The sequence below is a fragment of the Lycium ferocissimum genome, unplaced genomic scaffold, assembly GCF_029784015.1.
Source record: "Lycium ferocissimum isolate CSIRO_LF1 unplaced genomic scaffold, AGI_CSIRO_Lferr_CH_V1 ctg226, whole genome shotgun sequence".
Lineage (NCBI taxonomy): Eukaryota > Viridiplantae > Streptophyta > Magnoliopsida > Solanales > Solanaceae > Lycium > Lycium ferocissimum.
Window position 1 is genome coordinate 81,035 of NW_026720443.1, and position 72,089 is coordinate 153,123.

A 72,089-nucleotide genomic window follows, 5' to 3' on the forward strand; every position below is an offset into this window, starting at 1 on the left:
GGAAAGTGACTCACTTATATCTCTTGAAAGGATATTCCTAAGGAATCGAGGGAGTATTGCAACCGAGAGTCATTACTAAGAAGGAAACTCGGTTTCAACTATTCAAAAGGAATGTTATAGATAGTGCATGTCAGAAGATTAAAACGATGACTCCAAAAAGGAGGTACACTGCGGACTATGTGACCTAAATAAAAAGTGGAAGTAGACCTATAAGAATTAGAAGAGAGAACAAGAGGAACCGATATGCGATGATAAACCTACCCAAGGGAAAGACAGCTCCTATTCTACAGTATTACTGGAAAGATGACTCCAAAACAAGAAAAACTCGACCTAAGCTTCAAATGTAGATAAATATAGTAAGTTGCAGTCAATTACGGAGGTAGCTAAATTATGACCACTTTCTTTGGAAATTCAATAATAACTGATGTCAGGTGGAGAATGGTATTAAGTTAAGCAAGGAGAGGCATAACATGATAGAAGAGTAATTGATTCTCCATAAGATCACCATAACTAGTATACTTATACAAGACTAGTTTAACATTCGAGGACGAATGTTCTAAAGGGGGGAAGGATGTTACATCCCGTGTTTTCATGCGTTGGAAAGCGTATGAGTTAAATGACATTAGTAACAGAAGTGAGGTTATCCCCCAAGCTTATCGGTGGTTAGAGTGGTGGTACAGATGTATCGTAAGGATTAGAAGTTAAACAAATCGAAGAAAATAAGATTCCGTCGAGGTTCAAAATTTATTTGAATGAAATACGGTTCAAGCTATAATATCTCGTCTAATGGACCAGGAAATTCAACCGTCCAACATGAGCAAATTTACCCGAGCCCGGAGAATTTGATCATATTCAAGGATGAAAATCAAGAGCTCGGTGTATACAAAGAATGAAGTCCCAAAATGATTTAAGACGAAAAAGTGTGACGACGATGATTGAAAATAATATTTTATGTGTAGCAAATGAGGCTATGGACTATGTTATACTACATGATTATGATAATGAGTATGTGAACTGTGTTAAAATGATTTATACTTAAGTGAGTTGGGATCAAGAAAATAATTATGTGTGTAATTGGCTAAACGTTGGAATAAGGTGGGAAAGTAAGAAATTAATTATGGTATTAATTGGGATTAAATGGATAAGTATTATTAGCAAGCTGCCACATGGCATTAGATAATCAAAATGGTGGCGTTAAGTGTTGTAGTGGAACTTGATGAGTCATAATACATGTAGTGCATGATGATACATGGATAGTTCATTTGCCTTAGTCTTTTATAAAGGTAGTGGGACCCATAGTCTATTAAAGATATAGGACTTGGAGACTTTGTTTTAGCAAAAACATTTTATCACATAAAATAGGAGCAGCAACATTGTGTTCAAGAACTATACGTTCAGTTCTTAAAAATTAAGCATCAACATTATTCAATTTTGTCATGGGTTTTACGCACCGCTTCGATCTTGTTATTCCGTTTTGTCTGTTGTTGAATCCGGGCTTTCTTCAAAGTGAAGTAAGGTGGAAGAAGAGTACTTCTTTGCATATAAGGTAAGAAATCCTCTCTCCTAGATGTATTTTATTTATCCAAGTTGTATCTACATTACTAGATGAAAGAAATACGAAAATTATATCGAAAATCTGATAAATTGGTGTTTGTAGTTTGGTGGACTGTTTTGGGAGGTTGTTCTTATGAAATTATATGTCTAGGAATTAATTGAATAACCTGGAGGTGTTGTTGTTGTTTTTAATATTGTTGAGAAATTTCGGAATGAAGATGGGGTTTAAAACTATTGTTTAATTGACAAGCCGAGCTTGTCACTCGTCGCATTATTGTTTGAATTATTGAAACTATTTTTATATTGTCGAGGGGCTGGATTGATGGGATTAATTGTTGATGTTGTTAATATGGTTGTTGGTATTGTTGTTGATGATTTGGCCGAGTTGAATTCTCGAGGTTTGTTGAATTTATAAAAATCTTTGTCCGAATTTCTATATATGATGTACTAGCTTAGGGTTGGATTCCTAAGTACCTATAGCTAATGTTTGGTACCTACTGACGTTGTTGTAGATCTTGGGAAGACCAAGACTTAGGTTTGGATTAGCTTAAGAAGCGGACAAGGTATGTTAAGGCTATTCCCTTTTCTTCTTTTGGCATGATCCTTACGGTACGAACGAACGACAAACATATAAGCCCAAAAGTGACTTCCACTCTTAGATACGTTAGGGGAATTATGACTTGACCCCAAATGCTACCTTGTTATATATTGTTCATGTCTATGATTAATGACTTTACTTATTGAACGTGTCACACCCCGATCTTGATCAGGGTGTGATGGGCACCCGACCCCACATCTGGAGCCGAGCGAACCCTCTGACTCTTATTACATAGACAATTTCCTGTATCAATTAAAAATAGGATACATAGTGAACTCAAATTATTTTTTTTTTCTACAAGTAAAGTCTATTGTCATGTGGGACCCGTGACATGAAACATAATAATATATTAACCGGCGAAACCGTCAGAAAGGCGGCTTATTCTATACCCTCGACTCGTCTCCGCAAAGTCTCTAACACCAAACAAAACATCATATATCGGCAAAGGCACTCGCAACAATGGAGCCTACCAACCCCGCCAGGAACATCTTGTATACTAGCTTCAATTCGCCGGTGTACAAGCGGTGAGCTTAACGGCCCACCGAAGAAGAGGGGGGTCGATACGAGCATTGTGCGGTATGTAAGACATGAATAGTAACATGATAAAGGCATATGCGGTATGAATAATAACGGTATGATTAGATATATTTTCGTATGCGGAGCCATGCATAGTTTCTATATATATAACGAACATTTCGGAAAACGGTGTGTTCTTTACTTACGATGTAACATCGGCTCTCCCCCCTTCCCCAACGGTGTCCCAACATATTATACATAATACGAAAACGGAACATTCGAGAAAACGGTGTTCTTTACTTACATTCATGTAAGCACATCGGCTCTCCCAAAAAGCTGTCCCAACTAGTACACATATCACATATAGTTGACGCCGTATTCGGCTCTCCCATATCCGCGTCCCGGCATCCGCGTCCGGGCATCCGCGTCCGGGATGATAAGCCACCTGAATCGGTGGACACGCTTGCCCTTCCCCATTCCCCATATATACATATACATTCACATATACATTCACATATACATATACATACATTTCCATGCACATATACGTGTATCATAAAGGCGAGGTTACCAATGAAAGTGTCATTATGAGAAAAACATCGAATAGGGTCGTAAGGTATAGTTTCATCTTCTTAGAACCTTTATAGCAGTCATTCCCTATAATAGAGTTGAGATATCAAGAAATCGTTTAACATTTCCATATTTTCATTTTTATAGCAGAACATATCGTCAACATATCTATCGTAGGCATTTTTCTCATTTTCGACTCCATCATTATCTTTATAAGATCATATTCTTCACCTTAGTCAAGGAATCACCTTTGTCGTACTTATCATGGACGTATGTTCTTTCTTAGCATTATCGTTATCACGGTCATCGTAGACATTTTTACATTAGGACAGTCTTTGTACCTATCGTTTAATAATCGGGACGAGGATCAAAAGTTTCCTTAGATTCTACTCAAAATAAGTGGGGCGATCGGGAACAATGGGCCCACCTCGGGCTAGCGTACCGGAGATGTTACGTGTCATGACGTTACTTATGAGGATCTTAAAGTATTCGGGTCCTCTTTATGCAAGTTCTAGAGACTTGGGAAGGTTTTTCAACATTTGCACATGTTCTAGTTCATTCCGAATGAAAAAGGGAAACTTTAGGTGCGGATTGGAGAGCAGGGTTGTGGACGACTTAGTACGTCTAAGACATGCCATAGAAAGAAGGGTGAAGTCTTACATACCTCTTTCCGCTCCATATGCCGTTCCAAATTCAAAAAAAATCTACAATTTGGTCATGTTTACCAAAACTTGATTAGTGCATTTAGAACTAGATTCTTCCGCTTGGCTACCAAATTTCGGCAGCACTTCCCCGTAAATACACCATCCCGAGACTTAACCGGCCGGCTTCATCAATAACAATCGGAAGGGGCCAATCCAACAACAATACCAACAATTATTCTAGCAATACTATAATGATCCATTTTCTTTAACTTCAACCAAAGTATTAACCACACATTTTTCTCATTCTAGATTCGTATCAACAACCATGCATTAACAACATCATTCATGTAAATATAAGGGAACATTCTAACATTGCATTAACTTCTTTCAACTTCCATTTTATTTCTAACCATTAAACTTTCATTTTCCATCATGGAGTTCACAACATCAACACCCAAACTATTTAATAACAGTCATCTTGCAACCCCATTCGCCACAACAACAATATTCATGTTCCATGCATTTTCATTTATTTCTATGTTACTACATAAAATAGATTCATCACTTCACACAACACGTTTTATCAAACATGGCATGTATTCGGCCATACCTCAACACGCATATTTCCATATTCTTCATCCATTTCTACATTCTACGACACTCACAATCACCCATAACATGTGAAGAAAAATTAAATGCTTCTTGTCCTCAAATTTCCTCTTTGTAAATCCAAGTGAAGGATTTTCTTGTTCCAACAATTCTTCCATGTTGAAGAGGACCTTGAATTAGTAGGAATACATGAAGAAAATAATTTTGGGATCAAATTTGGAAACCTTATAATTTTTCTCCATGGCCGCTTGTAGTTTCTCCTTCTTCTTCTTTTTTTTTGTTCTTGGTATAAAAACCTCTCCCTAAATGAGGGGCACATGCCCCCTTTCTATATTTTTCTAGATTTCCTTTCTTTTTTCTTGAATTTTCTAAAATAAAGATGACTTATTATTTGTCATCATCCTTTCCCCTTTTTTATCACATGGCCATTATGGCCCTTCATGAAATTTCTTGAACATCATGTGAAATTACCATTTTGCCCCTTGGCTTTCACAATATTACCATTTTGTCCCTAACCTTCCATATTATTTTCACGGCCCATTTTGCGAATTTCTCTTCTTGCCCTTAGCCTTTCTCAATATTTCCATAACACCAATGCTCATAAATAATACTCCTAACAACTCGGGTTCGATCTCGCAACATCCGGACGCACGAAATACGGGCTATTATAACGTTATCGAAAAAAACCTTAGTCCTTACATCTTTCAAAATTCCATAATGATTCTATGAAACATTCATTGATATATATATATGTATGTATATATATATATATATATATATATATATATATATATATATATATAATGTTGTGTAACACCTTAAACTTAAATATAATGTGAATGTGTAAAAAAAAAAACTAGTATTTAAGTTGATATTTTAGCCATATGTTGAATCTATTCAGGATGAATTCGGGTGATAAACAATTGTTTTGAAGTCAAACTAAAATGTGGAGTTCTTAAGGGCTTCATCGTCTAAATAAAGCGATTTTAGGGTATTTGCATTGGGACTTGAGAAAACTTATAAAAATAAAAGTTCTCGAAAATCTTTTAAGTGGGGCTTGGAGCTACGTACGGAGTTATGATTGTTTTACCGAGCGAATATCGATTGTCGAAAAATGTGTTCTACGGAAAAATTTTCAATCAAAAAAACATGATCGAGTCTTTGAACCGCGATGACGGACTCTGTGAGAGACGGAAGAATATTTTGTCTAGTTTCAAATTAATATTTCGAGGAAAAGAGCCCTATAAAAGTCTCTTTAACCCTAAGGTAAGTTCTCGCTCAATCTTGATCATTCCCGCACCATATCCATCCCCTCTTGATAGCAAATCATCTCTCTAAAACCCTAAGTTCTTGAATTCTCAAAAAGAAGAAGATAGGGGCGTGTGGAATTCGTCTAAGAGGTAAAGTTTCTGAATTTTCCTAGTATTAATAAAGTAATGGGTTATAGTAGAAGTTATACAAGGTTGGAATCCGTTAGTAATTCATGAAAGGGTTCAAGAACCCGTTTATAAGGATTATGAAAAAAACCTTAGTTTTCGAAATTCCAAGAAAACTTCAAGAAATATTAAAGTTCTAATCTTTATCATCTAAAACCATTGTAGTGTGATTACTGAATCTCGAAAAGTGCATTTAAGCAGGATTTGAGGTATGTCTAGATTTTCAAAATCTTTCTTGAAGTATGTCTAGATTTCCAAAATCTTCCTTGAAGTATGTCTAGATTTCCAAAAACCCTTCTTTGAAGTATGTTGTCTTGCTTGAAACGTGTGGATGATTGTTTGTGACTTGAAATCTTCCTTTAAAATATGAACATGATTATAACTCTTATGTGGTGGAAGTTCTTTTGGAATTAAATATGATTTCTTTTAAACAAGGTCATACGTGTGTAAGCAGAATCAAACCTTATACGAACTATACTACTTTGTGAAGCTCATTTTTTTTTTCCATTATTGGATGATTGAACTCATTTTTCTAAAGGTTGGACCTTAAACTTGTTTTGCTGTTGAATGGATTTCTTGAACTTGAAAATTGAATAAGATTCTAAATCGGTTATGACTTGAAATGCCTCTATTTTGAGATGATGACTTGAGAAGTGAGATTCGGCTCTAAGCCATGATTGATGATTCGGTAATATGCCATGATTTGTATTTTGGTGGTGTTTGGGACTGTATGGACAAGCTGTGCTAGTCCAGAAAACGATTAGCCGTTATGGATCCTAACATATCGATACGAGTATTGTTGTGTCAGTCCAGAGAACGATTGACCTCCGTTGCTTCCTAGCCCGGAGTATCTATTGTTGTGTCAGTCCAGAGGACGATTGACCTCCGTTGCTTCTTAGCCCGGAGTATCTATTGTTGTGTCAGTCCAGAGGACGATTGATCTTCGTTGCTTCCTAACTCGGAGTATCTATTGTTGTGTCAGTCCAGAGGACGATTGACCTCCGTTGCTTCCTAGCCCGGAGTATCTACTGCTATGTCAGTCCAGAGGACGATTGATCTCCGAGGTATGTCGCCCGATGCATCTGTTACTGTGCTAGTCCAGAGGATGATTAGCCTCCGTTTCTTCTTAGCCGGAGTATTGAGCAATTGATATTTTGTTGCTTGTGAGTGGCTTGTGGTGATATTACATTCGTAAGTGAAATATGTGGCATGGTAAATGGTAAGGAGTTAAGTTAATGTGTCCTCTATTGTTGGATTCTCTGATGACTCATTAATGTTCTTGACTTCCTTTATTCACGGGTTTGAGCGTTATTTTCATTGATATCATTTTATTGATTTTATTCATCATATCTTGTTTTGTTAACTATTGCCGCTTAGACACTCACTGAGTACCCAGTACTCAGGCATACCATTGTTGTTTTTGATGGTATGTTAGGTATCATTGAGGAGCAGGTTCGTGATTCTCCTACGACTTAAGAGAACTTGCTGCTTTCGAGACTATTCGGTGAGCCCACATGATTGTTCGTGGGGCACCATTCTATCTTTACTTTTCGTATTTTAGTTTCGGGTTGCGTCCCGATGTCTTTAGGCAGTCTTTATTATCTTAGAAGCTCCGTATACAGTTGTCAGATTGCGGGTAGTGTGTTGGAGTCTTGTGTGACTCATTGGGAATTTTGTCACATTTATTTACTAAGTCTCTGATTTGACTTCCGCTAGATTATATCAAAGTATGATCGTTTTTTTTATCCAATTTATTAATGACTGGTTTTCGTATTTATTAAAAGATTTTCGAAATGGATTAGATGATTATTGATTTTATAAGGTGCTTCCGGTGTTGTTCACAACATCGGATGCCTGTTACGCCTAGGGTGGGTTATAGGGCGTGACATATATATATATATATATATATATATATATATATATATATATATATATATATATATATATATATATCATTATGTTGCGACATCGAGCCGCGATATAGTTGGCGGGTACGGCACGTAGATGTGCAACCACTAATCAGTTGGCTATTTAGACCGAGTCCTGATACGGTAGGGTACGTTATACAGATATGATGGCGATAAAGGCCTATGGATACTTATGCATTGATAAATGGTTTTACATGAAAGCATGCATGATTCTTGCCTTCGGGGCTATTTACATTTCTAGTCATTACCTTCGGGGCTACTACATTGTTATTCTCTGCCTTCGTGGCTATTCATAATATAGGTTGTTTCTCGTACTTTCATTATGACTTATATCTCATTCTTTATGATTATTCTTTGCCTTACATACTCGGTACATTGTTCGTCTTGACGTCCACTTTGCACGGGGCGCCGTGTTTCATGCCACACACCCCCCATATTGCTTTGCGGGGAAAGTTATACGAGCTTGACTATAGGATGTCCCAGGCTATCAGCTGGATTGGTAAAATCCATTCTGTTCGGAGTGATGCCACTTCGGAGTATTTCCTTATGAGTTAAGTCATATGCATTATGGGTATGTTGGGGCCCTGTCCCAACTTAGGTTTTGATATTATATCTTACGTTAGAGACTTTTGCAAACAGAGTCATGTATATAGTATGTCAGTCTTGTAAGCGGATATGTAAGCTGATGTATCATTATGCATTACTTTACAGATTTCATATGATTACAGATTTTACTTGATTTGAGAAAGACAAAAAGACTGTTTTTGAAAAGCTTTCATTTTGCATTTCATTTCATGATTTAAGAGTCCAGTGAGATTATGAGTATAAAGAGAACCAGCGGGTTCGCTCGGCTCTAAGTAATGGTCGGGTGCCCATCATGACCTATCAGGATTGGGGCGTGACAAAAGGGTCCATCACCTCTAGCATGCAATTTAGACTTCCTTTTGGAAGGAAACCTTTCTTTCCTCATATGAACCCAAACTGAATCCTCAGGCTCAAAGATGACTTGTTTTCGCCCATTGTTTCTTCTCAAAGCAACTTGCTCATTCCTCTTTTCAATGGCCAGTCTAGTTCGGTCATGTATCTTTCTCATCATCTCAGCTTTATTTTTTCCATCAAGACTAGCAACATCATTAGTAGGGAATGGCACTAAATCAAGGGGAGTAAGTGGATAAAAACCATGAACAACTTCAAAAGCAGAAGACCCAGTAGAATAATGAATAGTTCTATTATAAGCAAGTTCCACCAAAGGCAAGTGATCCTCCCAAGAAGTTAATTTACCTTTCAAAAAAGTCTTCAACATATTACCTAACGTTCTATTCACCACCTCAGTTTGCTCATCAGTTAGGGGGTGACAAGAAGTAGAAAACAACAATTTGGTCCCTAACCTTCCCCAAAGAACACGCCAAAAGTGGCTCGAAAACTTAACATCCTATCACTGACAATAGTTCCAGGTATGCCATGTAATTTTACAACCTCTTAACAAACAAATTAGCCACATGAGAAGCATCATTAGTTTTCAAGCATGGAATGAAATGAGCCATCTTAGAGAATCTATCCACCACAACAAAGATACTATCCTTACCATTGTTTGTTTTCAGCAAACCTAAGACAAAATCCATAGAGATATTTATCCAAGGTAAAATCGGAACAGGTAAAGAAGTGTACAACCCATCTTTGTAAAACCCTAGATTTAGCATATTCATATTCTAAACATTGTGCGTAAATTTTTCTACATCCTTGTGCATGCCAGGCCAAAAGAAATTTTCAGCAAGTATATCTAAGGTCATTGGCACTGCAAATGTCCCATAAGACCCCCGCAATGTGCCTCACGCAATGAACATATTGATTCCTTGAAAAGAAACCCATCACGCAAAGTGAATTTTTCAAAGGGTACCTTCAAACATGCAACATAAGCAACCCCAAAATCAAAATCAATAACATACAAACCCTTGATGTGATCAAATATCATTAGTTTAGAAGTAAGAGTAGAGATAAGAACATACCTTTGGGATAATGCATCAGCCACCACGTTGTTCTTACTTGCTTGTATGAAATCACATAAGAAGACGTCTCAATGAACTCCACCCACTGGGCATGTCGCCTACTAAACTTAGCTCAGCCTTTCAAGTACCTCAATGACTCATGATCAGTCTTTATCACGAACTCACGCGGCCACAAGTAATGTTGCCAAGTAGCCAAAGCCCTTAATAAGGCGTATAACTCACAATCATAAGTAGAATAATTCAACATAGCCTCACTCAATTTCTCACTAAAGTATGCAATAGGCTTAGAATCTTGCGTTAAACAAGTCTCTATACCTTCTTTACTAGCATCGTATTCAATTTCAAAGGATTTAGAAAAATCAGATAACTACAACAAAGGAGCAGAACACAACTTATCTTTCAAGACATTAAATGCATGCTCTTGTTCTTTCCCCAATTAAAAACCTTATCCTTTTTAATGACTCAGTTAATGGTGCAACAATTGTACTAAAGTCCCTCACAAATCCCCTATAAAAACTAGCAAGTCCATGAAAACTCCTAACTTCCATCACACTCATAGTTGCAGGCCATTCTTTAGCTGCTTTAATTTTATCTTCATCAACCTTAACACCTTTTGAGCTAACAACAAAACCAAGAAAGATTACTTTATCAAACACAAAATGTGCACTTTGACAGATTAACATACAATTGTTGCTCCCTAAGCACATCAAAAACTAACCTCAAGTGTTCCATATGTTCTTCAAGAGAGGTTGAAAAGATAAGAATATCATCAAAATAGAACACAACAAATTTGCCATGAAAATCCTCAAAGATATGGTTCATTAGTCTCATGAAAGTACTAGGTGCATTAGTTAAACCAAACGGCATCACTAACCACTCATACAAGCCATACTAAGTTTTGAAAGTAGTTGTCTACTCATCTCCAGCATTCATTCGAATTTGGTGGTATCCACTTTTTAAATCAATTTTAGAAAATATTTGAGAACCATGTAATTGGTCAAGCATATCATTTAGATGGGGAATAGGATGGCGATACTTTACCGTTGTTTTATTAATGGCGACAACCCACACACATCCTCTAAGTCCCATCTTTTTTTTTGTACCAAGAGCACGGGAACAAAGCATGGACTCATACTTTCTCTCACAAATCCCTTTTCAAGTAACTCTTCTACTTGTCTCTTTAGTTCCCTTGTTTCATCGGGATTGCTTCCATAAGAGAGCCTATTTGGAAGTTGAGATCCAAGCACAAAGTCAATTTGTTGTTCTATTCCTCTCAAAGTAGGTAACCCCTTAAGGATATCCTTAGGAAAGACATTGCCGAAATCCTGCAAAAGTTTTGAAACAACACTAGGCAAAGAAAGAGTTAAATCGTTAGTGTTCATGACTTCCTTATAAGTAAGCAAGATAATGGGCAGCCCCTATTTTATTGCAAGTAAACACTCTTTGGCTTTTGCAAAGCTCACTATTTTTTCACCCTTAGCCTCTTTCCTCTCCTCACACCTCACTTGATTTGTTTCCTCTCTTTCTGTTTTCTTACTCTTTTTTTTATCCCTCCCCGTGTTTCCCATAGTTTCTTTCAATCGTTGTTGGTCTTCATACACTTGGGAAGGAGTTAAGGGTGCAAAAATATACTTCTTCCCCTTATGTTCAAAAGAGTATTTATTTATCCTTCTATCATAGGAAGCATATCTATTATATTGCCAGTGTCGGCCTAGTAAATATGACGAACTTGCATTGGTACAACATCAAAGAGAACTTCATCAAAATACTCTCCAATAGAAAAAGAAATCATGCATTGTTTACTCACCTTGAGCTCTCCTCATTCATTCAACCATTGGAGCTTGTAATTGGCCTTACGTTTTGTGCATGGAATCTCCAATTTCTCGACCACGTATGCGCTCACCATATTAGCACAACTACTATTGTCAATAATCATAGATAAAATTCTATCCTTTATCCCACATCGTGTATGAAAACTATTTTCTCTCTATGCCTTATCAAGTTCTCCCATATTAATGTTCGTAACACGCTTAATTACCCCCAAAAAAGTTCCCTCAGTGTTACACCTCGTGGTTTTGTACTTTGAGATTCGTCGTGTGTCAATTGTTCTAGTCTTGGATATGGGGGTTATCAAGGTTAAATGAGATTGGACGAGGTTATCTTATAGTTATAAAGGGTTAAGTTCATGTTTAGTAAGTATTGGAAGGATTAAGGGTTGAACAAATCAATGAGAATATGTTTCGGGGAAAAGTGGGTTTTACGGTTGGATATACGGAGCGTATAAGTTTTACGGACCATATATCTGGCTGACCTCCACCGTAAATTGATTCCAGAAAAGAGTGAACCATTGGTGGGATTTTATGGTCCAATTATACGAACCATATAATTTTTACGGTGTTCGTAAAATTGACCGTAAATCCGAGTCGGCCAGATTTCTTTTTAGTGATATATATCTGACCCTTACTCATTTTATTTCATTTTCAACATTTCCCAAGTTCTTGAGAGCTCTAGAACCTTCTTCCAAATATATTTAACCAAACCCAAGTAAAATCAAGGATTGAAAGGTGAAAATCAAGAGATCCAAGTGTTGGGAGACTCACTAGGGTTTGTATAGTCCAAGAATTCCTTTGGTGTTGAAGTGGAGGTTTCTCTCAAGTGATATAAATTGATCCAAAGCTCATCTTATGTGATAAAAGGTTAGTTTTCATATCTATTTCATGTTATTGAGAATTCTTGATTGTTGAACAACTTGAGTGAGGAAAGAAGGTGGAAGAGGAAGTTCAAATGTGGATTGGATGATATTGTGAGGAGTAGACTAACTTGAGTTACACTTGTTAGAATATTCTAAATGTAATCTTGTTGTGAAGGGTAATAATGATGATGGGGAAGTGTTAAATACAAGTGTACAAAGGGTTGTGTTGAAATTGTTGATATAGATTGATTATGAGAATGAATTTTAGGATTAAATTGAATGAAACTACTTGATTAAGGTACTGTGGATGTTGATATTGTGTTTGGGAGTTATTTTGTAATATGATGGAAGTCGATGAAATAGAGGAAGTCTTTGCCCAAATTTCGTTAGCTCGTCAATTATACTAGTTTGAACTTAAGAGTGTTTTTGAGACCTAACCTTGGTATAAATCCTCTTGAATGTAGATTTTTCGGACTATGGAGGAGAACGTTAAGTAGTTAAGAAGATGTAAAGATATGTAAGGCTAACCCTTCTTTCTTAAGGCATGATTCCATTGTTGTGAACCTATACATGAAATTCATAATGTCTTCCATCATGACTCCATTCTTAGAAGTGCTAAAGCTCATAGTTCTTGATACACTTGTGATATCATTAATCTCATCCTACGATAGTTGATCCTTTAAGGAAAGATATAGTGATGATGATAATGACTTTGCTTTTACTTATGCATTCATGAACGTATACAGCTATGTTGTAACACTGAGCTTATATGGCCGAGTATGATATCTATTGCGCGCGCGCCACTGCAGTTGGGTATGGACAACACCGAGCCTTGTTATGGCCGGGTATGGATGACACCGAACCTACATGGTCGGGTATGGTATCATTATATGTATATGTATATGTATGAAAGGTTTTCGTTAGAGAAAGGTTAAGTAAGTATGATGAATGTCTCAAGAGGTATAAATGGTTTTTCTATCTTATGTTATCCTTCATGTTTTTATCATGTTACTATTCAAGCCTTACATACTCAGTATATTGTTCGTACTGACGTCCTTTTGTTTGTGGACGCTGTGTTCATGCCCACACGTAGACAAAGAGACAGACCAGACCTTTAGGCTGCTTCGTCGGTGATTGCATAGTAGTACTCCTTTTGATCCGGAGCTGCAATAGTTGGTATTAATCTTTGGTGTACATATATAGACATGGCGGGGTCCTGTCCTGTCTTTATGATTTTACATACTCTTCGTAGAGGCTCGTAGACGGATGTGTATAGCTAGATATACCTCAGCTTGGTCGGCTCATATTTCGTATATCATTTTGATAGCCTTGCCGGCTTGTGTATATATAGGCATAATGAATGATGTTTATATCAAGGCGCCTACGCCCGATGAATTTCGTGTTATTTTGTGCATAATAATTATGAGTTAGCCATGTGGCTCACCTAGATGTGATTATGAGGATACGTTAAGAGGTGCTCGGTAGGTTAGCTCCGGGTACCCGTCATGGCTCTCTGGTTGGGTCGTGACACTCAGCATGAGGATCCATCTCTCCTATTCTCACTTCCAACACCCTCTTCTTCTTCTTCTTCTTTTCCCTCACTTTTTTACTCTCATATTCCCCATTATTTTTAATTAATTATAGATATTCTATTTGGACATTCAAACACCTTATGTCCCCTCCCTTGATGTTTTTGTGTTAAAAGTTTACCTCCATTTTTAGCCTCCCAATTACCTTTGCCCTTATCATCTTGTGCTTTAGGTGTAGTTTTCTCCTCATGTGTTGTTCATGGCCTCCTTGGAGCTGTAGTATATCGATTTTTCCATGAGCTAGCTTGTTGCTTCCTTTTAATACGTTTTTCTACTTTTACAGCCAACTTTACTAACTCAGCTAAGTTCACATATTGTTGCAATTTTACTGCATCAACTATTTCTCCATTTAACCCATTACAAAACCTAGCCATAGTAGCTTCCTCTTCCTTATTACAATTTGCTTGGATCATAGTCATATCCATAGCCTTAAAATAATCATCCACAAACTTAGAACCTTGCCTAAGAGTTTGAAGGCGTTGTTTCAGATCTCTTTGGAAGTGTGATAGCATAAAATGCTTCCTCATAACCCTCCTTATCTCCTCCATGTCGCAATGGGCGGTTCTCCATTGACTAGTCTGTCTCTGCTAAATTTCTTCCACCAACTGGCAACATAGTTAGAAAATTCAATCACAACAAGTTTAACCTTCTTACCTTCAGAGTAGTTATGACAGTCAAAGATGGCATCCACCTTTCTCTCCCAATCAAGATACAAATCTAGATCTCTTGTTCCCTTGAAAGCAGGGATCTTCACCTTAATGCTACTAAGATTGTCATCCTCAGCCCTAACTCGTGGTGCCCTTCGTTCGTTCCTCCTTTAATAAGCTTCCTCAAATTCGCCCTCATCGTCTCCAAATTATCCTCACCTTATTAGAATTGAGGACCTCGAACAACTTGTCTCCTAACCTGAGGAATCAGATGCTATTGGATTCTCCTCACATCGGCTATGTTCACCGGATTAGGTGGCTTTTGGGCGACCTCTAATGCTTCAAGTCGGGCGGTAATCATTCTGAGCATCTCGACTAAGTTGTTGTCGTTTTGAGTGCCTATTTCACTCTCCTTTCCTGTTTAAGACATCTCGAAAAAAATACTAAAGAAACAAATATCTCTCAATGTGGCTTTTTCCCTCAATTGATCTCACCTTCTCTTGCCTTTTTCCACTAAAATTACTACCTTTAGTTGGTCCCTTTAGGATTTATATATAAACCCTACTAGTAACAATCTTTTAGAAGTAAGATGTAGAAAAAAAATTACCAACTCTCGGACGGATTGGGTATGGTGAGACAAGAAAAAGACCAATTTGTATGAAAAGAAAAATCCCAAATTTCCCCTCTTCTTGGTTTTACTTCTTGATGTTGGAAAAATAAGAAACACAATGAATATGGAGTTTCTTAATTTGCAAGATTATTTTTTTTGCTGTAATTTAACTTTACTATTTACGCTACTAAAAAAAAGAGAACTTTCATTTTTTTTGGTTTTTTTGCTACAAAATTCCCAAGATTATCAAGAACGGAACCTTGATGGAACCGCTCTGATACTACTTGATAAGAATCAGGTTACTTGAATAAAAAAACAAGAAAATAATGCGGAAGCGAAAATACAAAGATTAAAGACGGAATCTAAAGATATGAGAAATTCTAGAATAAAATCCAAAAAATTTCAAGATTAAGTGATAAGAACCCTAATTGATCTTAGTATTCAAAATTAGCGAATTAAAATAATTGTGATACTAATAGAGTCAATTCAAGAACTTATATCAAAAGGTGATCTAGACCCCTATTTCGAAGAAATTAGAGACTATTAGTACTATAAGACTAATTACCTTATTTAATTTACGAGTGAGAACCTAAGATATTTAATACGAATTAATGTTACCTCTCAAAAGAATCATTCTTATAAGGTTGCAAGATAAATCCAAAGTAGCCTCACGCAACGGTGTAAAAAAGAGAAACTCTCAAATAATAATAATGTTGTATAATGGAAATAACAAAATCCACCCCTATATATAGGGGAAACTTATCCCAAATATCATAGGATTAGAATCTACTTTTATGGAAATAATTAAATACTAAAACCTAACTAGATTTAAACTAGGAACTAGGAAAACACGTAAAACAATTGACAAACTTCTTCCCTAATAGAACATGGAAAAGGTTGCCTAAAAGTCACTTTGTATGTGACTTTCTCCACCCAATTTGGGTTGGATTTAAGTTCATTTTTTGGCAGAAATTTCAGCCCTATGTGGGCTTGAATTTAAGCTCTTTTGGGCTCCATGTGGGCCCCAATCTCCCTCCTCTTGAGCTTGGACTTGAATCATGAAATATGTATAGTATTTAGCCCATTCTTCTCCATAATTCTTGGACTTTTCTTCCACGATCAGCATCTTCTTGATTTCCAATTGAAGCCTAGCAACCTTGGCTTGCATCAGGTTACTTCCTCCGTTTCAATTTGTTTGTTCACTTTCCGTTTAGTCCGTTTCAAGAAGAATGTCTCTTTCCTTTTTTGACAACTCTTTAATTCCAACTTTCCACGTGACATGTTTACGACCACATGATTAAAAGATATTTTGGTACATTCTACATATCTTTAGTTTAAGACCAAAAGATTTAAAAATCTTCTTTATTTTGTTAAATTCTGTTATAAGTCAAAATCAGACAAACAAATTGAAACGGAGGGAGTAGTCTATAATCAAATAAGGAAAGAGTCATACAGAAATAAAAAAATACAACAAGAATGAAAACCAAAACAGAAAAAACTATCATCTACAAAATCAGCTAAACAACTTCTGGGAAGAAGTACTATTAATATTATTAGGCTGTAACTGTAATCCTTTGGCCAAGATCATGTTGAAAGCACCTCAAGCTCTCACCTGGGTCGCGCATGCTATGATCTTTAGCCTACTTAACTGTCTCTCCAGGATTACAGATCAATCAGTATCAAATCTTAGTATATTCTTCCAGTAAACTGCTTCAGGTGATCTTATCCTTTGATGTCACAGGTTCAAGAAATAATAACTATCATTTGTTCCTACTGGTTTCATTTGAGTTGGTAGCCAAAATTGCATAAGTTGCACCATGTATTGATAGTCTTCCAATAGGTTGAGCTATTGCTAATACCACACATTGGAAGTCTGTCAATATTTAGTTTCACTTACACAATTTGCTTCTGGTGTTGCTAGGGCTGTGATCTGTAACTAATCAAGAGCTCTTCTTTTGCTGGTTCATCTGATTCTTAAGTTGGGAATGACTGCATTCTCCAGCTTACAATCTTCCTTCATGCACTTGGTAGTTCAGAGAAATTGTTAAAGATAGCTTCACCTGCAAAATCAAAACTTATGTTAGTTTAAAAATCTGTCATTGTGTTGGCCTCTCCGTGCACATGTTGTATAATGACATTGAATTTGTCCTTGATCTTTTTAATCTTATCCACCTCTATTGCAATACTCCAGTGAGGTTTCCATGTCCCTTCTACAACCTCCTTCATCATCATTGGATATGTTTCCATAATCAATGGATGCAGATCCTTTTCCACACAAAAACTCAAGTCCTTTCATCGTGGCTCTTGCTTCATCAACTACATTTGTTGTGTCATTAATAACCTGTGCTTTGGCCAAAACATGTGGTATTTAAAATTAAGCTTGATAGCTAAAATGTCTGAAGTTATATAAGGCTGAAATTCATGCCATATAGCTTAAATTCAGTCATTTTTGTCTAAACTTCAGCCATACGTGGCTGAATTCAGTAATTTTTGCCTGAAGTTCAAGCAGTTTTTCCTCAAGTTCATGCACATAGAATTGAAGTTCCTAAAATGACCGAACTTCAGTCATATGTAACTTCTTACACCGCATGTCTACAGTTATTTATGAAGTTGATAGACATGCCAATTTTTTTAAAAAGTGGGTACACGTTAAATAGCAATATCCCAATAAAGAACGTGTGAAATTTTTACTGCCATGTATAGGATTTATGGAGAGTTCTCTTTAATTAAGAGAGATTTGCAGCACAAATGCACATTAGCCATATAATTTACAAAATTTAGTCCAATTCTTTATTGTTTATTCGGGTTTGGCTCATTTGGTACATAAATTGTAAAATTTCCCCCGATTCTCAAATAAACCCTCACCTTAATAACGCCCCTAATAACTTCTTCTCCTTCTACCAGTTCCAAAAAATTCACTCTTTCTTCCATCTACATTGTTCTCTGTATATATCAGAAGCAATCTGATCGACGCCTAGAAATATATATTTTAGTTATCTTTTGTCTCATATTTATTTTATGATCCGTGGCAGACATATTCTTCTGTAGTGTAGTCCGTCCACGAACTCATTTGCCTATCCCAACTCCAAAGCAGAATTGAGGTTTAGGGTAAAAACAGCTTCAATTATCCCGAGGATTCCCCGAACTCATATTTTTGCTATCCAGAGCTGAATTGAGGTTCAATTCTCCAGTGTTACACCCCCTTCAAGTTATTTCGAGGCTTCTATTCAAGCTGTCACTGAAAAATAGTGGTATAGTGTTCTGGAACAGCCACCCGAATAGCCAACAGCTTTCAGAAAAGTGGTTCATCCAAACAAAAGAGCATTTAATAAAAACGAAACGAGTTTGTGTAGGAGAAAACAGCAACAGCATCAGTTATATCAGTAAAATTCCCTTCTCATATGGGAATTCCTTCATGTGAAAGCAGAATGTTATTACATAGTTTATAAGAAATCCAAATGTTAGATCCACACAATAGCTGGTGATCAATAAAGCAGTTAGGCAACAGCTGGAGCTCTAAAGAGAGTAATGAGATGGTCTATGCCTCTTCACTAGAAAAGTTTTCTATATTCATCTGCCTCTTCAGCCATCTCCTCAATGCCTCTGTCTTTCCTTTCCTTGTCCAAATCAAGTGACTGCTTCATCTCCTTCTCCTTCACGTCCAGCTGCATGAACGCCGCAAAAGATTAATAAAATTTGTGTTTCAAATCCAGGCAACTAAGTATGAGTAATCAGTAGCGGATATTTGAATCTTACAGCATCATAAATCTCATCATTCTTTTCAAAATCACCACTTTTGCGCGGGATGATGTGAATATGAACATGAGGAACTGTTTGTCCTGCCTGGGGTCCATCCTGAGATATTAACAGAAGCAAAGAACTTACGACCAGCTTTCCAAGCAGAGAAATAGGCCAAAAAAAAAACAAAAACAAATGATAACAAAATAAGTAAAATTCCAACATAGTGAAAACTTGGATATCCATTTTATTTCTACATTGATGAGAACACAATATCAAATTCTGCATTTACTATCTTTTCGAAAATTTGAGTATATCAGGTTCTGTAGTCCTTTTTGCAGACATACAGCTATATTATGGTTAAGGATAACAACAGATCTATAAGAACAGAGCCTACTTACTTGGATTGCAAATGTCAGAGAAGATGCCTTGTGGTATGACTCAAGTTGCTTGCCAACTTTTTGTGCTGTAAGCCACAAGTCACTAGTCTCATCAGCAGTAAGCTCAGCAAAGCGCTGTACTTCACGTCTTGGGCAGACAAGCACATGTATAATTGGTTAAGGAGACCACTTATTAAGTTTTGAGACAACTGAGGATCCAACCATATTAGCAAAAAGTTTACAAGAAGGACATCTCATGCCATCCCTAGTGGTCAATGGAAAAGAAGAGCAGCGAACTTTTTAAGAAACTAATATGATGTAGATTATTTTTATTTTTTTTAAGAAAAAATATGATGTAGATTATTCTGTGTGCAAAAGTCAATAAAGCACAAAACAGAACCTATTACATTGGTGGGAGAAAATTAAAGTTACAGATATTTCAAAAGAGTGGAACTAGCATCATTTCCAACAGACAACAATTCGTTCTTAAATGTATATTCATAATTCAAGAAATATGAACCTCATACTACAGTCTTTGAAAGTTTATTAATTGCATAGGAAGGACGAGTCTATGAAAGGAATCATACAGGCTACAGCATTCCCTTAGGGGACAGCCATAAAATTGGAACTATACAGAGGAACATGCTGGCTACAGCAAATAACACTATCTTTTTCTGGTTACAAACTTTCATGCTCCAGTACTGGGAGCCAACTCTTCTGTATTGCAGAGTTTACATAAATTAGTATTTATCAGACAACACATGTCCTTAAGAATTTACAAAGCAATCAAGTTTAATTCATATATCATAGCTAGCTTTTTGGATGTCTTTTCTGCATCTAAGAGTAGGAAAGTAGCACAACCAAAAGGGAAGAGGTGTAAAGGAGTGAACCAAGTTAAGTGTAAATACAACTGCCAACAAACTTTGATCAAAGCTGGCGAGTCAAAGAGAGATGAAGATGTTATTTCAATCAATTTCTCAACATAAATCACGAGGATAGATTATACAATTGAGGACAGATTTTAGACTTGTTAGAGAACTTCTAATATTTTTTTTTTATTTTTTTTGGAAAATGGTAACAGTTAATCTATATATCCACAGGTATACTACATCCAAATGTGTAGTCCCCCTTCAAAGAGTTACATCTTACAGCTTGTTCCTTACATGATCTTCCTCTTACAGTAATTCCAAAACATCAAAAATATCTTCTGTTTGTACTAAAACTACCTGTTTACACCAAAAGTAAAAAAAGACTTAGACTTAGACAATTCATCTTGAACTTCTGTAGACAACATTGTTTGCTCTCAAAGCACGTCTGATTCCTTTCATTCCATAGAGTCCACCATATGCATGATGGGACAATCCTCCATCTCTCCTCCTGCTTTGTTGCATTTCCATCCCTATTCTAACTGTTTAGAACTCCTTTAATGTTCCCAGGTTTCACCCACTTGATCTTCCTCAGGCTGATGAACATCTTCCATAGTTGTTCTGTCCATTTGCAGTGTAAAAAGAGATGGTTGATTGTCTCATTTTGTTCCCCACATAAGAAACACCTTGAGCATAGATGGAAACCTCTTTTTTTCCAAGTTTTCATGAGTCAGTACTGCTTCTTTTGCCAAGAGCCAGTTGAAGCAGTTCACTTTGTATGGAACTTTTGTCCTCCAGATCATCTTCCAGGGCCAGGGCCAGTCATCCTCCTGCATAGTTGAGGTGTTCAGGTCCTTATAAGCTGAATTAACTGAGAAAATTCCTTTGCTGTCCTTCTGCCATTCTATTGTGTCTCTTTCTCCTGTCAAATTGTTGAAAGTGGCCATTGTATTATGAAATGCTGCTATCCTCTCTATCTCCCAATCATTCAAGTTTCTTCTCAGATTCAAGTTCCATCCCTGTCCAGTCCATATCTCAGCAACAGTGGCTTGTTGCAATTGACAAAGAACAAATAGATCAGGGTACAACTGTTTCAGGGTTGTACTATCAATCCACTTATCATTCCAAAATGAAACCTTTAACCCATTCCCAACCTTACATCTGATCCTTGCTAGCATAATAGGCCACAAGTTCCTGATTGCTCTCCAAACAGTGCAACTGTATGGTATAGTTACCATGTTTGTTGTCCAGTTATCTTCCATTCCATATTTAACAGTGATGACATCTTTCCAGAGCATGTTCTCTTCTGTAGCAAATTTCCATAACCATTTCATCATTAGGCTTTGGTTCTGGATCTTCATGTCTCTAATACCCACTCCTCCTACCTTCTTGCTAATTGTCAATTCTTCCCACTTGACTAGATGTATCTTTTTCTTGTCTTCAGTGCCTTGCCAGAAAAAGTTCCTTCTAAGCATGTTAATCCTTTTAATCACATTGACAGGTGTTGGAAAGATGGACATCATGTAAGATGGCAAAGCATCTAACACACTGTTGACCATAGTCAGTCTACCCCCAAGAGAAAGGTACTGACTTTTCTAGTTGGACAATCTTTTCTCACATTTCTCTAAAACCCCATTCCATATCCCTTTGGATTTGCTTTTAGCTTCTAAAGGCATGCCCAAGTAAATGGTTGGGAGTTCCCCCACTCTGCCTCCAAGCTTCTCAGCTAACCTCTCCAATCCTGGCACCTTATTTATAGGATAGATGAAACTTTTCCCCCAATTGATGTGTAATCCGGAAACTGCTTCAAAGATGATGAAGATAACCCTTAGCATTAGCATACCATTTTCCTCTGCATCACAAAATACTAAGGTGTCATCTGCATACTGTAGATGTGTGATCTCTAAATTGTTTCCTTCTCCCACCTGGAATCCCCTTATCCATCCTCTCTCCTGTGCGTGTTTAACATGTTGCTCACCCCTTCCATTGCAAGAATGAATAGGAAAGGGGATAAAGGGTCCCCCTATCTCAATCCCCTTTGAGAAGGAAAGAAACCACAAGGAGTTCTATTGACCAAAACTGAGAATTTTACTGTGCTGATGCACTGTTTAATCCATCTAATCCATCTAGTACCAAAGCCCATCTGCTCTAGCATCTTGATCAGGAAGCTCCAGTTCAAATGATCATAAGCTTTTTGGATGTCAAGTTTGCATAGAATGCCTGGTTTTTTACTTCTCTGCCTGGAATCCACACATTCATTAGCTATAAGAATTGCATCCATAATATCTCCCTTATATGAAAGCCATTTGCTATCTATCCACCAGTCTGTGGATAACCTTTTTCACTCTCTCTGCCAGTAGCTTGGCAATGATTTTGTACTCCACCTATTAAGCTAATAGGTCTGAAGTCATTGAGTTCTATTATTATTATTATTATTTATACATATTTTTAGCTTATTTTTCACTTCTATTTTATTTAGTATGATGATGATATGATATGAGCTTAAATGAAGAAATGGGGATTCATATAGCCAACCGCAACTTGTTTGGAACTGAGGCGTAATTGTTGTTGATATATTTATGGCAGAAACCTTAACTACTCTTGGTAGAATTAGGTCTACCAAAGTAAAAGATACTATGAATAATATGAGAGTTAGAAAAGTATGTGTTCCACATGGTATCTCTGTAGACTAATATGACAAACGAGGCTATTTAATGTTATACTAGTATCCCCGGACCCTGCTAACGTGGGATGCTTTGTGCACCGGGCTGCCCATTTACCAAAGTGTGGGAAGATTCAAATAAGTGGAAGACTAGTACTTTTTTCCAAGATATACAAAACAAAGAGTTGCGAACTAATGTGGTATTAGGTGTATGGTTCCTATCATGAAGCATTGGAAAAGAGTGATAGATCATAGATTTAGGGAAAATACAAAGATGATGAAGAACCAATTTGCATTTACGCATGGTAGATCTATAACAAAGTTCAGAGTTTTGCAAAAAGGATTGAACGATATTTATAAAGATCGGAAAAAGGATCTCCACAAGATATTCATTAAACTAGAGATGGAGAAAGCATCTGATACAGTGTGAAGAAAAGACCTTTAGTTGGCGCTTGAGAAGAAAGAAATTCATATCAAATGCACAAAACTCAAAAAGGATATACAAAAGAGTGTGCAAAAGTAATGGAACAGTGAGAAGAGAGACAAAAGAATTTCTCTCAAGAGGTGGATTTATACCAGGGGTCCGCATTGAGCTCGTACTTGTTTACCTAGTTATAAATGAACTAATCAATAGCATATAGGATGAGGTTACAATTACATGGTGCATACTCTTTACAACGATATTGTGTTAATTGACGAAACTAGAGAAATAGTTGACCAAAAGTTGGAGATATGGAGAAGTATTCTAGAAAGAGTTCTAGAATAAGTAAAAGTAAGACCACATTATTGACTAGGTGACGTTAATTTTTTCATTACAATTTCAAAAAAGAAGAATGTAGGTGAAGTGAGATTAGACGGGATTATAGTATCTAAGTGAAGACAATTCAAATATTTAGGCTAATCTTTCATGATAATAGCCAGATAGATTAAATGTAACACTTTTTTTTTTTAATCAAGTAAGATTAAATGTGAGACATGAAATTAGAAAATGATATCTGAAAGAAAAGAGAGGAGTGCTATGGAATCACTTAGAGACAGGAAGATGCACAATAAGATGAAAGGCAACTACTATAGAATGGTCGTAAATGTAGAAATGCTGCATTTGAATGAATCTTGGGCCCTAAAGCTCAACACATCCACAAGACGTGGATATTAAGATCGACATGCAATATACAACATTCGGCAAGATTAGAAAATGACCACATAAGACAGAGAGTGTAAGTAGCACATATTAAAGATGAAATAAGAGGTCACTTGAGATAGTTTAGCTATGATCTTCTTCTTCACAGACCTTATATGCATCGGTCTATATGTACAACAATATAATGACTGAAGCTGTTTTAGAACAAACGAGGTAGACCTCAAATCACATAGAGGAAAACTGTCTAAGAAAATCTAAACCTCTACGATTCAGTGTATTATAAGAACAAAGCAGAACGGAAGCAAAAACTGCTTGATTGTTCTTGTTACATTTACATTGGGATTGGTATTTTTCATGGGTCACTTTATTATGGTTGTGATTTGTAGTTCCGAGCAAGGATAACTGTGAGATTTAGAAAATATTCAACTTTTTTATTTTAAGAAAAGAGGACCTCTAATTTGAAAAACAAACAAAAAAAAAAACACTTTGATTTTCCTTAAAACACATATTATGTATGTACTTAGTATGGAATAAAATGCACCTAAACAGAATGGACTCGATAATAAGGATTCAATTAAGCATAGTTGATGGACTAACTAACTGATTGAGAAGAGTGCTGGACTTTCTAAACTGATATCAGAGGCATATTTTATTTTATTTGCACATATACATCCAAATACATATGTGTCTTGCATTGACTGGACAGAATCATACTAAAAGTAAATTGAGGAGATGAAGAATCACCACATTCTAGCATCCTCAATATCATGACAATCACTATATTCACATAATATTTAATGGATCTCCAAAAACCGTTCAATTACAGAGTGGACAAGGATATGACCTGCATGACAAGAAAAGGGAGTCAATAGATGGTATTCATGCGAGAACTGAAAAGGGAAAATGATGACACTATAAAGGTTTTTTCCAGATACATGAGAAATACGAATAAATATCACAAAGTACAAGGGACTATCATAAGGATATACAAAGAACAGAAGAATGAATTGAAATATGAAGTAGCAGAAGGGAAGCACTGAGCATAGAATGAGAATCTGTTCGAGGTGTTTGTCTTGTTCGGAGAAGATTTTTGTTTAAAAATGGCAGAATCAACATAATTTCTATTGATTCCACATCCTAAGAAGTTTTGGTTCTGACGAATTACCAGACTATGACAGTAGAAGTGGTGCAAGCGAGACCTTAGTCTAGACTAGCAGCTAATATATAACCATTGGATCAAGCACTAAAAATTGTCTTATGTCCAAAGTCATGACAGAGTTCATTTTCCTACTATGATGTTGGTTATTTGCTTTCAGTTAAAAAAAAAAAAAAAAAAAAGTGGTCCAGCAGCTAGTATTCATGCTTGAAGTATGTGGCATTGCATGTGTCTGGGGATGGAATAGCAAAAACCAATAAACATGCAGTCACTGTGCTATCACTTTGCTAATTATGCAGTCCAACTTTCATCATCATCAGGCATAATCATGAATATTATTCTCGTGTCTTTTTCCCTTTAATTTTCCAACCATCCAAATTATTGGTGCTAATTGTTATGTGTTGTTGAGTACACCTTATGAAGGCATCACTCCTTCAATGTATAAAGCCTCCTAGCCTCATATAGTTTTAGCATCATGTTAATTGAAAAATATGTCTCCTATCACAACTAAAGCACCACTAAAGATTAGGGAAAACCAATAAAATTTCTGAATACCCGTTTGGTATTACAGCTCAAAAGATTCTATTTTGGAATCCTACCAAGAAATGATGCAACCCCTAATCATGAAATCTTCGGCAAAAAATAACAGGTAAAACTTGGCTTATTCCTGTAGTAATTAAGAAGGGGGGAGATCCCAGATAACAAACTAAGAAAAATAGGAGAGTAGAGAAAGAAAGGCAGGTGAGAAATACCAGGAAGAAGAGGGCGGAGGTTGACCAAGGCATAAGACAAATGAGTAGAGTAGAACACTTCTTTATTGTCAATCTTGTATGGTCCAAACATATAAGAATTATCCCCCTCCATCTGTTTGTTTCACCAATAAATATGAATGAATGAACATGGGAAAACAACAACAAGAAGTAACCCAAAAATGAATGAAAGAGACGTGCCTTGGACGGCGAATGAGTGATTGAACCGGAGAATCGCGCTAAGAAATGATAACCGGGTTTGGCCTTGCTGTGAAAATTAGACAAGGGTGTCAAGTTACGCGACCAAACAAAACACACTTGCTTTAACATTTCTAGGTTTCTATTTGGAGCTGGTACCACTGTCCCCCATGAGTGGATGGATACTTCTATTTTAAGCAAAATTAAAGAAAAAAACAAAAAACAAATTTACATAGTGAGATTTGACCACACTAATTCAATAAAAACTTACTCGTATTGAGTGTGTACAACAAATATTACTAATTTACTAATAAGTGTCACAATTTAATTCATATAAGTCGTAAGGGCACCTGTATCCCAACCCGATAGGCAAATCATATTCAACCATTAACCAATTCTATTATTAAATGACAAAGATTTAAGCATTTGAAATAGTCATTAATTATAAATAAATGTTGTAAGTCAAGTATGACAAAATACATAAAAATCTTCGAGAATTGATGATATGAGACAAGAACATCTAAACAGAATACAATACATGGCCTCAAAGTGAATACACTATCTGAATGTAAATAAGATACTCCCTCTGTTTCAATTTATGTGAACTTATTTCCTTTTTAGTCCGTACCAAAATGAATGACCTCTTTCCTAATTTGAAAATAAATTCACTTTATGAAGTGATTTACAGCCACACAAATATTCAAGACTTATTTTGAACCACAAGTTTCAAAAGTCTTCACTCTTTCTTAAATGTCGTGCCCAGTCAAATGGGTTCACATAAATTGAAACGGAGGGAGTAGTTAATAAGTTAGAAAGGAGTTCGCGGTGCTGCAAAGAAGCCACAAGACAGCTGTTACACCCCATAAAATTTCGCGTTACAGGCTGCAGACGGCTTAATGTGAGCTCAAGGAGGAGCAAATATTACAAGTATAAAGGATAGAATTCTCTCTTGTATTAGCATGAGGATAGCATGAGTATGACATTTGGAATTCGTACAATATGATTGGAATGATACATTAAAAGATATATAGCCTCGTAACCGTAAGTGAAATTTGGGGCTCACGTATGTCCGGATTTTTTATAAAGGGCATATGACAATTTATATGAATAGTATATGGGAAGTTGAGCAAGTCTTAAGAAGGACACTTAAGCCAAATATGAGCATAAGCACTCCAAAAGGATGATTTAAGGATACGTTTTCGGGTGATCTAGATTTACGAGGCCAACACGCCATTATAAGTTTAGAATTTGGGAAAACAGAAAAAATGAAAGTTATAGATAATTGAAATACCTTTCCAACCATAGGTTGTGGGCCATCATACGATATAGATATAAAAAGTTATGGACGTTTTAAGGCGGAAAGGTCAAACTGGGCAGTGGGCTCGGCCCAACCCGACTCCAACTCGGGTCAGGCCCACTTCCCTTGCTATTTAAGGGAGGTTTTAACCCTTATCTTCCTTGTTTCATACCAAAAGGTCTTGAACATGGTAGAGAGAGAGTGAGGGGAGTTTAGAGAGATAAAGCAAGGGTTCGATCAACTTCGAGGCCCCGAATCCCGAGGCTCGTGAAGGATAAAGTGTAGTACGAGTTGTCGTCATCGTTTTAAGCTAAAAGTTGAACTTGGGGGATGTTGGTTTCGTGGTGGTTGCTCATATAAGGTATGCTTAAGATGTTCTTACCATGATCATTGATAGATTTGACGGGTTAGAATAGAGAAAATGACGTTGAAAGTTCGGTTATAATTTTTGGATATCAAATGACTTGGGGGCTGTTTTGGTATGATTAAATGGATATAATTAGTTGGATATTGATATAAAATGATTGTTGCTATTGTTTATAAGTTGTTATTCTTGAATTTGGGAGGATAAAGTGTATGAAGATATCGTATACAAAGCGTATACTAGGCTATTTTGGTATATATCTTTGGGAGTTGATGCTTTAAGTTTAAAGAGGCTTATATGAGATGGTTGTTGTTGTTGTTGATTGCTAATTGTGTTGTTAAATTGAATTGGAATTAGAGGGAAGCGAAGATTACAGGGAAAATGTTGCCCGAATTTACGAAAGTTAATTGCGAGCTAAAAGTATATGAACCTTTTTCAAGTTGTCTATGATTTCTTTTACCTTGATTGTGGATTGGCCAGTGTTTGGAAGCATAAGTTAAGCTAATCACGTAAGTGACAAGGTATGTGAGGCAAACCTTTCTTCCTTTGGCATGATTCTTGTTGTTATTCATTCTATATGTACTCTATATGATTCCATTCTTAGACGAGTAAGGTCTAAATGTTTCTTGTGATGGCTTATTGATATTGTACTCCTATTATGTTCCGAAGAGAACACCCATAAGGTGCCAAGTTGAGTTGTGTATATGGTTTTACTAATTATTTCGAGGAAATGAGTTTTATACTAAAGGAAAAATAAAGTTTGATTTTCAAAACCATTCCGAATGGGGTGCGAGATTTTTTACTACTTCATTTCATTTACGATTTATATTTACATTCCATAGTATCATCCCTTTGTATTGATATGATCATTTATTCTTTGGGTAGGGCAATAAGATGAAATTGAGCAGAATATAAGTAGTAAGAATTTCATAACAAATCTACCCTCAAACTCGGAGAAGTATATCCTCCTAAGTCTAGTGAGATACAAATTTGATAACTTATGAAAGACTAAGGCTAATAAGCTGGATTGTGATGAATTGATTAGTGACTTATGATATGAATTGAAATTGATATTTGTGGATTGAGTTTGTGTTGACATGATTGTGATATTAAGCGGAGAGCGGCGCCCTGGGCCATCATTATTATGCCGGAAGCGGCCGTCCGAAAGGACTATTGTGATATTGGCCGGAAGTCGTGTCGAAGGACCATTCGTTGACATGTCGAAGCGGCGTGTGTGTGTTGGATTGCATTATTTACTTAAAGATTGTTTTGAGACTTCGTGTGCCCATTTATGTTTCTTCCCGCGAAGGCTGCAGGTATTGAGTTAGATTGTGATTTCTTCTCTCCTAAGTCAAATTATGATTATGACTTGTCACCACCTTACATACTTAGTAAATTGTCCGTGCTGACGTCCTTTTGCCTGGGGGTGCTGACATCCTTTTGCCTGGGGACGTTGCGTTCATGCCAGCAACCCCGGATTGTTTGGCAGGTTAAGTGTATAGCTAGGATGCGTGGACGTCAGCTGAGATTGGCAAGTTCCACCTCATTCTGGAGCTGTACTGAGTCATGTATAGATATGTATGATCATGGGTATGTCAGGGGCCCTGTCATAATGTTCGATTTACTTCTTAGAGGAAGCACGTGACATGTTGTCATGTGGTATGTTTGTCGAGATATCGACAAAGTGATGTCAGTTGAGTCATTTGTGGATTTTAAAAGAGTATGTATTTTAGATGATTTCAATTGGTTTAAAGTACTTATTTGATTGAAATTTTTCATAATCGTTATAAAGATAATGATTTCTATTTGGAAAAGTTTTATGTTTTTATAAGTGTTTGAAATGACAGGTTTTGATAGAGCGAATGTTTAAGGGTTCGCTTGACTCTGATGAGAGCCGGGTGCCTGTCATGCCCTACTATTTCTAGGGTGTGACAACAGCTATATCTCGAAGCCTGAAAGCACTAACTCCACTGCCTCGGTCTCCGAAGCATGCATCACTTTGAAAATCCGGTGGAGCTGATCAATAAAATTCTGCAGGTCCTCATCCCGCCTGGTCCTTGTGTACTCTAGAGGCTTTAATGCCAGAAGCTCTCGAACTACCGGGCCCCTCAGAAGACCCTGCACCAGCCGGTACTCTCGCTGTTTCTGGGTAGCCACTACGGGTGTACAAAGCAATCCGACAAACCGCACCAAACCGATAATCCGAACCAAACTGAGAAAAAAACCCGACTCGTGGTTTGGTTTGACTTGGTTTGTTTTAAAAAGAAAAACCCGAACACTATTGGTTTGGTTTGGTTTTAACTAAAAAAAGTCAAACCGAATCAAACCAACCCAACATTACATTTATAAAATTTCAAACATATTTTATACATAGAAATATTTATTTATAATGTAATTTATAAATGTTTCTTTAACTTTTTCATAGTTTTTTGTCTTTTAACTTATTATTTCAAGCTTGGAATTAGAATTTTGAATGGTCCAATAAGTTTTATAGCCTAATGATATTAGTAACTCAAATAGAACTCAACAAAAATCAAATCAATACTAATGCTAACAAAAGAAATCCATATCTAACACTTGAATGACAATAATTTTGATATTTATTCTTTAGTTTTATATTAGTTTAAAAAGTGAACATACATAACTTAATTTTATTTTTTTCTTAGCTAGTAATGCAATTAATACTTATTAGCCGTACTTATTTTAGCATGACTTAGTACTTTTAGATTATGATCATTTTCTACATGCCTTATAAATTAGCTGTATTTATTGTAGCATGACTTAGTACTTTTAGATTATGATCATTTTATTTTATGCAATTTCATTATTTTTTTTCATTGAATATTTTAGTACAATGTTATCTCTCATCACGTTTTGTGTTATTTTCTTAATAAATATATTAATTAGATAGCCGCATCTTATTAGGACTAAAGAAATATTTGAAGTACAAGTTATATGTTTTGTATGAAGACTTTACCGAAAAAAAACCCGAAGAACCCGAGCAACCCGAAAAAACCGAGAAAACCCGAGGTTGAAAAACCCGACTTTTGTTGGTTTGGTTTGGTTTATAGATTTAAAAATCCGATGCAATTGGTTTAGTTTGTTCTTTAAAAAACCCGAACCAACCCGGTCCATGTACACCCCTAGTAGCCACTATCTGCGTCAGTAGCTGCACCGCACTCCTGATATCTTGATCAATCGGCGCAGGAGGGGTTACCGGAGGTGCTGCCTCTCTCGGAAGCTCCTCGGGTGGTGGAGGAGTCGGCGATGGCTGGGAAGGGGTCTCACCCTGAGACTCAGACTGGGCCCCATCTGCTGGGGTGCCCTGCTGGTCCTCTCGCCCGATGGCGTGTTACCTTTCTGACTAGCCGTAGTCTTCCTAGTCACCAGCATCTCTGTATGCAAACACAATAGGTAAGTTTAACTCAAATTTTCTATGACTCAGCTCTACAACACTATTTAGATTTGAAAGAAGGGTAACCAACTCCTAAATGCCCTGTAGTTCCCTGTTTTGCACCCCATTTTTCTCGCGGAAGACGGGCCAGTACATGTGACAACTCTTTTAGTGGATTTAAAAGAGAAGAGTCGCCACCCAACGAATTTAGGAGCGTTAGGGCCCATTTACTACTACTAATGCAATAACTATGTTTAACTAGTCTGCGCAACCAAAGATCGGGTAAGGGTTCAAATTACCTCAAAAGGAAGGTGCTAAACACCTTTCGAGGCCCACAAATGTGGGTCCCGACCGGATTTAGGATTATATGGGATTAAGTGATTAAAGCGCAAAATTAATTAAATAGTAATCAAAATTAAACTAAGTGATTAAACATGTGAGGTTGACTTATTATTTTAAGTGAAGAATGTTGGAAAGTGTTTATAAAAAATAATTTAGATTAAGCAATAGTCCGCGTGACAATAAAATCTGTAAAGAGGAAAGAACAAGAAAAGAGGACTTTTGGCAGAAAAGAAAATCATTTCTCGTTTAATGTGATACTACAACTCAACTTGGATATATATGCTAAATCAAAATGTAAGCCAATTTAACGCTACTCGACAACTTAAAAAGAAATTAGGAAAATAACCTCCAAATAACTGTAATATCTTAACTAACCAAACAAATACCGTAGAATGACAAGGTAAGACAAGATTGGAGTTTATAGTACGGGATTTTAGGCATGGATTCTAATAAGTGACATATATGGAACTAGCGAAGCGTCAACTTAATAAAGAATACCAAAAAATATTTAGAATGCTGAGTCAAAAGTCTATGAGCAATAAGCCTCCAAACGTCATGTACCAGAAAATTCATCCTTTAATTATTCTTTGTTTTCACATAGTGCGTTCTAGCCAGTTCCCATAAATTTTAACATCTCTCAAAAGAAAAGAAATTATTAGTAAAATGTGTGCCACCTTAACTTTGGTGGCGAATTCAATGTAAAGGACCGAAATAAACAATAAATTAACAATGTATAAATTTAAAGCTAAGAGTAAGAGAAGAATGTGGGATCAGTACATGACAAGGCTGAGAACGGGCCCAATGCGATGTTACTCCCCTCTACTCTATTTTAGTACGATCGACTCTCTTAAACACCTTAAAATGAGACGAAAAGAATTCTTAAAAAATGTCCAAGAGCACTAAATAAAATATTTAAGCATTTAAGAAAGCCGTGTGAAGCTTAAAAATATTTTGATGTTTAGATTGTAAGAAAAGCATGTCACAACTTAGCGTAGTAGTAAAAGTTGTCAAGTTTTGAGACTTTTAAAAGAGTGACTCGTGAAATTAGAAAGGAGGTAGTAACGAGTTACTTTACTTCTTTTTAATAAAGCTATTTGTGCGCTTCATACAAGATGAAGTTACAGCCGACCTTTTTCCTCATTTCCCGACATACCTGGTCCGCTTGGGGTGACGACTCCACTTGCGTTAACTCCGTTGTATGTTGTGGTTGAACTCCAAGCGACGCCACTCCATTGTATTGCACATGTAAAAAAAAAGTATGCAAAGGGTGGTGAGAATATGTTTGTTCTTAATGTTTAACTAATCAAGAGAAAATTCAAATAATGAAGTAAAAAAAATTCTTGATCAAAATAAGCACATAATGACTAAGGGTTCACAATTGCCTTCGGGTTAAGATATGATTAAAATAACGCGATGACGTGACCAGATCTAAAAAATATAAAGTGATTGGATAGTAAAATGATGAAATGAAAAACGTGATAAAATAATATAACATTAAAACTAAAGTATAAGATAGTATAAATATTAGGTGTAAAAGCGAATGGTCAAGTGTAAATACTATAACTGTTAGATCTAAGGATAGCAAAATGTAAGTACGTTATTGGGAGGACATAATGGTTAGATATAAGTGCAGTAGGATAGTAAGGTGGAAAAAAGAGAATAGCTATTTTCGGACTGTGAAATAGGATCAGATGAGATTAAATGCCTGTGAAAATGATTTAAGATATAAAACATATGCACTTGGATGTAAAATCTCGAAAAGGAAACCTAAATATATATTGAAGAAGCCAAAATCTGTTACTTGTGTATTAAATGGAGATCACACAGAAAAGAAAATTTATTTGCTTATTTCCTAAAGACTAGGCATTTTCGTATTTAAATAGTCAAGCACGTTATAATAATAAACCTATAACCAAATTAATCTGATTACAAGCAAGTAACAACAGGGCACATAATCACACAGTAAATCCCCCGCCCCAACTGTTCCTTTCCACTATTTTTATCTTTACACAGTGCATGTTGAGAAAATGAAAGGCGAAAATATTATGAGAGAACCGAGTTCATAGCTGGAGGACGAGCCGTGTTGCCAACTCCAATCATCCCGACGCTTTCTCTAATTCTAAGAGAAATATGATATGTGTAAACCGTGCCCGAGAAAGGTGAGAATAGAGAATGAAGTGGTAAACAGCGATAAGGGAGGTTAAAGGATGGTTGAAATCAATAGAGAAGCAATAAGAGTTGGTAAAAAAAATGATGAACAATATCATCTTTTCTTTTTCTTCTGTCTCTGACCCCTTCTCCAATAAAGGGAGAGATCTTTTTGTAGGTATAGGAAAAAAAAGCCGTTTGGACTTGGGAGAGGGAGCCAAAATGGAAAAAGATATCTTTAGGAAAACAAAAGGAGAGGATTTTTTGGAGTAATTTTTGAAGACAGAAATTTCTCGTGTATCTAGCCTTAGGAAAGGACCTAGTACATGGAGGAACGTTAGGAGGGTTTATGCATCAACAAGGAAATAAAATATTGGTGTGAATAAAATAGTTTGGAAAGGGAAATTTTAGGATAGCTTCAAAATTAACGAATAATAACTGATGGGTTCGGCGTCTTGGTTTGGGCTACTACTATGTAAAAAATTAGTATACGTATCCGCGCAATGCGCGGACAGTATTAAAAAAATATTATTCCCAATTATTTCAAATTTTGTTGTATATGTTTGAGCATATTAGATTAGCTTAAAAAAGTCTAACTAAAATATTGCTTGCAATATGAAAATAATGACGACGAATTATATAATTATCAAACAATTTTTTTGTTCCATATTTTTTATCACATTACTCATTATCTTTTTCTTTAGCTCAGGATCTTTCGAAAACAGTCTATCTACCTTCCAAGGTAGGGGTAAGATCTGCGTACACTCTAGCCTCCCCATACCCTAAGTTGTGTGATTTCACTGAGCATGTTGTTGTTGTACATCATTACTAGCTACCCGCGCAATGTCTTTGACTGTATTGAAGAATCCTATACTTGATCATTTCAAATTGTGATGTACTCTCTCTGTCTCAAATTATTTATTGTGATTTCTAAAAATAGATGTCTCAAACTATTTGTCATTTCAGAAATTCAAGACAAAATCAATTATCCTTTCCATTTTACGATTAGTAGTAGTTATCCTTAAGACTACAAACACCTCAAGATGACACATAGATAGATAAGATATTCGATGAAGATTTATTATATCGTAAGATATAAATAAGGATAAAATAGTTAAAAAAAAACATTCCTAATGAATATTTTTTTATGGGGTGTGTAAAACAAAAAGACGACAAATAATTTAATACAAAGGAAGCACCTATTTGAGCATATTCATGATATAATCTTGAAAAAAGTTCAACTAACATATTATTCTTACATTACGGTGTTAACCTTTTATTTCATTGGGCCGCCATTTGTTCCAATATAAATCTTTTTTATTCTTTTTTTTTTTTACATTATCCAAGTCATATCAGAACTCGCGCGAAGCGCGGATGGCTAAGGTAATAAATCATATTAAATTGTGATATATCTTGTTTGTGTTGTAAATAAATTAGTGTGGATGCCATGTCCCCACGTGTTCTGTACCACTATGATCTCTGCAAGTCTTTGAGGTTATAAATAGCCTCTTTCATTTATGAAAGAAGACACCCAAAAATAGAAAGAATTATTATACTGCACTTGCTCCTTTCCCTCTTTCTCTCTATGCATGTGCTTTTATTGCTCCTTTATTTTATTACATCGCTTTTATTTTATAACACGTTATCAACACGAGGCTCTAACTAACTGATATTATCCAATTCAGTCGGGATTAATCTTTAAAGAAATTCAGAGATGAGAAAGTGAGGTAAGTTTCCTTCACTTAATTTTCTTAGCATAACTAGCATATTCCAGTGATTGATAAATACGCGGTCTGCTTTGAAAAGCAATCTATAATTAGTATAGAATGATTAAGATTCGTTTATAATATTCTTAGATTTGCACTCTGAAATATTGGATCTAGTCTAGTATATATATTTGTCCAGTCTTCTAGCCGAATTTGACAATCAGTAATTAAGGAGTTTAACATCTTTGTTTCCTTTGGCAATACTAATTAAAGTCATCTGATCAAGTTAAAATCCGATTAGTTACCATAGTATTAATTAGGGGTGTTCATGGGTCGGTTTGGGTCGGTTTTAGGTTAAAACTAAAACCAAACCAATTAAGTTGGTTTTTAAAATTTCTAAAACCAAACCAAACCAAATATAATACATAATCATCGGTTTGGTTGTAGTCGGTTTGGTTCGGTTTGGGTTGGTTTTTCGGTTTTTAAGAAAACTAACGGTATTTCTATTTCTCAGGTTTTTTTTTCCTACAATTAGGAGAGAATTTTTTAACTTTTTCCAACTTATAATTCATTATTATCTTTTTATTGTGGTAGCTATAGTTTTCTTGTATTATGAATAAAATGTCTTAGGATTTATGATTTTATTTAAGTGAGTAAAGTTTATAAGAAATATAAAAAATGAATCTAGGTAAACCTCATAGTTGTTTCTTTGAATAAATGAGTTAGAATTTATGGATTTCTTTTTTAAAATCGGCTTAAAGGTATAAAATTCATTAGTCTGTTAGAGATAAATTAAATTAAGTATATAAATTATTTAAAAGTATTTATAAAAATCAACTTATTGTATATATATAATTATAAAAATTATGTATAAAATTTATTGATTCGGTTCGTTTTTTTCTTCGGTTTGCTTTTAGTAAAACCAAAATCAAACCAAGTATTATCGATTTTTAAAAGTTCGAAACCAAATCAAACCAAACCCAAGTAAATATCGGTTTATTTAGTCGGTTTGATTTGATTTTCGATTTGGATCGGTTTTTAACCAAACCGTGAACACTACTTGGCTATTGGCAAAATGTTATTGCAGAGGAAATTTATAACGGTATAAGTAGATTTGATAAATCTTAAAATTCTCAGCTAAGTATGTGGTAAGTATGGAATATTCACTAAACTGATTAGAAGAAAAATTGTGTGCATATATACTGTATAATCTTTTACTATTTGATTTTAAAGTTCACATCAAAACATATTATTTAATTGAATCACTCTTGTCTTTAGACGGACGTGATTTGATTATATTGAATTTTCGCTTGGCGTTAATATGAAAATTTAATTTGCTTATATATACTCCTATCATATTTATGTGATCTCACTTAATAATACTATATATTGAACTCAAGAGTATCCAAACGATGAACTTCAAAGGAGTTGGCGTGGTTATATTTCATGCCATTGGTTAAGCGTGAAACGGTGGATTCAATCTCATCGCATCAAGAGGGTATAATATCAGGTCCAGTCCTGGTGCACCGTGATAATTAATGAAATATTGGGTTTGAGTCCCATCATATTATGGCCTACCAAGCCTTTATATGGGTAGGATAGTGGGTTTGAGTCTCATGCCCCATTTTGATGATATAATGATGACTAAAGCAAAATAATGTGCTTTTGATGAAAAGTTATGAAGCTTGTCACATTGAATTTGCTTCATTCCTGAAGTAAATGTGATAGCAGTACATAATAAGTCTGAAAGAAGACAACTAGCTGAATGTATGAATGTGGGCATGAAAAGATAAAATAATAATGGTCATCATGATTGTGGTAATTATAAAAGGAAGAACACAATAAAAATGGCCCTTCAAAAGGTGAAGTTAATCTTTGCGATGTGGTACGAAATGTCGTTGGGAACGCAATTATCGTGCGACCTAATTTGACCAATTTGATAAATCTTCCATCAAAAGAAAGGAATACAAAATGGAAGCGCACTTGACCTTTCAAATTAAAGTGATGCTGAGGTTGGTCATATAAATATAATAAATTTCAAGGCATGACAAGGAACTTATAATGAACATTTATGAAGCACATACAAATTATTATAGTTCATTCCTTAAATAGAATGTAACTTGTGATAAGCACCGTGATTGCTGGCCCATTCTTTAAAGTGAATGTGGCAGGATGTGATAATATATATGCATAAAGACATGCTTATGTATGGTTATACTATACCACAACTCACCTCTTGAGGAGGTTTGAGAAAAATCGTTATTGTGATATAAGTGGTCATTGATCGACTTGCCGATGATGATTATTTAAGAGAAAAGGTTAAAACAAGCAACAGTTTTTGCCTATAATGATTTTGATCATGACCGAAAATGATATAATTTTCTCCTTTAAAGGGGATGTGTTATGAAATATGTGGTAGTACACAATTAATTGACAGCTTTGGAAGAGCTAATTTATTACTATTTTGGTGATTATCAATAAAACATTTACTGTAGTAAGTCTCAAAGACACTTATTGAGTTTCAAAGGTATTCACCAAAGTGGCCATTCATAGTGAGACTATATATGATAGATGGAAAGATTTAAGATCTTCATATTACTACAGTCATAGCAGGTAAGAAATATAAATGTGAAAGGTTATCCTGCTTTCCTCCTCTTTGTACTACACAAATATGAGCATGATGATAGAATCACATACGATTGTAAACTATAAATTTATTGAAAGAAACATCAGTTGGCATGACCGGTTGGCCATCCCGATTTAAATGTGATGTGAAAATAATTGAGAATTCACATGGTTCTTATAGAAGAAATAAAAGGTTCTTCAAGAAATTCTCTTGTGCTGCTTATGATCATAAATCTATTATTAGACCAGCTGAGGTTGGGATTAGGATCCCCATAGATTTGGAAAGTATAAAAGGTGATATATATTCATGAGCTCAGTCACCTGCCATGTTGACCATTTACTATTATATGATTTTAATAGATGCATCTATGATTTGGTCACATGTGCGTTTGGAATCTACTTGTAATTTGATTTTTGCAAGGTAGTTTGCTCAAATTGATAAATTAAAAGCATGGTTCCAAACAATACAATTATGTTAATAATGCTGGTTTATATCCATAGTTGGTTTAGAAGAAATTGTATGCCTCCAATTAGGGGTGTACATGGACCGGGTTGGTTCCGATTTTTTAAACACCAAATCAAACCAATCGCGTCGGGTTTTTAAATTTATACACCAAACCAAACCAATAAAATTCGGGTTTTTCAACCTCGGGTTATTCGATTTTCTCGGGTTTTTCGGGTTTTTTTTTTTTTTTCGGAATAGTCTTGATACAATACATATAACTTTTACTTCAAATTTCTGTACTAGTAAGATACAACTATATAATTAAGGTGTTTCTTAAGAAAATAACACAAAATGTGAGAAGAGTAATGACATTGTATTAAAATATTCAACAAAAAACTAATAAAATCGGTTAAAATAAATATTGCTAATTAACAAGCCATAAAGAAAATGACCATAATCTAAAAATACTAAGTCATGCTAAAATAAGCATGGCTAATAAGTATTAATTACATGACAAAGAAAAAAAACTTAAGTTATGTATTTTCACTCTCTAAACTAATTATGCAAAACTAAATAATGGCTATCCAACATTATTGTCATTCCTAGTGGTAAATTGAATTTCTTTTGTTAGCGTTAGTGTTGAGTTGGTTTTGGTTTGAACTTTATTTGAGTTACAAATATCCATAGGATATAAAACCTTATTGACATTCAAAATTCTAAGTTCAAGCTTGAATAATATGATAATAGATAAAAAAAACTACGAAAAAAAAAAGAAATATTTATAAATTCCATTACAAATAAATATTTTTTATGTATAAAATATTTTAAAAATTGAATACATGTAATATCGGGTTGGTTTGGTTCGGTTTGACTTTTTTTAGTTAAAACCAAACCAAACCAATTATGATCGGGTTTTTTTTTTTCTAAACACCAAACCAAGTCAAATCAAACCACTAGTCGGGTTTTTTTTCTCGGTTTATCGGTTTGGTGCGGTTTGTCGGTTTACTTTGTACACCCCTACCTCCAATATGATAGCTGAACCATTGAGTATGAGAATTAAACTCCCAATTTGGTATGGGATATGCTATTTAACATGTAGTATCACTCGTATGCGTCAAGCCAAACAAGTAATAATAAAAATCCCATCACGATTGGTTCAGGGTCCGGAACCAAATAATATCCATCTAGAAACATTTGAATGTGCGGGAATAAATTCAATTGCACCACCACAACGCACAAAGATGGATCCCCACAGAAGGTTGGGGATATATGTTAGTCTTACTAGCATCAGGGGCAGAAATGATAAGTAGCTGGAATATATTATGTGGAATAAATTATCATTGGCATAATCCTCATTCAAAAGGATAATTCAAGTCAAATGTCAGACTCATTTTACTGACCCAAAGAATATTATATGTCAGCTACAAATGCTCCATTTAGAATTAAGTCCCCGTAGGACAGAGTCTACGGCACGCCTGAAGCGTGGTAGACCGATCGGTTCCAAAGATAAAAATCCTTAAAAGGAGAGGAGCAAATTATTATGATGGTCATAATAAGGAGGGAAGTGCTCTAGAAGAGCCCCAAGACATAACACTTCATCATATCTTGAAAAAGGTTCAGATACCTGAAATTAATGAATATGAAGAGATCTCGACAAATTATGTCTAAGGAACTGATCCAAAAGATCGTCGACGATGTGAATGATATAGCACTCAATATTATGATAATAATCTTAAAATTTAAATCTGTCATGCTACAGATAAACAAATGATTGGCCAAAATCAAAGGGTGCAATCGAGTATTTGTGACTTCACATAAAAAATGAAGCTTTTAGATTTGTAGTCCAAACACCTGAAAGTGGAAAGCCAGTGGGGTACATTATATATACTGCGAAAATGAAATGATGAAAATAAAGTTGTTAGATCTAAATAATGACTTATGGCACTAAGGTTTTCTTCTCGCAAAGACCTGATATTGGTTATATGGAAACATATTCTCTTGTGGTGGATGCAATCACTTTCAGAGTTCTTATTAGTCTGACAATACATGAAAACTCGATATGCGTATAATGAATTGTTGTCACTATTAATATTGCTAGCTAGACAACAAAATCTTTATGAAAATCCTTGAGGGATTCAAAGTGCCTGAAGCATAAAATAGTTCTCGGGGAACTGGTTCGATAAAGTTTCGTAAGTCCTTAAAAGGATTGAAAAGAAAAAGGAAAAAACTCAGCGCGCATGTGATATAATTGCCTTAGCAAGTACATATTGCAAGATGGGTGCAAAAGCGGCCCAATTTGCCCTTGTGTTTCTATAAAGAGGTGTGGATCTAAAGTCGTTATGATTATTGTGTATGACTAGGATATTATTGGAACGCTTAAAAGTTTCCAAATGCAGTAGATTTTCTACTGAATGATTTAAGATGAATGACTTTGAAAAGACAATTTCTTTCAGTCAAGTTACACATAGAAAAGGTGATCCATTGAATACCCCAATAGTTGTGAACTCACTTGTATAAATAAAGATTCATTTAGACCTCATGAAAATGATGAAATATTCTTTAGTGCAATAGGTGCACTTATATATCTTGCTAATACTATGATTATGAATAACATATTTACAGGCAAAATATAACTCCTATACACATATATTTGAAGGAAATCAAATATTGATATAAATGTTGTTTATTCTAACAAATACTATCAAGATTTTATTGTCTATACAAATGCAAGATATTTGTATGATCTACAATTATTTATTTGCACGTGAGTTTATTCCATATTATCTTATTCTGTAAGGCAGTTAATAATTGCTACTTGGGCAAGTCACTCAAAGATACTAGTGACTCTAATGGAAGTCGAGAATGTGTACTATGAAGGTGATCAATAACTCAACATATTTAGGAAGGAACTGTGTGGTCTCTCTTTGAAGATAAAGATTCCAACAATACAGGAGATAATGCTGCTGGGGATAGAATAAAATTCATTTGTCCAGAATTCTTTTTCACAAGTGATCTTCAACAGAATAGTGAAACTGATGTTCAACAAATTCGGCCAAATGGTAATTGGCGGATGTATTTACCAAGACATTGCCAACATCAATATTCAAGAAGTTGATCTACATGATTCGAATATGCCCATGACGAGATGCAAAATGATGTTCTCATCAGGGATGTGAAATACGCGCTGCACTCTTTTTCCCTTAACCAAGGTTTTGTCCCAATTGGGTTTTCCTGGTAAGGTTTTTAATGAGACAGCTCTCAATGCGTATCACAAAATGTATGTACTCTTTTTCCTTCACGAGGCTTTTTCCTACTGGGTTTTCCTAGTAAGGTTTTAACGAGCAGCAAGCAATACGTATTATGAATAACTGTGTACTTTTTAGATTTTCATTCGAATTTTTCTTTTACATGGACATCCAAGGGGGAGTGTTGTAAATAAATTAGTGTGGATGCCATGTCCATGTACTGTAGCACTATGACCTCTCCAAGTCTTTGAGGTTATAAATAGCCTCTTTCATTTATGAAAGAAGACACCCAAAAAATAGAAAGAATTATTATATTACACTTGCTCCTTTCCCTCTTTCTCTCTGTGTGCTTTTATTGCTCCTTTATTTTATTACATCGCTTTTATTTTATAACAGTTTGAACATATTGTTAGATTATTGTTTTAACACAATTCTAAATGTCATCTTGTTTCTCAATGATCATATAGCTCCAAAAACAAAAATCATGAACTTAAATTGTTGCCCATATTTACAGGGAGGCTATAATTTGGTTGCTGATGGTTTAGCCAAATTGGCGTTTAGTCAAGAGTCTCGCGTTGAATGGCATTCACACGTTCCTTCTAGCATTTCTTCGTGTGCTGCAGGAGATGTTGTTTAGGTCTCATTCCCTTGCCTAGTTTCGGGCTAGTTTCTTGTTGTTTTAGTTCTATTTATGAAAAGAAAAAAAAACTATTATGCTCCATAATTTATTTATTACATTAGTCATTGTTTAGTATTATTATATTGCTATATGACTTTTTATTAGTCTATCCCTTGGTTTGAAATTCTTGTTCATTACTCTCGTCTTAATATAACATAGATTACATTTCTCATTTTTAATTTTTTATTATATTGTTTACAATTCTTCAATTGCCTAAATTAATCTAGCACTTCCATGTTTGAACAATTCTGTTAGATGTATGTAATACTACTGTCAGAGTCTCTTAACCATTTTTCTTTGTCTCTTAGCCATTTAGTTTACACTTTTCTGAAATTGAAACTTCAAAACATACTTGCCAAAAAATAATAATTAGGACTACTTTCTAAATGATTACACCCAGTATTCTTGGTGTGAAAACTGCCTCACTTTCTTTGTTTTGAGTTAAATCCAAAATTTTCTTTTATAGATTTAAATTTTTATCATTTATTCAAATTCAATATTATTACGTAGTCTGATTCAATATTTTAATGATTTTTAACAGTCTATATAAAATTCACTGACAAAAACAATATGTGAATCATTAGAAGGTAATGTGATTAAAATGTTGTGATTAAAATGTTTATATCTCAAAGTAATAAACTTTAGTAACACACACACACACAATATGGGTCTTGTACTCACCCTCTGCTTCCCTACTTTCCATTGTCAATGACAAAATCAAAGCATAAAGATAGAATTTGGTAAAAAATTGAATAAGATGAAATAAAAATCTTTTGGACCCTCCGCCGTTTGCTTCCCTGTTATATATATATACTAGTTTCTCGGCACGTGCGCTGCACATATATGATGCGTTATGTAGGTATTGTAAAAAAAATATTAATATTATTAAAATAAATTTTTAATAAATAACTATACATGATAAAAAGGACATACACATTCTGGATGATCAATGTGGATTGACCCGTGAAATCCACTATATAATTTTTTTCTAGTGTCAATTCTGAAAGTGCAAAATTTCACAAGATAAGGAAACCCTAATAACAAACAAAAGTTTGATATCAGTCAGTATTTAAAAATTATACTTCACAAACAAAATAGTTTTCTCTGCACAAAACTCACTCAATTAGCAAGATAGAGCACTTTAAAGTCAAGAATATTCTATTTTGTGAAAAATGAGTCAAGAATTATTATCTAATAAATTATAAGTACTAAGCAACGTCACACACATCGAAAAGATCTTAACTTAATGATGTGTTGGGAGTATCAAGTGATCTTTTTATATCACATAAAAGAGTATATCTCATTCAAGATTATCTCTTTAAAATGAAGCTAAACCTATGCTTTCATTGACTTTCTAATCTTCTCATAAGATAAACGTTGGATGCGAAGATCTGCTGCCTGACATTTATGAGTAGGGAGATATTCAGCAAAAACTATATATCTTTCCTTCAGAAGACTTATATATCTTTCCTTCAGAAGACTTCCCACCGGATTGCATCTCTCATATTTTGATTACCGAATGAATATTTTGATTTATTTCAAACTACTTGTAAAATTACTTCTCTAGTATAAGTGGTACATGTTGGCTAGTTTTGTTGTCATTTACTATTTTTTTTAGTCATTGAGCCGAGGGTGTTCATCCGAACCCCTATTTTACGTTAAAATTATTTTTTATGTATATATAAAAAAAACACTATTTTTACAAGGTTAAAATTATTTTTCAAAACCTCGCTTGACAATATATATGAAACATCAGTCAATCATGATGTTAAACACAAGATACCACATACGAAAAGAAAATCTAGAGAGAAATCACTTAAAAGAATTCTCAAATAATGTAGAGATCTCAAAGTGTTTATATTTTTATTAAATTGAATATGATTCATCCCCATCCTGTTAATAACATAATTTAAGGATAAGTGTCGTCTCTTGTGAAAAAAAAAATTATCCAAAAAAAGTGTTACTTTAGGAATTCAAAACAAAAATTGCCAAGTGACTATGTCCTTAGCATAAAAATGTTAATATTGCTCGTCAAACACCTAGTTTGACATTTATTATATGTGTGTGACACTTATTTATTTTGAAACATCGGTCAATCATGTTCACAAGCATGCGGCGTCTCCAAACTAATTTGGTATGAGAATAACTAGTTGTAATCTCAACACAAGATACCAAACAAATATGTGAAAAGAAAATCAAAACATAGAGAGAAATCATATGTGCTTTAAAATTTCTTGTCCAAGTAAGTGACTGCTTCGTTTACTAGAAGCAATATCCGGTAAAAAAAAAATGTTTAATCGAATTATTCAATCGCCACGTGTGAAGATCGTGGCCGTTATTTATCGTCGGATTTCTTCATGTACGGTGTCGACCGTACGACCTAACCTTATTCATATGAGGGCTTACTTTATTCTAAAAGGGGTTGATGATGCATGAAAGGTCCATAGAGAAAAACTATAAATAGGGGGCACTTCCCTACTTTTAGGGGTTGGCTTTTCAGATCCAAAACATTGTATTAGAATATATATATTGAAGCTTTCTCTCTCTCTCTCTCTCTCTCTCTCTCTCTCTCTCTCTCACTCTCTCTGATTTTGGTCCGGTTTATAGCTTTAAATTCATTGAATCATATTATTCAATATTGCACGGAAATATACATAAATATCTTAGCTCAAATCCATAATACTGACACATTCATCCAAATCATTAGCATACTGATTATATATATATATATAATATTTATAAGTATATTTATAATCCACATATACATTCTTCATTAATCAAAAATAGATTAAAGTATCCACATATCCTATACCTCATTTACAAATTCAACTTATTACCTAATTTCGGGGTAAACAGTTTGGCGCCCACCGTGGGGCTAGGATAATAGTGGTCTTTGATCTCGGTTTCTATTTGCTCACCTAAAGATTTTTCGATTCTTTTGTTCGTCTCTGTGAAAACGGACCAAATGGCAAACAGTGGACAATCTGGTCACATCAACAACGAGATTGTGGCCGAAAATGAGAACAGTGGGCTACGGGGATTACCAGTGGATCCCGTCGACCCAAATACCGTCGATTCGAGGGAGGGCCTCAACCGACAAAACACCGTGAACCAGGAGAACGCCGCCCAGCCGGCTACCGATCCCTTAAATACTCTCAATTCAGTCACTTTGTCCCGGGCACAAGGCCAGAAAGTGCCAAATACCCCGGATGATATTAACTTACGTCTTATTTTTGAAATGTTGCAGGAACAGAGAGCAGCTATTGCCGAACAAGGAGTCGCAATAGCCCAGTTGCAGAGCAAAAATGATGAAACGGCTCCGGAGAAGACTAAGGGTGTCGCCGAACCCAGAAGGGAAGAAGCTCGGATGGTCGAGAGCAATGGGTCCGGGGCTGGTTCGTCCACCGAAGTATTGAGAATGCTCGAAACATTGGCGAAGCGGGTAGACTCAACCGAGAAGAGGGTGGAGACCTATAACTCTCGGGTGGACCAGATCCCGGGGCTCCGCCCATTCTGAAAGGACCAGATTCGAAGAGGTACATTCAGAGGCCTTTTCCTCCGAGTGCGGCTCCTAAGTTGATCCCAAAGAGGTTCAAAATGCCGGATATCCAGAAATATGATGGTACAACGGATCCTCAGGAACACGTGACTTCATACACCTGTGCCATAAAAGGCAACGATGTCGAAGAAGACGAAATTGAATCCGTATTGTTGAAAAAGTTCGGGGAAACGTTGTCAAAAGGAGCATTGACTTGGTATGACCATCTGCCCGAGCATTCAATCACTTCTTTCGAAATGCTCGCGGATGCGTTCATAAAGGCTCATGCCGGTGCCAAAAAGGTACAGGCCCGTAAGGCGGATATTTTTCGGATAGCCCAAAGGGATGACGAGTTATTGCGTGAGTTTGTCAACCGTTTCCAAAGGGAACGGATGGAACTCCCTCCGGTTCCAGAGGAATGGGCCGCACAAGCTTTTACCAAAGGGCTTAACCCTCGAAGTTCGACGGCCTCGTTCAAACTAAAGGAAAATTTGCTGGAATACGAGGCCGTGACCTGGGCAGACGTGCACAACAGATACGAATCAAAGATCCGGGTAGAGGATGACCAGCTCGAACTTCCCCCGGGTCCCGTAAACCTGAACAAAGGCTCTGAGAGATCGAGGAAGAATTACGACCCGGAGTCACGGCCATCGAGGGAAAGATATCGGCCGTACTCTCATTCAGAGAAACCAAGCTTCAGGTCGGAAAAGTCGAGGACTGGTCCCGGTCAATTCTCCAGCCGGGGAGACAGAAGAACCGAGCGGCCATCGAATAGCCGAGGGTTGTCATTTAGGAGTGATGCCGGAAGCTCGGCTACCAACAGAGACCCGCCAAGGATATCGGAATATAACTTTAGTGTCAATACCTCGGATCTCGTCTCGGCCATAGGTCGCATCGCAGAAGCAAGGTGGCCGAGACCATTGAGGTCAGATCCCGGCCAGCGGGACCCGAACATGATATGTGAATACCATGGAACCCATGGTCACAGAACCGAAGACGTCGCCAATTAAGAGAAGAGGTGGCCCGTTTACTTAAAAATGGTCACCTTCGTGAATTCCTGAGTGAGCGGGCCAAAAGCCACTACAAGGAAAGGGAGTCAAACAAACGGATTGAACCGGTAGAACCTCAGCATATAATCAACATGATAATCGGGGGTACAGATGCTCCTAGAGGGCCGGTGATGAAGCGGACCAAGGTTTCCATTGTTCGTGAAAAGCGCAGCCGGGATTACGTACCCGAGGGTTCCATCACCTTCAGCAACGAGGATGCGGAAGGCATCATTCAACCGCACAATGATGCGTTGGTAATTTCTATTCTTGTTTTTAAGTCACAAATTAAACGTATTTTAATTGACCCAGGTAGCTCGGCCAACATCATCCGGTGGAGAGTGGTTGAACAGCTAAGGCTACTCGACCAGATCGTACCGGTAGCCCGGGTGCTCAGCGGGTTCAATATGGCGAGCGAAACCACGAAGGGTGAGATTTCTTTGCCGGTCAACATTGACGGCACTATCCAGCAAACGGTGTTCTATGTAATTGAAGGGGATATGAAATACAATGCATTGCTGGGTAGACCATGGATACATAGCATGAGAGCCGTGCCATCGACGTTACATCAGCTGCTGAAATTCCCGACACCGGAGGGGGTAAAAACCATCCGGGGAGAACAACCTGCCGCAAGAGAGATGTTCGCGGTTGAGGAAGCATCACCCCTTCTCAAAAAATCGGATCAAAAGGAAGAATCAACCGGGGGCAAGGATTCCAAATAGCAACTACCGTGCACGGGTCTGACAACGGAGCAGAAGAAATTGGACCCGAGGCACGAAGAGGACGACTTCGGCATACCCAGATCATTCGTCTTGCCGGATGACTCGGATGCGACAAAATCTACAGTAGAGGAGTTGGAGCAGGTCACCTTGTTTGATCATCTACCGGACAGAAAGGTATACCTGGGCACGGGGTTAACCTCGGAGCTCAGGAACAAATATATTAAATTCCTTCAAGCTAATGCCGATTGTTTCGCATGGTCGCATATAGATATGACAGGTGTGCCGCCAGAAGTAACAACTCACAAGCTCAGCCTCGACGGGAGATTTCCCCCGGTGAAGCAGAAACGGAGGCCTATGGCAGAATCGAAGCACGCCTTCGTGAAGGATGAGGTAACGAAGCTTTTAAAAATAGGCTCTATTCGGGAAGTAAAATACCCGGATTGGCTGGCTAACGTAGTGGTGGTGCCGAAAAAAGGTAATAAATTTCGAATGTGCGTTGATTATAAGGACCTAAACAAAGCATGCCCGAAGGATTCATTTTCGATGCCTCACATCGATAGAATGATCGATGCGATGGCCAGGCATGAGATGTTGAGTTTTCTCGATGCTTACTCCGGGTATAACCAAATCCGGATGCACCCGGAGGATCAAGAGAAAACATCGTTTATTACCCGATATGGGACTTATTGCTACAATGTCATGCCTTTCGGATTAAAAAATGCCGGTGCAACTTACCAACGCCTAGTTAATGGAATGTTCGAAGAACAAATAGGGAAAACAATGGAAGTTTATATTGATGACATGGTTGTCAAGTCCCTGGAAACAGAGGACCATTTAAAACATTTGCAGGAAACCTTCGACGTGCTCCGAAGATATAACATGAAGCTCAACCCGGAGAAATGTGCTTTCGGTGTCCGGTCGGGCAAGTTCCTCGGTTTCATGGTTTCAAACCGGGGAATTGAAATTAACCCGGACAAGATCAAAGCAATCGAGGATATCGAGGTGGTGAATAACGTCAAAGGAGTGCAGAGGCTTACCGGAAGGATAGCGGCACTGAGTCGGTTCATATCAAGATCTTCGGACAAGAGTCACCGTTTCTTCTCCTTACTAAGGAAGAAGAATGACTTCACTTGGACACCGGAGTGCCAAAGAGCCTTACAAGAATTAAAAGAGTACTTGTCCAGCCCACCTTTGTTGCACACACCGAAAGCGGACGAGCAGCTTTTTCTCTACCTTGCCGTGTCCGAGGTAGCGGTAAGTGGAGTTTTGGTCCGAGAAGAGTCAGGTACGCAATTCCCCATTTATTATGTGAGTAGAACTTTGGGGGATGCGGAGACCCGTTATCCCCACCTTGAAAAGTTGGCATTAGCACTGGTAAGCGCTTCTAGAAAGCTCAAACCTTACTTTCAATGCCACCCAATATGTGTAGTGACTACTTATCCATTAAAGAACGTCTTGCATAAACCGGAATTATCGGGTAGACTAACTAAATGGGCTGTAGAGATAAGCGGATATGACATTGAATATAAGCCTCGGACGGCCATCAAGTCCCAAATCTTAGCCGACTTTGTGGCAGACTTCACCCCGGCCATGATCCCCGAGGTTGAGAAAGAACTCCTGCTAACCTCGGGGAAAGGCTCGGGTATTTGGTCACTGCACACGGACGGGGCCTCGAACCTTAGGGGTTCCGGGCTAGGAATCATTCTTAGAACCCCCGCCGGAGATGCGATTCGGCAATCCATTAGAACTGTTAAATTAACTAACAATGAAGCCGAGTATGAGGCTATGATTGCAGGATTGGAATTAGCTCGGAGTATGGGGGCCGAAGTAATTGAAGCAAAATGCGATTCTCTCCTGGTCGTTAACCAGGTGAATGGCGTCTTCGAGGTCAAGGACGAACGGATGCAAAGGTATCTGGAAAAGATCCAGGTGATACTTCACCGGTTTAAAGAATGGACCATGCAGCACGTACCGAGGGAGCAGAACAGCGAGGCCGATGCATTGGCCAATTTGGGATCTTCAGTCGAAGGGGAAGAAATTAACCCCGGGACTGTGGTGCACTTGATGAATTCGGCAATAGAAAACGGGCATGCTGAAATAAACACGATGGGTTTAACTTGGGATTGGCGCAACAAATACATCGACTACTTGCAAGATGGAAAGCTCCCGAATGACCCAAAAGAATCACGGTCGCTGAGGACAAAAGCAGCACGGTTCTGCCTGGTAGATGGCCAATTATATCGACGGTCTTTCTTCGGTCCTTTGGCCAAATGTTTAGGTCCCGGAGAAACCGAGTACGTGATGAGAGAAGTACACGAGGGGACTTGCGGCAATCACTCCGGCGCTGAAGCCTTAGTCCGAAAATCATCAGAGCCGGTTATTATTGGAACCGGATGGAGGAAGATTCGAAGAATTTTGTCCGAAAGTGTGACGGGTGTCAAAGACATGCCCCGATGATTCATCAGCCCGGGGAGCTACTGCACTCGGTGATATCACCCTGGCCCTTCATGAAATGGGGGATGGACATTGTTGGTCCGTTGCCATGGGCACCAGGTAAGGCCCGTTTTATTTTGTTTATGACTGACTATTTCTCCAAATGGGTTGAAGCACAGGCCTTCGAAAAGATAAGAGAGAAGGAGGTTATTGACTTCATATGGGACCACATTATTTGCCGGTTCGGCATTCCGGCCGAAATAACTTGTGACAACGGCCCCCAGTTCGTTGGTGGCAAAGTCAATGATTTCCTCGAAGGGTTGAAGATCAAGAAAATTGTATCAACTCCGTATCACCCGTGTGCTAACGGACAAGCGGAATCTACGAACAAAACAATAATTCAGAATCTGAGGAAGAGACTTGAAACATCAAAGCATCACTGGAGGGAAATACTACCGGAGGTGCTGTGGGCTTACAGAACCACATCAAAATCGAGTACGGGGGAAACACCCTTCTCGTTGGTCTACGGGACCGAGGCCCTCATTCCCGTAGAAGTCGGTGAACCAAGTCTCCGATTCAGTTACACCACCGAGGGATCAAACGAGGAGGCCATGGCCGTAAGACTCGATCTCACGGATGAACTTCGCGAAAATGCATTGGTCCGTATTGCAGCCCAGAAACAGAGGATGGAAAGGTACTATAACCGAAGGGCTAATTTTTGACATTTCCAAATTGGGGACTTGGTACTTCGAAAGGTTACCTTGAACACCAAGAATCCCAACGAGGGAAAACTGGGCCCGAACTGGGAAGGGCCGTACAAGATAACCGAGATAACGGGCAAAGGGTCATATCAGCTGGAATCCATGGACGGGCAACGGTTGCGCAATAACTGGAATGTGGCTCATTTGAAGAGATACTACTGTTAAGGTATGGACTCTTTTTGTTTATTTACTAACCTTTTCTTTTTGCAGGAAGCCGAGTGCCCGATATAGTTAGTTGCTAGGTCTGAAAACACGTGTTGCACTCTTTTCCTTAGTACGGTTTTGTCCCAAATGGGTTTTCCGACAAGGTTTTTAATGAGGCAACAAGTACAACGTGTTACTAGAAGGAAACGAGGATAAATACCCGAAAACTCGGGGCAACACCCTACGAGTGGGGACTTGATAGTGCTTACCCGACTTCGCAGTTCGAATAAGCACTAGGGGGCTACTGTACCCACATCTCGGTTTACCCCGATTAGTTGGAAACGGAAGAGTTCAACAACGAACACCGCTGGGTCCTCATAAACCGGACCTCCGGTATTAGATTCCGATGTAAGGACCAAACGATCAAGAACGAATCGTGTCCACTTAATATTTGCTACGGCAGAACCAAAGCCGGACCTTCTGTATTAGGTTTTGATGTAAGGACCAAACGATCAGAACGAATCGTGTCCACTTAGAATTTGCTACGGCAAAAAACAGAAGGAAACGGATAAAGCCCTCATATCATGTACAAATACTTAGAGTTTATTGAAAAATCAAATTATTACATTTCGGATATGTCTTCCTAGTAAAGCACATTACCCCGAAAATCGGGCACCATTTTATCCGTATACCCGACTCCGGGCACTACAGTCGAAATACGACAAAGGCAACAAGGTCACAATGAACCGAGCCAAAATCTTAACACCCCCGAATGGGGACTGCTACACCGAAAATTGGTAAAGCAGAGATTCAGGTGCCCGAACCTAATCTAAGATAAGCGAATAGCCAAAGAATATCGGCCCTAAAAATGCCTAACGTGATTCGGAGACGTCTGAATTCACAAAGCATAAATAAGTCCCGCGGGCAAACCACTCTATCCAACTCCCGGACAAAACATACCGGATGGAATTAAAAGCCAATGTATAACGAACAGTCCGAAAAAGTGACTCCGATGTCTCTGCTTATCCTCGGAACGGACCGACAGTTCGGACAAGAATCATAACAAACATTCAAGCAAAAGAATAGTCAACAGGAAAGATGCGCTTTTCATATATGCAAATTTTTTACACTTGAAATTTGGCAAAGTTCAAAAAATAAAAGGGCAAAAAAGCAAAACGAAGGGTAATACAAGCCCTGGCCTATCCGGTATGGCTGGAACCAGAATGTTCGGACACTGTCCGCTCAGAGTCTTCGGAGTCGGAATCAAGGGCTCTTTTGGCTTCTTCTTCGATCCTTCTAGCCTCGAGAATAAGGGCCGGGAGTTCAGTAAAGCCACGCTCGGCTTCCTCGAGGGTGATCCTCCGAGACTTCCACCGTTCATGCTCTACTGCAATCGTGGAGTAAGCCTCGGCAGCTTCCACACTTCTCAGGGCTTCTGCCAAATCGGCCTCAGCCCGGGCCAGCTTAGCCACTAACTCGTCCCTCTCTTCATCGAGGATTCTCTGGTATTGAGTGGCCGACTCAAGTTCAGCTTTGAGAAGATCATTAGCCTCGACCGTCTCCTCGAGTGTGGTTCTTAGCTCATCACATATTCGGGCCCTATCCTCAGCTTTTTGCTCGAATACCTTCATTCTCTCTTCATACTTGGCACTCTCGGATTCAAGCCGTCGATGCCTCTCGGCCATGTTCACGGCATCAGACTTGACCGAGTCAAGCTCCCCTCGGAGCTGGGAAATGACGGTTTCGAGCTCGCTAAGCTTGGAAGAAAATCGAGCGTTGTCTTGACTGAGTCCGACTTTCTCCGCTTCCAGTAGCCGGTTCCGCTCCACAACTCCGGCCAGCTCATTTTTTAATCGGAGGTTCTCAGCCTTCGTTGCATCAAGCTCGGGCTGAAGGTTTGTGAGGGCCACTGCTCGGCTCAGTTCATCCTCCTTTACCTGCAAAAGGTGCTGGAACTTCTCCGTTTCCCGACCTTGGGCGTCCAGCTGGCCTCTAAGGTCGTCAACCTCTTGCTGAGCACGGATGAAGGCTTCGTTAACAAGCACCACACTCTGTGAAAGAAACAGAGAAGTTAAACGACAAACTATAACTCACATCGAATTATGCAAGGAACAGGCTGATAAGCTTACCCGATTGCCCGCATGCATGCCTTCGTTAATTAGGCACTGCCAGGGGACTCCGGCCATCTTCCTCTTGTCCGAGTCCGAAACAAGGGGCCTTAAATAGCTCGCTATTCCCACCGGACGAGACAGAAAGCTGCAGTCCTCGGGAACGGTAACCACAGCCGATCTGGTCCTCCTAGGTTCCACGCTTGGAGCCGGGAAGGTGCGCACTAGGCTCTCCCGTGCTCCAGTTTCAGTAGACCGACTAGCTGCCCTCGTGGCTCGAGGAATTGGAAGATGTCCGAAACCCGCAGCTTCCCCGGTTGCAGGAGGTGTATCCAAAAACATGTCATCGAGGTTGTCCGACCTCGGAGCAGTAGGAGAGGCCGGAACAGCACCAGCAGCCTCGGTAGGAGCAGAGGCTTCGAATCCGATAGTTGGGTCCTCGGTAGGCAATGAGCCAGTATCCGTTGGGGCCTCGCACGGTGTCGACTCAGCTCTTGGTCCGACTTCAACAGTCGAGTCGGCCCGATCTTCTCGATCTTTGCAGGGGAATCTCCTCAGAAGAGGCATCACCTGAAATATCAACGAATTCAATGGACCTTAGAGGTGTTGGGTAAAGTATTTCTTCCCCACCTGTTAGCAGAGCCGGAGCGGAAGGTCTCTCCTCGGCTGAAGGAGGTGGAACGGTAACTTCCTCCTCCGGGACTGACTCAAAGGATGGGGCCACGCCAACCCGGCGAATAATCAAATCGGGCTCTTCTTCATCTCTTAGAGACCGGACGACGCTCCTGGCCCTTTTCCTCGGTTTCTCCCCTTTGTCCGAGGGCTTCCTTCGTCTTTTGTTGGCAGCAGCGATGATACGGGATGACCCGGCTGAATCGAACGCTGGTGCCGGCACAGCTTGCTCAGCTGCTGCCCCCGGTCTGGGATTCACCGAGCCCTTCGGTAAACCTAAATATCGAAGAGGTTATGGAAAGAAGAGAGGGCAGAAGATACGTTATATTCAAACTCAAAAGTAGTGTTACCATGATTTTGGGCAACCCATCGGCCACGCGACAGGATTCCCCATGTCAGCTCTTCGTGTGTGTGTTGGTCGAGGAGCGCTTCAACCCACTCGTTCATGTGTGGAACGGCCGGAGGTATCCATGCCACGGCTGGTGAAAAGAAAAGGGGAAGTGTAAATACAAAGGATTAAATGAAAGAATCCAAGAATAAATTAATAAAGGGGGAACCGAGAAACTTACGGTTATCATTCCATTTTTCCGGGAAGGGCATATACTCCTCCGGGATAATGTCCGTGGTCCTCACCCGGACGAAGCGCTCTAACCAGCCCCGGTCTCTGTCTTCATCCATTTTGGAGAAGATCGGATTCCGGCCTCGCTTGGCGAGCTTTATTACACCCCCCCGGAATCGCCTCGGGGAATACAAGCGGATCAAATGGGTCATTGTGAATTCTTTTTTGGCATTGTTGGCCAACAGCCGGAGGCAGGCTACGGTCCTCCATATTATCGGACCAATTTGAGCAAGGGTTACATTATAAGTCCGGCACATCTCCAATATAACCGGATCAATTGAGGGTTCGAGCTTGAGCGTGAAGGGGTAGGTGTAAACATATAAGAAGCCTTCCCTGTGGTCGGTAATTGATTCATCAGGGCCGGGGGCGAACACCTGCACCGGACGGTTATCCCATCCACAGTCAACCCGGACCTGATCAAGCTTATCCTCGGTAACGGACGAGGGGTATCGCCTTACGTCGTACCCTCTATCCGCAACCAAGGAAGGCTTCTCAGCTTCGAATTCTTTATTGAAGTTGGGCTTGGACGGTACTATGTCTAAAGCCGTAGGCTCGGCTATGGTTTTTCCCTTCGGTTGAGATACCGGCTCGGCTCCTTGAGAAGAAACCGAGGGAACGTCCTGGGAAGTGGTTTCGGTGTTGGCAGACATTCGTAATAGATGAAAAAGAGGTTGAAAATTTGATAAAGGAAAGCTACCAAGTTAAGAAAAAGGAAAAAGAATTGAAGGGGAATTGAAAATTACAAAATGGAAGGAACGACACAAGCGCTCTTCAATCAAAAAACAATAGTTAAAAGGGTTAAACAAGTTTCTTGCAAACAAAATAATAAGCAACAAATATGGGTATTAAAATGGTTGAATCAACGAGGAAAATGAAGATGATGAATTGAGGGAAAAAAATGAAGAAGTAAAGAAGTGAAGAAAGAAAGAAGTGAAAAATGAAGAAAGGAGGCGTGAAGGCTTTATATAGGCATGGGTCCGGGCGGTTACAAATCCCGACCAACCGGGGAACGCCACGTGTCCCATAATTAATGAGACGTGATTTGAAAAGACGTGCGTAACGGCGGTTGCAGAAATTGGCCGTTCGGGGTGTGACACGTGGCAGATGGCAGAAGGATGTGACGTAACTGTTCCCGCCAAAATGAAAAGATAAGAACGAGCCTATGGAACCACCGGTTTCGTGACTCATCCACTTCCCGTTACTCCGGCAAAGCTTCGGTCCGGAAAGTGTGGGGACTATCTGTATACGGTAAAAATCGGATTAATGTTTGGCCGGTGAGACCGGGGGCCAAGAAAAGGAAGAAAACAAGCACAAGCGTTCAGACCGGGGGAATTGCATCAGTAGTGCTTGATCAGAAGAAGTCGGAGGAAAACCGTAAGGTCCGATTTATCCGGGGCAAACTACTTATCAGTTAGTCCGGTTTCTACATGGCCGAGTTGATCGTGGCCGTTGGTCCGGTTTATACATGGCTGAGTTGATCGTGGCCGTTAGTCCGGTTTCTTCATGACCGTTATGATCGTGGCCGTTGGTCCGGTTAATCAGTTATTCAATTGCCACGTGTGAAGATCGTTTTGCCACCTATTATCGTCGGGTCGTACGGGTGTCAGACCGTACGACCCAACCTTATCCATATTAGGGCTTCCTTTATTCTAAAAGGGTTTTATGATGTATGAAAGGCCCATAGAGAAAAACTATAAATAGGGGGCACTTCCCTACTTTTAAGGGTTGGCTTTTCAGATCCAAAACATTGTATTAGAATATATATTAAAGCTCTCTCTCTCTCTCTCTCTCTCTCTCTCTCTCTCTCTCTCTCTCGATCTCTTTGGTCCGGTTTATAGCATTAATTCATTGAATCATATCATTCAATATTGCACGAAATATACATATATATCTTAGCTCAAATCCATAACACTTAACACATTCATCCAAATCATTAGCATATTGCCATATATATATATATATATACATATATTTAAGTCATTTATAAGTGAATCCACATATACATTCTTCATTAATCGATGTATAAAAAATAGATTAAAGTATCCACATATCCTATACCTCATTTACAAATTCAACAAGTCGATGATGGTAGCCCTTGATAAATTTGAGGGTTGTGCTTTTCCCTTCCTGGTGCGGCCACCGATCTATTTGCTAGGAAAAATGACGTCGGTTTTCCATGCTAGATGATTTGGCATTTTTGGAAGCATGGATCTGACTTTGACTTCGTCATCAACATAAGAAGATAAGTTTGTGAATGGAAGGTTGTGTCTGTTAATGAGGGGAGTATGAAGGATGACTTCAGGATTGTTTGTTGGTGTGGAGTATTTAATTTTAGAAGGATATTAAGTTATTTAAAAGGGTAGTTATGTCTTTTTAAAATTTTAATTTTAGGACATGCCGCCTTCAAACTGAATTTTGTTTCCAATTCGGCTTTGGAGAACGGCATTGTGTCTTTTCTATAATGCTAGGACATCGATCATTTGCAATGTTGAAGGCACGTGTTACATTGCCAATGGCCATGTATTAGTTAGGTTCTAAACAAATCCAACAGTCACGACCCTTATCATTCCTTTTTGTCATTGTTTTTTGTACGTAAGATAGTTAGGCAAGTAAGAAAGGTATTTATGTAATTTAACTTTTGAGTTTTGAAGTTCATGCTTTTAATATAATATAGATATAGATATAGATATAGATAGATATATACATACATACTAGTGTCGTTTGGTCCGGGCTCACATTAAAATTTATATTTACAAACCTTTTTTTGTGATTTTGTTTTGCTACTCTTGCTTTTTATTTTGTTTTTGTAACATTATATTAGTTGTAAAAGTAGTTCGACACTTTCTCAATGTTTCTAATATATTGAATCATATAGAAGTTTTTGTAAGTTAGAAAACAATATTTTTCTTAGAGTATATCTAGACTTCCTTTTTATTTTCAAACAAATGCATGCACTTTCCAAAGTTGCTTAAAATTTGCCAAAATGTACAATGACAAATAATCTAAGGGGTAATCTAATAGTCGACTCGGTCCATATTAGCTTGGGCGCACCCCTTAAGAAATCACTTATCCTTAGAAAGTAAACAGCATTTTTACTAAATCACCTTAATTAAAGAGTGTCCATTTAATATGATTTTTTGGTTGTGTAAAAATTCACTTATCTAAATAATGATAAATTTGATATATAAAACTATTAATATCTTCTTAATTATATATAAAACATATTTATTTGGACTAAATATAAAGCTAAAAGTACCATATAAAAAAGATTCACAAAAAGTATTATAAATATTAATATACACTAATTTTAGGGATCCACATAGAAATGGATAAAAAAATACAGTGGAAAATGAGAATAGGCTAAGGAAGTCAAAAGGAAAGCCTAACCATTAGTTAGAATCTAACTAAGTGATTACAAAATCTTTAGATTCCCCTTATTATATATATATATATATATATATATATATATATATATATATATATATATATATATATATATATATATATATTGCATGTTGAGATTATTCTGTAAAATATAAAACTTTTTAAAATCGTTAAAAAGACATGAAACCAACATAAACATAAGCAATCACAATCAAATCTGATTAACAAGTAGATCATTTAATCCAAAAATTTCACAATTAAATTAAGTATATAATCCAACATTTATTATCAGATTCCAAAATGATTTTATCTTAAATCATGATTTCTCATTGAGGAAAGCACTGTCAAAGTTCAAGTTCTTCTCATATAACTCAAGTTCACTACCTTCTTTTATCATAAAATATTAAGAAAACATATGTGATAAAATTGTTTTTGTTACACTTTAATTTAATCTAAAATAATGAAACAAAACCCACAACCTAATAATACAAAGTTTTATCTTTCAATGTGTAAAGTTCTTAAATAGTATCTTGCTAACCATCATGTAGCATGCTCAATGTTGAGGGATAGACATACTACCTTATTATTGATTTCTTGAACTTCTTGATAGATCTAAAAATCTTTGATCAGATTTATGAGATAAAATTTGTTATGTCCTGCAAAACGGAAGACAAAGGAAAACGTAAATAAATGAATTGAAAATTAGAAAATTTTCACCAACACATTGATTAAATACAAAAAGCATCAACAATCAAAAAATTATATGAAGCCAACACGTTTAAGAAATTTTCTTTTGGTTCATGAGTACTTGACTCACACCATCATATAAGAGTTACTGGCAGATTTATATGTAGAGGTATATTTAAGGGAAATAGTAAGAAAAAAAAGTCATTTAAGAGATTCAAAATGGGGCTAAAAGGCATTAATTATTCACTTTCCAATCTTATGTTATTCTTTCTTGATTTTCTCAATTTGAATGAATCATGATATTCTCTATTATATAATTACTTTTTATATGGTACGTAATAATTAAACTGCAATATTTTAATTAGCAAATAAGAATAACGTTTTAATATAGAAGATGAATTATTATTATTAAAAATTGTTGATAGGAAAACACTTCTTCTTAAAAAAGAAGTAAACGTGATGAATTTGACATATCAAAATGACTTTGTTGTGTTCCTTATTTTGTGAAATTTAAATTGAATGTTTTATAAGAATTTTTCACCATATTGTTATGTATAAGTGTAATAATACATTTTTGATTTTGGAAAAGCGATAAATTTATTAATCAAACTAATTTCATAATTCTATCGTTCACCAATCACCACTATTTTTTGACGTGTTTTAGAAAAAATATTTTCTATTTTAAATTATAGTTGTACTTAATTATAGGAATCCTCCTTATAAAATAGGGAAACTTATTTTTCAAAAGCTTTTGGAATCTATTTACTGTGAAAACAGGAATCAATATAATATAGATTTTTGAATTCTATCATGTAATATCATATCTTACATTTTAAAGGAGTATTCTTGACTATAAATTAGATCAAAGAATATCAATTAATTATATTTATCCAATCAAATTCAATAAATTAGGTGAGTACATTTAATATAATACAGATTTTTGAATTTTGTCATGTAATATTATATCTTACCTTTTAAAGGAGTCTTCTTGACTATAAATTAGATCCAAGAATATCAATTAATTATATTTCTCCAATCAAATCCAATAAATTAGGTGAGTACATTTAATAATGTCAATTAATAACTCCTTTTAAAATCCAATCAATTAGAATTTGTTGCCAAGTGGGTTGTTCATATTACGCCACTTGACTTAATATTAAGCTAGACTACCCTCCTTTTATTATAATATAGATATAGATATAGACTAATTATTGCTATTGTATTGCCAAAGTAGTACGTATCCATTTCAATTCTGTACCCTTTTTTAAGTTTTTTTTTTTTTAATTAAATCATGTAATATTAGGTGAGTATATTTAATATGATTTAATGCATTTATTACTATTAATTATTGCTATTGTATTGCCAAAGTAGTACGTATACATTTCAATTCTGTACCCTTCTCTAAGGTTTTTTATTTATTTAAATTCTATATATAATATTATATCTTATCATTTAAAGGAGTATTCTTGACTATAAATTAGATCCAAGAATATCAATTAATTATATTTCTCCAATCAAGTACACTAAATTAGGTGAGTACATTTAATAATGTCAATTAGTTTCTCTTTAAAATCCAATCAAATAGAATTTGTTGCCAAGTGGCTTGTTCATATTACGCCACTTGGCTTAATATTAAGCTAGACTACTCTCCTTTTATTATAATATAGGTAAGTGTAGTTTAATTAGCTAATTATTAGGTACAAAAATTACTAAAGTAAAAGATTAATTTAATAAAATTCAAAGTAAAATAAAATAGGTAGCTACGGGTATGAAGATGTATGTGCTATATTTTAAGAACGGTACTTTAAATAATTGACTCACTACTTGTAAATATACAATGTTTTTTGAGTAACTAGTTGGTATAATAATAACAATAAGATGATAACAGTGATCGTAATATAATAATTTTAAAAAAATAGTTATAAGTATAAACATGATAGTGATACGTCGCTAATAAGAAACAGTTAAGTACATATTTATAAATATACCAGTAGGATTAGCACAATATAACAAGACCAATATTGTGACCGAAAAAAAAATTAAAGGAATAAAATAGAAGGAAGGATGGACAAAATTGAGTGTCAACACCCTGTTTATATACACGGCTTGTAGATTCCCTAGGACAGACCTGCTCTAATACCAAATTTGTTACGCCCCAATTCTGGAGAGGCGTGACCGGCACCCGGTTCCATACTCGGCCCGAATGTACCACTCTGAAACTGTAACTCTGGAGGGGTAACCCTCAACTTAGGCCGACGAGGCCTGCCTGCAAATAGACAATACCAACCAAGGCCGACGAGGCCTTATCCTGAATCATCTGTAAGTAATAACTATCATATCTGAAGGGCACACATACCTAAAACATATATACATAATTGTGCAGGCCGACGAGGCCACTATGAACGTCTACATCCCATAGTACCAAAATAAACATGTACATAGGGCCGACAAGGCCACAATACTGACATACAAAGCATACAAGACTCGTCTACAAGCCTCTAAAGATCATAAAGCTGTATCATGGTCGAGACAAGGTCTCGGCCTACCCATCAAGTCTATATAAACAAAAGAGACTCCCAAGTCTAGACCTGGCAACTCCGGATGAGTGGAGCTTACCAATCAGTTGATGATGGCTGGTCCTAGCTACTGGGAGGTCTATCTGGTTGCCTATCAGAGCCTGCAGGCATGAATGCAGCACCCCCCGCAAAAGGGACGTCAGTACGAAATAATGTACCGAGTATGTAAGGCAATAGAATAACTGAAATTGAAACTGAACTGTAAAGTATAGTAATCTGGAAACCAAGGTATGCCCTGAAATATACTTACCTGATCCAACCCAACACCATACAATATAATACTATCATAGCTAGCCAGCCACATATAAAGCTCGGTGTATCTCTCACTGACCAAGTGGTCAGGCAACTATAAAATCTCACTGACTGTAAGGAAAGGCAAAAATAAAATCTCACTGACCATAGGCCAGGCAATAATAATGTCTCACTGACCAAGTGGCCAGACAATAATAATGTATAGATGATGTATACCATGTATATTCTAGAATGTATAAAGGCACTGACATGTCTCTCTATCTCTTCTAACATCAAGGAACGGATAAGAATCCCTCAGAAAATACAACAGATATGCTCGGGAAACTGTGTACCACTAAGACAAGATCTAAATCGATAAGTTTCTCTTCATATGATTCGTTAAGCTCTCGCTAGATATGAGATTATGCCAAGAAAAGAAAGGATAGCCATTACATACCTCGTCTAGTCAATACGAACCAACAACGAACTCGTCACAACTAGTACGCCAACCTTATAACAAAGGTATACATTTATTAACTTAGGGATCGCTAGTATATAACGTATATCGAATGACAACTTGTCTTTTAAAATGAATCATACAGCATTTCCCCTATTTCTTAACGATCACAATTCAACCAACAAGATCAAAAATAACAACTACAACCTCCATTCCTCCTTGGATCCAAATCACAAACAATACAAGAGTACACACAAATCAGCCCGATATACACTTATATACAATGTCGCTATACATTTTCCCTTTTCATATTCATGGAGCATAACAACAACAAAAACCATCAGAGTACAAGGTATATTCTTCAACAACACATCAACATCATGCTTTAAAACAACCCATAAGTTCAACACAAGTTCTAGCATAACCTTGGGTTTTCCTTCTATAAATTCCATTTCCAACTAGTTGATTAAGGACTAAATAAGTTCAAGAACACAAAGAAGAGATCAAACCTTACCTTTACGCACAAGAACAACTCCCAAATTAGATTATTGAGGAAAGCCCCAACTTCAACACCAAGAAGAACACTTTCATCCCATCAACTACTACTAACTTCAAACACTTGAATCACTTTGATTTACCTTGGATTTGCTTCAATTTGATCTAAGAACTTATGGAGAGTGTTTTAGAGAGTGTAGGGTCTGTGGTAGATGAAAAATGAATCAATCAATTGATGAAATGAAATAAATAAACTCCACTTAAAATCAGTCGCCTCAAAGTACACCCCAAATATACGGGCCGTACATGGGACTGTACCTAGTGGCTGAAAATTATGACATTCTACCTAAGACATATAGTGGAGCCTCTAAAATTTACGGGCTGTACTTCCATTGTATAGGCCGTACATCTCCAGCCAAACTTCGATTTTCGGCGTAACGTATTCTCTTTGATTTGTTTAACCTCTAAACCTTTCAATACTTACTAAACATGGCATTAAACTCTTATATACTTAAGATTAACATGGCTAATATCTTATAACCTCAAAGATAATCCCACTCTCCAAGTCAACATCAATTAACTCACGGCGAAACTTAACGTACAAAAGTACAAGGTGTAACATTCTTCCCCCCTCAGAAACATTCATTCTCGAATGTTAAACTCTTAGAGGCCTATAGAAATTCTGGCAGAGTCTCCCCTGTAATAGTACTGCAACCAACCTGTCACATAGCCAGAAACACAACATAATGCCACACAGGGCTACAATAATCAACAATAACAATGGCCTCACACGACCAACAAAAGCAACTACCAACATGGTACTCACCTGAATGCGATGGTGTCTTAGTCTGAGTCACCTCTGTGATTGGGAGCCGGTGCAGGTAGCTAGACTTCATATCTTCCTCGGCTTCCCAAGTCATCTCCTCAACATTCTAGTGTCTCCAGAGTACTTTCACTGAAGCCACGTCCTTAGTCCTTGACCAACGAACCTAATTGTCATGACCTAACCCGCCATGACTGGCACCCATCTAAATCCTTGTGGGCGAACCAGCATACAAGACACCTAACCATTCAATCCGATTTTATATTAACCAAGCTAGACAAATATTACTCGTTTAATAATAAAAGAACAAGTAAATCATGCCATAAATACTGAAATAAGTGCGGAAGTTCTAACTATTACAATCCCCAAAATCCGAAAGTCATCGTACAGGACTCTAAACCAAAAACATGTCTAAGAATCTAAAGTCTAACAAGTAAGTAGTCCATAATGTCTAGAGTACGAAAAGACATCATAACAAGAAGATCTTCGGGCAGCCTGGCATGGGAAGAAGCTCACCCAAAATCTGTCAACAAATATCCTCCACGCTAGATGTGAGGACGATCAGCGGTCTCTATATCAAAATCGCACTAAAGAATGCAGAGAGAAGGCAAGATGTAAGACAAACACTATGTACCGGTAAGTATAATAGGCCGACTAAGATTAGTATCATGCATATTTTGTAAAAATAATAGAATAAAACAAGCCAGTCAACAGTCATGAATATCAATAAATCACAGCAAGTCAACCAAGAACAATCACAATCAAATCACCAAGATGTCAAGCATCACAGTCACGTAAGTCACAACGAAAATAAATTTACCACAATAACCTCACTAGCTGTACATACATGCTAGCTGATGTCTTAGCTCAGTAGCCATGACCTACAGGGGACCTATGGTGTCCATGTACTACTCGTTCCGGAATACCCCTCGGATCCGAGCACAAACCTCTGCCCCGGATCGAACCTCGGTCGTCGGACATATCAAGTATCTCTCATTTCCGAAACTATCCTCGGACCACGAGCCCATAATCTAGGTCATATGAGTGCCTTTCCATACCTTTTACAGAACAATGTTTCTTACCTTTCCAATATCAATAATTCAACTCATCATTCCATATCACAATACCTTTGAGAAGATTATATTAGCTTTTCATCACAACACATCCATTGTAGGTTTAATCACACAGGAATAATGACACGGAGCCTACACAATCAATCAATCACATTCACATAGGAATTGACCACACAATACCATGCATGAAAACTAGACATGCTTTCTCCTAAGGAGATCACCAAACATACAATCAACTAACCAAAGTCTAACTTAAGTAAACCGTAACCTACCTCAAAGTAGAATTGGAACACACAGGTTACTCTGCTACAACCTTTCCTTTCCTCAAAGCTTCAATACGTTCACGGTCTAAAAGTAGAAGGCTCAATGAGTAACATTGCTCAATTTACAAACACCAAAGCAAGAATGCCCTTCCCTTTCCCCATTCCAAGGGTGGATGATTTTCTAGGTGATAAACAACCTATCAAGGCCCCCAGTATTCATTTATCATCAATTTATACAACATTCTATCAAACATTCCCATTACAAACAGTTTTCTATAGCAAATACACCATTTTTATAGAACCCTAGGTCTCAAATCACTTAGTTTATGATTCTAAATGTTCGATTTATGAAATATAGCAACTAATCAATCCATTTAAATGATAAATATGCGTTAATAATCCCAACCCATCAAGTTTAGAAGGTTTATTGATATTCTAGAGTTCCTACTTCACTTTCACCATTAAAGACCCATGAAGATGATTACAATAACGGAGGGAATATAATAGTAGAATGGAGAGCAAAGAGACTTACCTCTCAAGGTTAACTTGCCCTAGACGAACCGTTGACTTACACCTAAGAATCTCTGATTGCATAAACGTGTTGACGGTGGGGTCGATGGTCCCGTCGAATTGGCCCGTCGACTGGCGCCTGCAGGTCTCAGTCCGCAGAAACATATTGACGGTCACTTACCACTTATTGAATTTGATTATAATAATAGTTATAATTCTAGCATCCAAATGGCACCGTATGAGGCTTTATATGGGCGAAAGTGTAGATCCCTAATTAGGTGGTTCGAGGTAGGAGAGACTAAATTGATAGGGCCGTACTTGGTCCACAGCTATAGAGAAAGTTAAGCTCATAAAGAATCGATTATTAACAGCTCAGAGTCATCAACAGTCCTATGCGGATAATCGTTGAAGGGACTAAGAGTTCCAAGTGAAAGATTGGGTATTCTTAAAGGCGTCGCCGATGAAAGGCGTAATGAGATTTGGCAAAAAGGGGAAGCTTAGTCCCCGATACATTAGACCTTATGAGATTATACGCAAGGTAGGCAAAGTGGCTTACGAATTAGATCTACCTCCTGATTTGGAGTCAGTTCACCCAGTTTCCTTGTATCGATGCTTCGTAAGTGCATTGGAGATCCGTCTAGAGTATTACCAATAGATGATGTCTAAGTTACTAAAAAATTGTCATATGAATAAGTCCCCATTGCCATTTTAGATAGGCAAGTACGAAAGCTCAAAACCAAAGAGGTAGCTTCAACTAAAGTCTTATGGAAGAATAATAATGGAGAGGAAATGACTTGGGAAGCCGAAGGAGACATGAAATTCTGGTACCCACATTTATTTTCACCTTCAGAGGAGACTCAGGCAGAGACGCCATTATCCTCAGGTATGTAATGCTTTTCTTGATGTTTTCCTGGTCAAGTGTGGCCATGGTTATTGTCGTTGTTGTTGTAGCTTTGTGAGGCGATGTATTTTGGGTTGCTGTGCAGGATGGCAATGCCATATTATAGGGGAAAATTTGACAAAATTTTTATAGAATTCCCAAGAACCTAACATTCGAAGACGAATGTTCTTGGGAGAGAGAATGTTACACCTCGGGAAAATTTTCGTATGTGTTGCCTTGTGGATAGGCTAATGTGAGATTAAGGTGATTGTGAAATTCTTATGATATTAAAGGAAGTATTGGATAGCTTAGGGTTCATACTATAAGATTTCGAAGTTATACGACTATGTGAAATGTAGTTCAATGAAGGAAGTGAAATATAAGCCGTGTTCGGAAAGGTTTTGCTATGATTGAGCTAATAATTATTTTGTGATGTATTGAGGGGATACTATAGGGCCTATTGTATGGTTAATAAAGTATTATATACGTGCCAAGAAGGTTCCACGAGGATTAGAAGTCAAACGAATCAACGAGAGAAAGTTCCGCACAACTGGGAGTTATACGACCACTTATACGGTCTGTATAAGTGGACCGTATAACACCACTATGGAATTTTCCCTTTCTGTAAAGGTTGAGTTATACAGACCCCACTTATTTCATTTTTCATCTTCTACAAGTATTGAGAGCTCAAAACCCTTCTCTAAACTTATTCCCCCCAATCCAAGAGAAAACAAAGATCAAGAGGCAAGAATCAAAGTGTTCATACGTTAGAAGGTTTCCTAGGGTTTGTAGACTACAAGAGATCCTTGAGTATTGAAGCTAGGGTTTTCACATAAGTTCATAGCTACTCCAAAGCTCAGTCCCATGAGGTAAAAGGTTAGTTTTCATGGTATCATGAATGCTTAGTTGTTGAAGAACTTGGGTTGAAAAAGATAGTAGAAAATGAGGGCTAAATGTAACTTTTGTGATGTTTTTAAGTAGTGAGCTAGCTTGAGTCATGATTACTAGTATAATATGGATATAATCTTGTTATATAAGGTAATAATGGTGATGAAGAAGCATTATATGAAAATGTGCTAAAATAGGTATGAAGTTGCTAGTATGAGTTGAACATGAGGGTGAATATTGAAGGCTTAGTGTAATGTGATTACTTGATTTGGATATTATAAGTGTATTGTGGATGTTATTGTGGTTGTTAGGAGTTGTTTTGTGATATGGTGGAAGTTGACGAAATAGGGGAAATGCTGCCCAATTTTCATTAGATTATGAATTATTCTAGTTTGAATTTAAGAGTATCATTAAGGCTTAATCATGGTATGATTCCTTCTAAATATAGATTATTCAAGATTCAACGGTGAACGTTAGATAGTTCAGAAGACAAAGAGGTATGTAAGGTTAAACCTTCTTTCAATAAGGCATGGTTCCTTGGCTATATATATATGTTTATCCTTTCATGAGTTATATAATGTCCTCCTAATGATTCTATCTCTAAAGCTACTAAAGCTCATGATCCTCGATACTTTCATGATTTCATTGCATCCTTTATGTGATAGTTGATCCTCCAAGGGTAGACGCAATAAAAACGATAATGGTAATGATGATGATGATACTTATGGACTCTTAAGTATACGTGTCTAAGTATGTATGACTATTATGAATCACCGAGCTTATATGGCCGGGTATGATATCTATTGCGCGCACACCACTGCAGTTGGGTATGGATGACACTGAGCCTTGGTAGGGCTAGGTATGTATAATCACCGAGCCTTGTCATGGCCGGGTATGTGAAACCACCGAACCTCCATGGTCTAGTATGCTATGGATATGAATATGTATATGAATACGATACGAATATGGATATGCATGTAGATATATGTATATATGTATATGTATGTACACGAGCACGCATTAGAAATGGAAGGTCCCTATGAAAGGCAAGTAAGTAATTATGATGATGACTCTACTATCTCCCGATTCTCTCATCTTATGCTATTTCTCATCTTTTGTATCTTATGCTCCTATTATGATATTGATTATGCTTTACGTACTCAATACATTGTTTATACTGACGTCCTTTTGTTTGTGGACGCTGTGTCATGCCCGCAGGTGGCCAGAGAGACAGGCTTGATCCATAGCTTTCTTATTCAGGGACTACATAGAGGAGCTCCATTTCATCCGGAGCTACAACTTTTGGTATTATTCTTTTGTGTACATACGTGGGCACGGCGGGGTCCTGTCCCGCCTATATGATGTTACCTACTCTTCTTAGAGGCTCGTAGACAGTTGAATATGGTTAAATGTCTTGAAGCCTTGTCGGCTTATATTTTGTATATCATTTTGATAGCCTCGTCGGCTTATGTACATTGATATGGGTATAGTTGTTAATGATGTTATGAACGTATCGTTGCCCAATAAGATTAGTATGAATGACGGATAGAAATTATGATTAAGCTATGTGGCCCACCTAGATGCAAATGTGGATGTACGAAAAGAGGTGCTCGAGTGGGTTAGCACCGGGTGCCCGTCATGGCCCTCCGGTTGGATCGTGACAGCATTGAACTCTTATATGCTTAAGATTAACATGGCTAATCTCTTGTAGCCTCAAAGATAAGCCCACTCTCCAAGTCTACATCGATTAACTCACGGAGAAACTCAACTTACAAAAGTATGAGGTGTAGTAAGTACTCAGCCAGTATGAGTAGATAAGGTCACTGAACTATAAGAGATTATGTAGAAAAGTCATTCGACTTTGTTAAAATCACTCAACTAAGGGTAGTTCTCTTAGAAAGTCGCTCAACTTTGTTTTCTAACTCAAAAGCCACTCAACTATTGGTATTTCACTTGAAAAGTCACTCAACCTATTTAAGTACTAATCTTTTTGTTAAATTTTGTTGACATGAATTTTTTTTAAGCCAAATTTTAAGAATTAAAAAGGTATCCATTTTAATCATTTTATTGTTCCGATCCGCTAAAAATATATTGACCAAGACCCATTTATTTTAGCCTCATTCTTAACTTCTGCTTTATGAGAAACATCATTATTAATTTCTAAATTATTTAACTTTTATTTTCTTATCGCCAAAAACATTGCACTTTTGATATTATGATTTAAAATTAACTATTTGTTGATATTTAGCAACTTTTTATATGTATGTAACAACTCGCTAAGTCGTTTTGAGCCTTCCACCTATAATTCCCCAAAATACCTTTCCCATAGTTTTGTTTCGCTATTTATGACTTGCGGGGATGGGTGATACGGTTGTCGAGGTGATCGGGAAGGTTTTGGACTGGCTTTGAGGGAATTAAATATTTCTAAGTTAAGAGAATGGAGATGTTTGAATAAAGTCAACATCGAGGGTAAATGTGTCATTTTGAGAGTTAAGTCGAATCCATTAGGTCTGAAATGTCATTTATGACTTAGTCGAGCCTTGTTTCGAGTCTCGAGGCATTCGGGTGTGATTTGGGTCTTGGGTCAGAAAGTTGGGATTTTGATGTTTTTGGAATTGACCTTGGTCAACTTCAGGCCAAGACGATTTCTTTTGGAAAATTCGAGTGCGCGAGCGAGTTCGTAGCGTGTCTTATGATGGAAATGCATATTTGATTTGTGTCCGCGGGATTCCTAACGAGTTTCGGGTGTTGGTTCGGGTTTGGAAGATACCAGATTTCTGGTGTTCAGGTATTACGGTTTCCTCCTACACGATCGCGTAGGAGGTCTCACGTTCGCGAGGAGTGGTGACAAGGAGGGCCGTAATCGCGACCTTCTCCTCATGTTCGCGTAAGGGAAAACCTAGTCTAAGTCGCGTTTAATGCCTCACGATCGTGAAGGCCTTTTCGTAGCTAGGTAGATTTTAAAACCCCAATTCGACTTTCATTCTTCATTCACCTATTTTAGAAGCTACAGGGCTCGAAATTAAGAGATTTCAAGTGCAAAGTTCAAGTTTCTTCATTGTGGTAAGATCTAAACCTTCATCTAAGTGATTTCCATTGATTTCTTCCATTAGATCATGATTCTGTTCTTGGTTTCTAAAGGATAAATTGAGGGTTTTCCATGAAAATGGGTTTGATGAGTTTTATAATATTGAATGTTCAATTGGGATTAGAACTTGATAATTTTTAGGATATGGACTATTTATACTATGGGTAAGATGATTTTAGGCTAAAATTCCAATTTTACCCTTGTGGCCTGGGGTTACCTTTTCGAGTCTATTTCAAGGTTTTGGACTTAAATGTAGCAATATGGGTGTTGTTGAATTGTATGACTGTGTATGTTACTAATTTGACTATGTTGAACCCGATTTCGCGATAAATTACCGTTTTGACCTTCGAGATTTGAGATGGGGTTTTAGGTTGACTTTTGGGACTCGAATTCTTGATATGGCTTCATGGGTATCGTTAAACTCGTATTCTTATGTAGACAATGTATCTGAACAGATTTGAATCATTCAGAAGCTCTAAGGAAGGGGAAAGCCACGGAGTGACTCTTCGGCTTCGAATTCAGGGAAGTTGAGACTTACTAGACCTTTATGTAGTGTTATGTGTTGGATAATGTAATTAAGGGGCATAATGGGGGTCCCATACTCCTGAGGCGACTATAGTTGTACGGGTACCGGTGTATCTTTATGTGTAACTAAAACATGAACTAATTATGAATTGTGATGCAGACTATGTGTTTAGCCTTCGGGCCATGAGGAATGGTGGATAAGTCCATTTAGGTTAGTATGGTTGTTGCATATTTGGGCTTTGATAGCCATGTTTGGTTGATATTTGTGATTATATGAACTATCATGCATTCATCAATCCACATCTCGTCTGAATTACAGAAAAAGATTTGTTGATAAATCGAATCACTTATTTGCATGGTGTATGCGTATCCATTACATACATTCATGGTATTATTGGCATCAGATTGATGAGAAACAAGAAAGGGGACTCAAGAGCCGAATACTGGATATTGTACATGGAAAGAGTGATGATGATGATGATATTACAGCCAAGAGCTGGGACCCGATGAGAAATGATTCCGGGTGAGTATATGGAACTCATGAGTCCGCCATGGGTCATGTGAAACCTACTGCAAGAGAGTGTGTATACCGGGTGCATATGGCTATTTCATAGCACACATTTCATTCGCATTGCATACCATTTATACTTATTGATGTGATTTCATGCCATATGTGCTTTGGATGACATAAAGATGGAATCTTTATGGTATATTGTTCTAACGGATAGAAAGACTGAGTCTTCACTAATATAAGGCCTTAAATAGTGTAAAGGTTGAATCTTTATAAGTACACTAGCTTAATTCGATGGAAAGATGGAATCATTGTGGGATTAGATGCCTTACTTGGGAAAGGGTTGGAACTTTGTGGCCATACTTGTCCTAAATGAAGTAAAGTTAGAAACTTTATGTTGATCCTTGAAAAGTAATAGACTTAATGACTTGGTTTCTTCGTGGAATCTGTACTTTAATGCTTGAATTTCTTATAGACTGTATAACAGACTTAATGACTTCGTTTCTTCGTGGAATCGGTACTTTAATGCTTGAATTTCATATAGATTGTGTACATTAACTAACTAAGCAAGAAGAGAAGTATCGGAAGTACCAACCCTCGTCATCGGTATAGTTTAGGTTCGGTCAACGATGCTGCTGGGTACACGTGCTTCCATACTCACTCTACACTTGCTGCACCTTTTGTGTGTAGGTTTGGATTTGAGTGCGAGTAGAGGTCGTGATTCTGCTGATTGTTGAGGCGCATCTTTAGAGTTCAGGATGAAGATCCCATAGTACCAGACGTCACTCTCTTATTTATTTTCTAACTTTCTTCACTTCAGACAGTTTATGTAGTATTTCCAAACTCGTATTGGGATTTAATTGCTGATGTATGTGACTTCCAGGTTTTAGGGAGATGTATTGACTTAGACTACTTATGATCCTTATTTCTATTAGACTTATTATGAGGCTCATTATGATTTCCTTAATTCCGTAATTTATTTTTGTTTCGCGACTTAGCCATATTTGGGGATTTTGGGTCGTGACAAATTTGGTATCAGAGTTGGACACTGATCACCTCAGCCAGTCAATACTAATTATGAAGTAAAGACTTGCTAAGTTGATTTGAGCCTTTCACCTAGA

General features: G+C 37.2%; 1 protein-coding gene and 2 long non-coding RNA genes across 3 annotated transcripts; 1 reads left to right on the plus strand and 2 right to left on the minus strand.

Annotated features, from left to right (window-relative positions):
• Nucleotides 1-18,703: 18,703 nt before the first annotated feature.
• LOC132043289 (bifunctional bis(5'-adenosyl)-triphosphatase/adenylylsulfatase FHIT) lies at nt 18,704-26,206 on the minus strand. The gene is made up of 4 exons (XM_059433791.1): nt 26,094-26,206; nt 19,539-19,686; nt 19,156-19,254; nt 18,704-19,064 (listed from the first exon to the last, which is right to left on the minus strand). Exons 1-4 carry the CDS (start codon nt 26,204-26,206, stop codon nt 18,951-18,953), a joined length of 474 nt encoding a protein of 157 aa, XP_059289774.1. The 3' UTR covers nt 18,704-18,950.
• Nucleotides 26,207-29,880: 3,674 nt separating this feature from the next.
• Nucleotides 29,881-34,199, minus strand: LOC132043287 (uncharacterized). The gene is made up of 3 exons (XR_009411762.1): nt 32,840-34,199; nt 31,092-31,345; nt 29,881-30,095 (listed from the first exon to the last, which is right to left on the minus strand). It is a non-coding gene; the product is annotated as an uncharacterized LOC132043287 (long non-coding RNA).
• Nucleotides 34,200-35,235: 1,036 nt separating this feature from the next.
• LOC132043288 (uncharacterized) lies at nt 35,236-37,240 on the plus strand. The gene is made up of 2 exons (XR_009411763.1): nt 35,236-35,716; nt 35,748-37,240. It is a non-coding gene; the product is annotated as an uncharacterized LOC132043288 (long non-coding RNA).
• The last annotated feature ends 34,849 nt before the right edge of the window (nt 37,241-72,089 follow it).

Excerpts from the sequence above, each read along its gene's own strand:
- LOC132043289 (XM_059433791.1), bottom strand. The coding sequence starts at position 26,206 with ATGGAGGGGGATAATTCTTATATGTTTGGACCATACAAGATTGACAAT. Across the intron at positions 19,687-26,093 it reads CTCCGCCCTCTTCTTCCTGG|ACATGTGCTTGTCTGCCCAA; the intron begins TATTTCTCACCT and ends TTAACCAATTAT. Across the intron at positions 19,065-19,155 it reads ATGATGAGATTTATGATGCT|CTGGACGTGAAGGAGAAGGA; the intron begins GTAAGATTCAAA and ends GCGTTCATGCAG.